Source organism: Desmodus rotundus, chromosome 5, assembly GCF_022682495.2.
Source record: "Desmodus rotundus isolate HL8 chromosome 5, HLdesRot8A.1, whole genome shotgun sequence".
Lineage (NCBI taxonomy): Eukaryota > Metazoa > Chordata > Mammalia > Chiroptera > Phyllostomidae > Desmodus > Desmodus rotundus.
The window spans coordinates 120,009,710-120,081,798 of record NC_071391.1 but is presented as its reverse complement, the minus strand read 5'-3'; the positions used below and the strand labels follow the sequence as shown (position 1 = coordinate 120,081,798).

General features: G+C 41.5%; 1 protein-coding gene across 4 annotated transcripts; it reads left to right on the top strand.

Annotated features, from left to right (window-relative positions):
* Positions 1-29,481: 29,481 nt before the first annotated feature.
* Positions 29,482-64,752, top strand: THUMPD2 (THUMP domain 2 tRNA and snRNA guanosine methyltransferase). 4 transcript variants are annotated; one of them, XM_053924688.1, is made up of 11 exons: positions 29,508-29,626; positions 32,794-32,997; positions 36,538-36,673; positions 38,033-38,445; positions 39,412-39,489; positions 43,009-43,061; positions 47,241-47,328; positions 52,050-52,121; positions 52,594-52,708; positions 57,861-57,969; positions 63,837-64,752. In XM_053924688.1, exons 3-11 carry the CDS (start codon positions 36,589-36,591, stop codon positions 64,192-64,194), a joined length of 1,371 nt encoding a protein of 456 aa, XP_053780663.1. In that variant the 5' UTR covers positions 29,508-29,626; positions 32,794-32,997; positions 36,538-36,588; the 3' UTR covers positions 64,195-64,752. The 4 variants fall into 4 exon arrangements, with proteins under 4 accessions (XP_053780661.1, XP_053780662.1, XP_053780664.1 ...); XM_053924686.1 differs by lacking the exon at positions 32,794-32,997 and having other exon boundaries at positions 29,482-29,626; XM_053924687.1 differs by lacking the exons at positions 32,794-32,997; positions 52,050-52,121 and having other exon boundaries at positions 29,482-29,626.
* The last annotated feature ends 7,337 nt before the right edge of the window (positions 64,753-72,089 follow it).

Below are 72,089 nucleotides of genomic sequence, written 5' to 3'. Positions count from 1 at the left end.
GGAATAAAGCATACATGGTGCGAAATTAATTTTATCTTTCTGTAGATTCCTATTCCCTCTGATGGTGGGAAAAAAATATTGCCAATTGAAACCAAAGCCTAATTGTGGTCTAATTCAGTCTCTTTTGGTTAACGCTCAGTGATTCCAGATTTCTAACCTCTCCCCGTTCTCTTGCAATATGGCACCTGAGTTCAAGTGAGACTTGGACATGCTCACACGGCAAAAGGGAGCCCAAGATTCGCAGGCAATGCTCACAGTAAGGCTGGTCTAGCCCGACCCTTAGTTGTGGGGACTGGTGCTTGCTGTGGTGTAGCTAGTCCCATCGATTCTTCTGAAGTCCTCACCCCCAGAACTTCCTCCTCCTGAGTCCGGGTCTGTCTGAACCACTGGCTCTCTCAGCATCTCCATCCTCTAACGGAAGGACTGGGAACTCACGGCTGCTTTCTCCACACTGTGCAGGACTCTGAAAACGTCCTCCACCCCAGCCACCATTACCCAGCTACTGCCTGCACATGTCATGCCAGCACTGTGCCAAACTAAGGGGCACACGGATGATCCCAGATTACCCACCTGTGTTAGGCAGAATAAGGGCCAGACCACCAAAGATGTGCATGTCCCTAATCCCCCAAATTAAGACAACTTGTGAAATGTTACTTGGTAAGGGGACTCAAGACTGTTGATGAAATTAAGTTGCTAATCACCTGACCTTGAGATGAGAAGATAACCCTGGATTATACAGATGTCATCAATAGTGTAGAAGATTCAGAGTGATGTGAAGTGAGAAGAAATCGCCTGGCCACTGCTGCCTGTGCGACGGTGGCAGAGGACCATGTGCCAGCAGTCTCCACAAACTGGAAAAGACAAGAAAATGAATTCTCCCCTAGGCTTCCAGAAAGAAACACAGCCCTTCTAACACCATGATTTTAGCTCAAAGAGACCCTTTTCAGACTTCTAACCTCCCAAACTGTAAGATAATACGTTTGTGCTGGTTACGCCACTAAGTCTGTGTCAATTTCTCACATCAGTAATGGGAAACAGATACACTGTCTGTCTTTGCAAAAAGCAAGAAGCAATCCCCCTCTGCCCCAAGGTTTCCCCCCACCTGTGCCACCAACCACATGCAGGAAGTGAGAGCTGCCCACCTCTTAGCACCTGCCCATTTCTCTCGTCCCTGCTCCCTTCTCAAAACAATAAAGACAAATTCTGCTGCAGTCTTTCTACCCTTAAGGCATCTGCCACAGTGCAAAATAAATGGAGCATTCAGACATCCAAGTGTTCTCCTGATATTTAATGGGATTTTTTAAAATTTAGAAGTCCTCCTTCTCGCCTTTCAGAACCTAGCTTTCAAGGCAATTATTTTAAGGTTGAAGAAAGATTGATTTCAGAAGCAAAGCTTTGCTCTAAATGGTATCTGCTCTCTCCCAGTACAGAATAAAACCCACAGAGTGTGTGAGTGGAAAAATGCTTCAGTGAATGAAATAAATCAGAAAATATATATATATAAAATATTATCCCTGATGCCTATGTAAATGTGGTATCAAAGCAAGTTGCTTAACCCCCTCCCTCTACCTCCCAACCAGATAGCTGCCTCTAATCCCCTCCTACACAAAATCCTGGAGCTGCCACTCGTCAGAAAATTCCCATAAATAAAATGTTTGATATGACCATTCATAAAAATGCGTTAGAATTCTCACCCTGGCGATTCAGTCAACTAATACTTATAGAGCACCTACTATGTTCCAGGCATTGGTCAGAGGACTTGAGGAATAACAGGGATAACAGAGGTAACCTTTGCTAGGACCAACCTGCAGTCATTGTCTTCAAACCAGTTCCCTATTGCTCACTTTTGTCACCCAAAATGGGACATCAAATGCATCCGGCCTGAGGAATAGGGCTAAACAATTAGAACTCCACAGACAGCAGATGGGCTTTGTGTGAAACATGCCTGGGGTGAGAAGCTTAGTATGGTCCCTTTGAAGCTATCTATGGCACAAAGACCAACACCCACTATATTCCCTGACTGAAATATCCCCTGAGAAACACCCGGTTGGGTGGAAAAACAGGATGCCACTACTGAGAGGTCTGTGACTACTGAGTGCCAGAAGTAGGCTCTATTCCAATATCTGCGAGCTGTCCAGAGGACTTAATTGGACTGGCCCAGACAGATATCAGCTGACCCTAAGGCTGGGCCTGTTAGGTTCTAAAGTGAACTATGACCCAGGACTAGCACTTATATAGCAGTAAATAGCTGGGAGGCCGAGAAACAATGTCTCGAACCCTGACCAAAGCCAGTAGGTACAGAAAAACCACAGTCACTGAGGTCTCTCTTTTTCTCACAAGGTTCTGCATGCAGATTGGAATGGAAACACAGGGTAGGCCAGCAGGCCTGCCTTTCTGATTCCTTGCCCATAATTTCCTTCTAGGTAACTCTGCTGCCTATTTCTAACCTACCTTGTATGTCTCCTGAGTCAGTCATGTCCTCTTCCAGTTAACCTGTATGAGGAAAAAGAAAGAGAATATGAGAAGGGTAGATGGACAAGTCCATCTAATTGGGGACTTACAACATTATAAATGGCCCCGAGAACTTCCCCAGTTATTCCATCAACCAGGACCAAGTGCTGGAGGGCTACAAGGGTCAGATTAGTGGGTATAATAAGCATAAAGTGTGTCTGCCTACCCTGGAAGTAAGATGGGCTTTTACCCTGCCACCTTCCACATTGTCTACCCACTCTCCTCTGTCTCTCTCTCTGTCTCTCTCTCTCTCCCCTTCCCTGTCTCTCTCATTTTTCTCTCTCAACCACATGTAAAACACAGACATCCAAACTTAATATATGATAAACATAGCATAGCTTAATGATGGATAGAAGGGCAAATGGTCCACAATGAAGGGAAAGAGACTGTGTCAGCGCCTGACACCATACACAAATGTGGATCCCAGACGAGTTAAAGACTCAGTGTGAAAGGAGACAGCGCACAGTTCACAGGGAGTGGGGAGAGGAGTAGAGGGTCTTTGTGTCCAACAGGCCCCACGGACCGCGAGGGAAGACCTCCTTCCAACCATTCATAACGCAGACCAAGCTAACGGACAAATGGCATGATGGAAGGTGGCAACTGCAGTTTTAACACCGATAAAAGATTAATAGCTAGAATAGGAAAGGAACTATGTACTGCAAATCAACTGGGGGAAAAACAGTAACTTTCAACAGAAAAAATTGGGAAAGAATATAAACAGTCAATTTAGAGACAAAAAAATACGACAACCATAAAAAATTTCAAATTCATCAGTATTCAGGAAAACACAAATAGGAGCAATAATACAACACATTAAATTATCTGAAAAAAGAAGAATGCTAGACCATGGCTACCGTTGGACCCTCACACCCTGCTGGTGGAAGCAGAAAGGAGCAGCCATCCTAAAGAAGGACCCTGCAGTCCTTCCTCAGCTTGGTGTATGCATGGTGCATGGCCACACCATTTTTGCTCCTGGTTATACATGCCAAGAACATTCACACGTAGGTCTATAAGAGGACACACACAAGGCTATTCATTGAGCGTTATCTGTTGGCGGGAGGTGTTGGGGGCAACCTGGGAGAACGGATGGGCAAGAAGGTGGTGCGCATCCATGGGACGAAACTAGGACCAAAGGCCTCTGTGTACACGCAGAAACACACATGAATTTGGGAAGTAAGGTACTGAGGTGGAACTAAAAATTCTGAGTGAGATGTACAATACAAAACCATTTTTGCAACTTAAAAATATGTGTATACAAAACAACAAAACACAACTTGCTAGAAGGTAAACAAACAACTACAGGATGAGGAAGGGAAAGATATTCAGGATGGGGACAGAACGGGACGAATGAGAATGAATGAATGAGAATGAATGCGGGCATAACAAGCAAAGAAATTAGGAAGGGAGCTTGCACGGACGAAGCTGTGCCATGAACTGAGGGATGAAATTAACTCAATCCTCTGCGCCTGGATTTAAAGTAAAATAGTCACAATAATCAAGGAAGCCCTCAGCCCGTCACTGTGAGCTTTCAATTATTCTTCAAACCTCACATCACCATTTTCCACCCTCAGACACATTGCCTTCCTCTACCGGGTTCTTCCTCTCCATGCTTCTCTCTCTCCTCTCCAGCATTCCCTTTCCTGACCTCCACTTATCTCCCTACTCCTCTTTCCTTTCTCTGTTCTTCATTGTTCTCTTCTTCCTCAATCTCCCTGCTATTCTTTTATTCTCACAATTTCCTTGTTTTCTCCGGGAATGGCTTTCATCATGTATATGTAACACAAATTTTACCATAATCACAATAGCTAGCATTTATTAACTACTTACTATATGTCAAGCACCATTCTGAGCTATTTGTATACTGATCCTCCTAACAACTCAAGTAGTAACTATCCTTAAAATTATTTGACAAGAAAAAAATTAAAGCGTAGGTTAAATAACTTGCCCAAGGTCACACAGCTAGTTAGGAGCAAATAATGACTTCAAACTCCAGGCAATCTGGCACCAGAACCCATGCCATTAGTCAGTACGCTACACTGCCTGCTCTCATCTACAGACAGACTCTCAGAAGTGTTCTAAACCCTAATAAGAACGTTTCTTGTAGCATCGTTTATAAAAGAAAGAAGCCCTGATCTTAATCTACATGTCCGCTAGTAGCTGTCCATATGCCCACATGCTTAATGTCCGTAAGGAATGAACTAGATCTCACATATAGTCAAATGAAGAAACCTAAAGACATAAGTGAAATATGTAAGAAAAATATTGTGTATAATGTGATTTATTTTTGTAATTTCCTTTTTTAAAAAGAGATGAGTGTATGTGCACAAACATGCCAAATTATGAGTATATATCATCTGCAAAACTATTTTTAGAAAAATGGTACCACCTAGGAATATGTTTACAGTAGTTTAAGTTGGGAAAAGGGGCTGGGGTAAAAAGAAAACAATTTACTTTTCATTTAGTTCCTTTTTGGATTGCTTACATCTTCTAACCACACACATACTACTTTGTTTTTTTAAACAATAAAAGTTACCAGAATGGTGAGATTGTAGGCCATTTTTGCTTTGTTCCTTATGTTTTTTGTACTAAAAAAAAGCCTAATAAACATTATTTGCACAAATATATATACTATTACTTTGAATCTGTTGATGGCAGGAATCACTTAAGCTTTCATAATTGAAATTTTCACTTTATGTTCAAGAGTGTTAATGAAGCACATTTTGGCACAGAATAGAATTTCACAGAGGAGAAAAGTAGCTTCTCGTCACAAAAAGCTTGCAACCCTGGCTTAATGAAGCAGGGTAAAGATGGCGGATCTCCAGTATGACAGCATGTGGCCTTTCAGATGGATTTACATCGGCACTGAGAAACACCCTCTGCTAATGATACCACGAAAGGGAGGATAGAAGGGGAGGATCTGGAGTAAGAATTCTTTGCAAATCTATTTCATGGTAGTGGACAGTTTACTTGGCAAAGGCTCTTCAGGACAATTAGGTGTGAAGTATGAACATTAGTTACCAAATGACCCGGTGATACCAATGTCCAAGTAGTGTGGATGATTAACATAGTAATGGTTCCCAAGAAGGGGCGTTACGAGGCTTCTACTCAGGCACAGCATCATTAAACATGAAATCAGGTATAGAAGTAGCACAAACCTCCAGATCTGTTCATTGTTTACTAACCAGAAAGAGACCCAGATACACTGTTACCTTACTGTTGGTACATATTTTTCGTGGCACCAATAAAACATTGTTTTCCAGTAAGAAATATGGAAGGTGTTCCCCTGTTGTTAATTAAGCTTTTTTTTCCTAATGGCATTTTGTAATCTTGAACAAATTTTAAATTAACATAAATGTATCCTTTTTTCAATAAAGTTTGAAAAAGATGTATTTGAAGTATTAATTAACTTTAATTGTCTTTATTAACTTCAGTTAGAAGATTTGCTAGAAGACTGCATTTTCAATAGCAACAAAAAAAGATAAAAATAATATGCAGTGTATAGTGAAGGAAAGACTACTCCTAACAGAAACGAAAGACAAACTGAAAATACGAAAAAGCAGCCTCAGTAATGATGGCCATTCTTCCCTGAATTAATCTACAATACAAATCTGAGACAATCTGCAGCAACAACACAAATCCCACATCTTTGGAAGTTAGCTAGGAACACGTATCACATTTTAAAAGCACATATAAATCCCACTTCTAGGAAATGGTTCTACAAATCTACTGGTCCTGTGATCCATGTCCAAGGTCATTCGTGGTAGCATTGTTTGTGACAGTGAAAGATTGCAAACAACCTAGGTGACCATCTTTAAATGATTGCATATTTATCCCATGAAATACTATGCAGCTGATTAAGACAACATAGTACAAAATTACAAAACTATGACATGCTTATCAGTTGTAATTTTTGTTTTAAACAAAGCTATGCTTCAGACTTAGTAACAGAATTCTATTATTTATCATTCTGGTGCAGACATAGAAAGGAAAATGTAAGTGAAATAAACTGGCTAAGGAATTCCTGAAACTTCTTCACATTCAGAGCCCACCTCTCTGAATCACTTAGACTCAGAAGTACAGAAATCCATGCTTTACCATGGAATCTTATTCTCTGCGTCCCACTATTATCTCCAAAATCACCTTCAAAAATGCTGACACACGTTAGTTTTGATGCTGGAAACTTCATAATTTTTACGAGAAGAAGGAATGGCAAGGCTTTCAGACACAAGCTGGGACTCATACTTCCCCAAAGCGGTCTTCCATCGGTCTACCGCCTGCCACAGCGAAGAGCTGCGCTGGCCGCCGTGCAGGTTCCGACAGCAGCGACGGCACCTGCCGCTTATTGGCAATGGCTCTAAGATGCCCTCGAATGTAAGCCTCCCCTTAACGTAAGGTGCTAAAGTATTTAAAAAGTCTTGCATTGTCAAAATACATTGTTTAGTGAAAAGAGCACGGCACAGTCCAACGTGTAAGGCAGGCTGCCATCTGTGAGAAAAGGAGGACAAAGAATAACATGTGTGACTGTGGAAGCATGAAACATCTCTAGAGCACACATGCATTCCGCCGTTGTCTGGGGGATTCGTCCTGGGCGGCTGGAGACGGGGTAGGCGGGACGACTTCACTGTATAAATATTGTGTCCCTTGGATTTTAAACAATGGGAATGTTTAATTCAAAAATACATCTAAAAATTTATAGATTTGTTTTTGCTGTTTTAAAAATAAATTGGAAGTGATTTTATTCTTATCACAAAGTAACAGTTTTCAAAGCTAAATGAAATGTTTGCATAAGAGGTAGATACATACATTGTGTCATGGATTCAGTGAATTTAAGAGTCAGGAAACTCCAAAGGACCCATTTCCACCAGTAAAATCGAAGTGAAAGTTCAAATCAGTTAATAAATCAGCCCTGGTTTGCCATTTGTGTTCTTACTAGCTGACTGCAAAAAGACATTTAAAAGCTTTGAACCACAGGGGAATAGAAAAATGCCATTTCTTCTTCTCCTTCCCCTTCTGTCCCCCCTGATCCCCCGCTGCCCTCCCCTCTGGTTGCTGTCAGTCTGTTCCTTGTTTCCACGCCTCTGGTTCTAGTTTGCTCATTTGCTTGTCTTGTTCATGAGGTTCCTCTTACAGGTGAGATCAGACTTGTCTTTTGCCGCCTGGCTTACTTCACTTAGTATAGGGGAAGGGTCTGGTCAAGGAACAGGTATACATGACCCATGGACATGGACAGCAGGGTGGGGATTGACTGTGGGAGCGAGGGGTGGGGGCAGGGGAGAGCAATGGGGGGAAATTGGCACAACTGTCCTAAAACAGAAAAAGAGAAAAATGCCACTTCTGATCCCACCTTTTGAGTTGTGCATACAAATACAAAAAGGACGGCGGTCATTCATTTGATAAACTACTGGGTGACTATCATTATGGAACTAAAAAGACCAGAGTCTTAACTTCAAGGACCTCCAATTCCAGGGAAGGTAAAATATACCGTAGACCTATGCTGGAACTCAATGGGAGATGCACACACAGGGCAGGGGAAACGCAGGCAGGCAGCTAGCATGGGGTAGGATTATATACAGGCACTTACCGTAACAGCTGACACTCAGACTGAATCCCAAAGCTTCTAACTCTGAAGCAAACAAACTCAGTGGAAAATGTGTTCAAAGTCTGGTCAGAGGATCCATTCACCTCTGCTCTTGAGCCCACCACCATCTGATAATTGATGCATTTAATAATTCTATCCATTTTCTCTCGTATATCCTCAACTTCTGTCATACCAGCTCTTTCTTCTAAGCATAGAAACATTTTCATCTCTTCCATCTCTACATTATCTTTTTCTCCCATGACCCCATCTAATTATTGTCCTCCTTCTTTGCTTTCCTTTGTAACTTTTTTACAAAACATGCTACATTTACTATCTCTGCTTCCTCAGCTCTCACTCGTTCTCGCTACCTCACCAATAATTACTTTTGCCCAGGTAGCCAATAATCTCTTGCCTGCCAAATTCAGTCAGTGACTTACCATATCTTACTTGACCTCTTTTTCTCCTTCCTTGGTTTCTCAAATCTTTGAATGAATGTCCATTGACTTTATTATAAAAACTCATGCTGAGCACACAGTATGTGAGAACTTACCTAGCTTGAGAAACCCATTTTTATTTCAAAAACAAAGGCCTAGAGAAAAATAGATTAGCATACATAACAGAGAAGTCCCTCTCCCCGGAAAAAGTCCATCCTGTTTAATCAGACAGTCAAGTAACTGACAAGTACAACTTTAAAAGCCTGTGGCAGAAGTGTTGGCCTCTTTAGGGCCTTTACTCCCAAGCTACAATGTCATGGCAAAGAGCAGATCAAAGTTTCTGATCTCAGTAGGCAGAGAGTCTCATGGAAAAAACAAACAAACAAACAAACCCAGCAGACAAGGTCATCTGAATGAACCATCTCACTAAGGAAAACTTCTTTGAAACTTTCTTTAGCTGGACCCCAAAACGGCTCACAAAATACTGAGGTCTTACTAGGCCAAGATAAGAGGACAAGAACCAGGGAAGGTAAGCCGGGCTACGGTGAGGCTGCATTTTTTCCAAAGGCATTTGTCTCTGATGGAAAAGAAACCATGAACCCATCCTCATGGTGAGTCCTCTGGAGGCTGAGGCCCCAGAACTCAAACCCAGGACACTGCCAAGGGATGCAGCTCTGAGAAATTAATTCCCACATTCCACTGGAAGTATGACAGCATGCCCTCGGGGTGGGGGTGAACTGAAAATAGATCAGCACTCCGGGGGTCTGGAATCTAGCCTTCCGTCATCTGCAGGTCCAGGAATCTCAAGTTTGAACCAAGATTAAGGAGGTCCCAGAATGGTAGCGCTGCCAAACACGGAGCAGAACCAAACAGAAGTCCTCTCTGAGAGGAGATACCATCACCCTAGGCATCAAAATATTTCCTAAGTATCTTCTAAATGCAACGTTCAGCACAGACTTAAATACAACCAAGCACACGAGGAAGCAGTAAAAGAAATGACCCCGAAACATGATGTACTGAAATTTTTAGACACAGACTGCTAAAAAAAAAAAAAAAGGAAACAACAACAAAAACTGTGTTTATGTTTGAAGAAATAAAAGCCACGATTAAAATTTTAGGTAGGAAACTGGAAACTATAAAGAAGACAAGTAAAAGTCTAGAACTGAATAATATAATGCCTAAAAATAAGAATGCAACAGATGATTTAAACAATATATTAGACACAGGTAGAGAAAATTGGCCAAAAGACCCCTGACTGGTGTGGCTCAGTTGGTTGGGGGTCGTCCCACAAAGCAAAAGGTCACTGGTTCAATTCCTTGTCAGGGCACATGCCTGGGAAACTGATCGATAGTTCTCTCTTACGTTGATGTTTCTCTCCTTCATTTTCTCCCTCCCTTTCCCTCTCTCTAAAAAAATAAAATAAAATACTTTTAAAAAACAGGCAGCTGAAAGACAAGTCAAAGAAACTATCCAGAATATAGCACAGAAATTCTGGGAAAAAAGGAAAGTACTTGAGAAGGTATTTAATACCGTGAATTTTGCAGCATGCAGAAGCAGAAGAAAATGCACACTTTTGGTGGGGGGATAGGGGGTGCAACTGAGTCCCATAAGACAAGGGAAATGTCTGGGCCTCTGTGCACCCACCCTGTTCAAGGGAAAATAATTCACTTCTCCCCTGAAAGGAATGTGTAAGGGGACAGAGGGGACGAGGATATTACAATGACTGATGAAGCCAGGGAAAATTCAGGCCACTCTCAGAGAAATGTTGTTCTAGTCTACGGCATTGTGACGCATTTGTCTGTGGGGTGTGAGAAGGAGAGGTTAGGGAAGGAGAAAGTGAGTGCATGTATAAGGCAAATCTTAAGAAAGCTATAAAACCTGTAACTGGGTTAGAGTAGTAAAGAGGATGCCTCAGATATTTTCAGAAGTTATGAGGTCAAAAATAAATAGTAGGAGCAGATACAAACCATTGGGAGACACAGGAAAGAAGTACTGGTTAATACAAAACTCGGATGAAATATGATTCATTCTAGTATGTCTGTCTTTACCTACATCCCCTTGAAAAATATCAATTACACAAAAGCACTTTTTAAAAGGGTGCATTTGTCAGCTACAGTTGAAGAGCAGTTTCAATCAAAGGCTCATATAAAGTTAGAAAAGATATCATCACAATCCTTCCATCTTTAAAAATGCTCCTAAGCTAGCCACCTCAGAAAGACAACGATGTATCCTATATTTAAAGACCTTCAGAGAAAGATTTTACGTGTCATCTCAGGAACTAATTTCAGCACTTAGCACAAGCTCTTTTCATCAACAAAATTAACTATCATGCAGAACTTTAACTGCAATGTCTCTTTTTTTAAAAAAAAAAACAACTAAATTAATTTGACTTATAGCTTAAGTCTACTCTTTTCCTCCCAGAAGATAAATGTTACATGAGCTCCATAAGACTGGTGGTAAGACACCCTGGTGCACTCTCAAGCCAAGCTCCCCACGGAAAGCAGGAAGCTGCATGAGAATGAAAAGCACAGAATCGCTCTTTGTCATCAGGCTGGATGAACCTGCTGCGGGCGCAGGATTTATGATGCTGAAGTGAATTATTTGACTTTGTGGAAATCAATGAAAGTAAAATTCAATTTAAACTTTTTATTAAAATAACATAAATTTTAAAATGTGACTTTCCTGTCATAGTAAATCATCAAGACTGGTAAGGATTACAACAGGTAGAACCAGAGAATGATCATTCAAGTGCATGAATTATGCCCTTGAAAGAAAAGTATTGGCCTTTTTGGGCCCATCAGGAAAAGAGAAGTTGGGTCAAGTCTACTACTACAGGCACACCATTCTATCTTTTCATGTCAGCAGTCTCCAGAAACAGTGACTGGCATGGCCAGGTCAATTACACAGCCATAGGCTGTGACAATTTCAATTACTAAAATTTGGGAGCCATGGTATACACTGGCCTTTCAAACACAGTGATACAGCTTAAGAATTGACGATATTATAAAGAATGTAAACTTGTGGCATGACATTGAACTAGTCCAGGCTGCTAGCTCCCTCACCTGAACCCAACTCTGAAGAACCAAAACCAAAACAGCAAAGAAAAAACCCAAAACAAAACAATAAATAAGAGGGAATACCATGCATTTAAAAGCTAACCCATCACAGACCCCTGAGGATCCCGAAGGTAGTTATAACTTGAGAGGAGAGAGCACAGCAGTCTCACAAAAGAGGTTTTACAAACCAAGCTTTGAACTACTCTTTGTGGCTGCTCATTAAAAACCAAGATGGCAAATATCCCCAAGGGAAGCTAAGCTCAGAAGGAAAATGGCACTTGAAAAGCAAAAGTGCTGTAAAGCAAAAGACAACACGCCATGCCCGACAGCAAGCATGGTGAATTAATGGAAGAAACACACTAAGAATTCAAAGTACATGTAAGGCCATGTATCCGTTACATGGTGCAGAAACACAGAAACAAGAATTTTATAAAAGAACCAGTGAAGAGCCATGAAGGCAGTATGAATGCAGTGAAAACTAATTTCGTGTGCTGGGAGCCCCGGTCAAAGAACCATCCCAGAGAAGGATTCAGGGGTCAATTAACAGATGGAATGTCAGTGGGATATTATGAGTACATGTTAAAGGTGTGAAACAGAGTAAGACCGTCTGCCTAATAGTGTAATGGGAGAGTAACCAAAAGGAAGTAAATACTTGAAGAATTAATGACTGACAATTTTTCACGATTAAAGATCAAAGACCTGGATTAAGAAGGCACATAATGTGCCAAGGGCCAAAAAAACCCCCCCAAAAACCGACATAGAAGGAAAAGTAAAATCCAAAATCTAAACATCAATGGAGAAAACTCAAGAACTTCAAAGTCTAAAAGAAAATTCTAAAAGATTCCAGAAAGAAAGACCAATTCAACTACAAAGAATAAAATGCAGATTACTACTCTTCTCGACAACTATACTAGAAACAATGGGAAAATATTTTTAAAGTGCTTCAAGTAAAGATGAAACTTAAAAGTTTTTCCAGTAAAGCTATTGTTTGAATATGAGAAAATGATAAGAATGTTCTCTGTATGCGAAGCCTCAGACCATTTACACACCAACACCTGCTGTGAAAACTACTCTGAAAATGTACTCTAACAAGAAGAATAAAAATAAAGCCAGCCTAAGGAGAGTTGGGGTGAGGAATTCAGTAAAGTTTACCTTCTCTAAAAAAGCAAGGGCAAAAAAATAAATAAATATACATAATAATCCAGGACTAAACCAGGATGATACTAAATGGCCTTTCTTTAGGGAAGAGGAAAGTAGAGGCTACAGTCAGAGAAAAGGAAGACTCCATTTTACAGATGAGGAAACTGAGGCACTGACAGGTGGAGAAGATCATACAAGGACACACAGCCAGTAAAAAGTGGTGCCAGGATTCAAACTCAGGCATTCTGACTCACAGTTCAGTCTTCAAAAAAGAAAATACAGATATTGATAAAATCAAGAACTACAAAACATAAGAATAGGTCTTAATAACTCTTAGGTAACAATCAGGTAAATAAAAACAAAATATGTGTAACTTCTAAACAGCATAAGAATATTTGATTTATTCATTGGAAGAAGAGGAGAAATAAGTTAACAAAATGAGAGTATGATGGAGAGATATGAATTAGATGGTATCAATAACTCTAAATATAACAATAACTAAAATGAATATGAATGATTAGATTAATTAACAAAAAGAAAGGGTATCTGATTGGCTTAAAAACAAACAAAAAGATGCAAAAACAAGTTTTCTATAGGAGCACACAAGGGGGGACCCAAAAAAACCAGAATTATCTCCTGGAGGGTGGGCCCCTTATAGTACAGGCTTCCCCTGCTAGGTGAACATTCTAGGAACCCATCTGTAGCAGTGTACCAGCTGGCATTGTTGTGAGAGGCTGCATTTGGCTTCAGTGAACTTTCTGAAGACTCAACACATTTGCCCATTTCATGATGGGTGATTTACGAGCACACCTGCCCACACTGTGCTGTTTAGCAGTTTTTGACCAAAAATGGCATGATCCCCATGTTCCACTGTCCCTATCACCCAATCTTCCCCTGAACAACTTTTTTGTTTCCCTGGATGAAAAAAGTCTTCAGAGGGAAATGTTTTGCCGATGTGGAAGAGGAGAAATAAAAACCAGCAGAAGCCCTAAAAGGCATCAAAATCAACTAGTTCAAAAACTGTTTTGAGCAGTGAAAAAAACCTCTCAGCTGTGTATTGCATCAAATGGAGAGTACTTTGAAGGTGACTGAAGTTTAAACATGTAAGAATAAATACACAATTTTTTAATAAATAAATTATGTTTTGGGGATCCCTCCTCATACATACAGAAAAGTTGAAAGTGAAGAGAAAGAAAAAGATATAATAAGAAAGTATAAAACAAAAGAACGCCAGAGAAGGAATTTTAATGTCAGATGCAAGTGAATTCAAGGCAAAAAGTACTGGGAAAGGCATTAATACTACATAAAGATTAAAAGAATACATAAGAGGCATACTGATTATATCCCTAAATGTACCCAACAACATCTCAAATAATAATGCTTTGCCTTCATATAGCGCTTACCACATTCCAGTCACCATCCGAAGAGTTTTCATCCTCAGTAGCACTGGGAGGTAAATGTTATCATCATCCCCATTCATAGGGGAGGGAACTCAGAACAGAGGACTGAGAGACTTACACAAGGACACGCTCGCTGACTGTCTAACTCAGAGTTCACCTTCTCAACCTCTATTTTCTGCTGCGATTCTAACTTCTGAAGTATCAAGCCACGGGTTTTCAAGGATATAAATCAAAACTAAATCATGGATTTATTTGGAAACTTTAACACACCCTACATGGAGAATCCAATAGATCATGTAGATACAACATAATAGAACACGAGTGAGAAAATCATGGCTTGCAGGCTGGCTGCCTATTTTTGTAAATAAAATTTTGTAGGAACACAGTTAGACTCATTCACTTACATACTGTCTATGGCTGGTTTTGCGTGACAACAGTGGAGCTGAGTAGTTACAACAGAGACTGCTTGTCTGCTAAGCCTAAAATATTTACTATTCATCCTTTAAGGAAAGCATCCTAGCAATTGCTATAGAAGATTTAAACCACAAAATTCACCAGCTCAATTACTGATATACAGAGCATTTTATACCCACCGAAGAGAGTCTACACATCTCCCAAGCAGGACATCAAATTCGTTGCTGTAAAGCTCTAATTCTACACAGTTGCCCAAAATATATCCCTGATGACAACATTAGAGAGTAAAACACACATAAGAACCAGGTAAGAAAGAAGAAAATGAAGGCCTTAAGAATGGGCAGGTGAATGTGACAGTCAAACGCCCAAATCTTCAGTGCTAATTTAAGTGAGAGCAGAAGTACAGATGTGACTTCTAGCGAACACACTTCAAACAAGCATTGCCGGCACAGTTCCTGGGGGCAGATAAGAACCTGGGCACTGAGGTTAAGCAGCAAGAATCCCATTCTCAGCTCTGCCCCTTAGCCATGTGTGTCTTCGGGGGTGTCACTTAACCACTCTATGCCTCAGTTTTCTGATCTGTAAGACGAGGGTAACGATAGCACGCAGCTGATCGTGGAGTTATTGGGAGTTAACGGGTGAGGTGATGTAAAGGAAAACGGCTGAGCGGAGTTCCTAGCACACAGGAAGTTTCCAGGAGACACTATGGGAGAGTATCTGTTGGTAAATGGAATACATCCATTCCAGTGATCATTGGGAAACCACCATGACTTCGGAAACAATGTTCTAGGAGATTGCTTTCTTTTAAACTTTTAAAAAACCTTCCTCCTGTTTTAGCAGCTGAACTACCTGTACTTTGAGAGTCCAGGTGGCTGCTATCCAAGATTCTCTCACTTACTAAGAATACCCAAGTTTAGAAGCAAAAGCATTGTGGGGAGGAGGGCAAGAAATGGGCGGGGTGTTTGTTCTAAGGGGAGAATAGACTCAAATTGTAAGGAAATCAAAGTTTAGGAGGCTATCTTTTATTCAGGCCTTTGAACGTCTCCTAATAATGACTATCGAAATGACAGGGCAGAGATGTTCCTAGGACCAATGCCACAGAAAGCAAGATGTTAGTGCCAAGGTCTTCTCTGACAGGAAATCAATTTCAAGAACAGAGGTGCAAAGGCTGTGTCCTCTAACTCTAACCCTAGCCATTATGCTTTTGTTCGAGAGGCAGTGTCTTATTCTGATCAGGACTGAGAGATACAGAAGCAGGGTTGTCAGATTTCAAGAGAAATAAAGCTTCACCAAAATTTAGGGGGTCCAATTTATACAGGTATTGGAAACAGAGTGACAAAAGTGATGCTGGGGGTGGAGGAAGTTCAACTTTACATATCTCTGGATAAATACGTTACTTTGAATATTCACTCAAAGAGAACCCATCTCTGTGAAAAAGGAAGCCTAAAGAGAAAGATTAAATGGTTGTCATTTTAGGTAAAGTTTCTTACAAGATTGTGAATCTCTTTTGTTTGAAATCTCTAATTGGGAATATTGTTACATAAATAGCACCATTTAACTCATGGCTGACATAGTACCACAGGCTACATGTGAACTGAGACCCTTTATATGAAATGTAGAAACTTCCTAAGTAATAATTGGAACACTTCAAAAACCCATCTTTTTTCTAAAGCCTTTTTTTTTCCTCTTATGCCTGTAAGTCTTCCTAATGCAGCTCACCCGAATATCTCATCAAGACTCAGCAATGATTATCACAATTGCTCATTTTCATTTAGACCACTATTAAGAAATATCCCCAAAACAGACTCGAGTTGTTTCATTGCTCTTATCAAATGCTGAACTGATAGAATTAAAATTGTATTTAAATAAATACTACCAACTCCAACGGAAAAATAGTTACAACGAGTTCATTACCACTCCATCTACTGATCCACCTTTTCCTAGGGTACACAGGGAAAAGATTTCCTTTGGTTTCTAAATATTTTTATTGAATTAGGACTACTCCTGCACAAAATATATAGCTGTGCTGATTTTCAAAATCACAGAAACACCACCAAGCAACTTGGAATTAGTTACAGATTTCCTTCTGACATTTATTTACTGAAATATTTGTTGACCAGGAAAAAGAAAAAGGAAGGAAAGAATAATGTCACATCCCCAAATCTCATTTCTGTAGGTAGTGCTAGTGTTAGTGCAGTCGAATGGAATAAACAGGAAAAAGCTTATTAAAACTGTTCCCAGTGATGATCACTATTTATTAAATTTGTTCCTCAGGTTGTATTTTATCATACTTCAGTTTACACTTAATCCAGGATGTGAGATTGGATGCTTTGCCTCCGTCAGACGTCGAAGCCCGCGTAAAATAAAGAGTTTCCAGCTGGTGCCATAAAACTTCAGTCCAGAAGGCCGTCGCAATAACTCAGGGAGGAAAGCAGAGCACAGAGTGGTCCAAACAGAACATTTTTTTTCTGCTCTTACTTCAAAATCCAAACTGGGCTGAAACTATGCAGCCATAAAACATCAACCAACTTAGACCACATCTCTTGAAGGCCCTGACCTCCAGAAACTTGTTTGTTCTGCATAATTTTTTTATGAGCAAAAAACTTAGGAGTACCAGTTCCTCTAAGGACAACAGGATTCCCATATGTTGCTGCAGGCTGCCTGAAGGTGAACTGCGTCCCTTTCATGGATATGTTTCCAAAACAGTGGCCTTCCCCTTGGTGTTCCATGCTTGCTCTATTCCCTACCCAACAAGTACATTTTAAGAAAAGACCTTTCTTCCTTTTTTTTTTGGGGGGGGGGTTAATCTTTATTTATTGTACCAGTGAGAAAAACCACAGACTGGATTCTTTTTTAAAAAAAATTTCAAATGTATATGTGTTAAGTTTCTGGTCATTCTGCCTCTGAATTTCCCACTGAATAAAACTGCATGATGCCCTAAATATCGTAGAGGGGTAGGCAAACCTTTTCACTTCATCTGGAAGTAATTCAGCAATAATCTAAAATAGCTAGCACAACTGTGACTGTGATTACGACGAATTTAGAGAAAACCTTTAACAAAAGCAGGGACCATCTAACAAATTGGAACAATTATCAACATGACCAGCCAAGGGGAAAACTACATTCGAATAATGGTGAATCTTGTTAAACCTACAGTCTAACAGAGAGAATCTTTTTGTGTTTTTCTTTAGGCCTGATATGTGTATGTAATTTACTTACTGCAGACACATAACTAAAGAAGACCTTCCTTAAAAAAAATAAGCCAAGATGTAGCCAGTGAAGAAATTTTCCCATTGGACTCCCTATAAGAACCTTTATATTTAATTGATGATAATTACTCTTCAATTATTCAAGTCCCTGTCTGTGGGGATATTGACATTTCTATAAATAACTAGCTCTTTACCATTGTCTCAAAAGTAATTTTTAAACACCTTTCTAAATGCTTTCCACAAAAATAGTTTATGTACATGATTTTTATAATATCTCAAGCAATTAATTCAAGTAAAATCTGAGGAAGACTCAGGAAGAAATGATTCCTATATCTTTCTCTTTCCCATCACTTTGCATTCATGACTGGTACATGGGGTTTCCTTGGAAATTCACAAAACTCTTATAAATTGACCAAGAGTCACAAGAGGAAGCACCTGCCACACGTCAGAAAGAAATGCCCACTACTAGTGGTATCCCCTCCCTACTCCAAATGGGGCACCACGTTGCCATCACAGGGTCCTGCTATGTAAAATCTTACTAAAATACACCCAGACCCCAAGGGAGCAGGGAACTCTCACGTGCTTATTAACCTAGAGAGCACTTCCTTCCTTAGTTTGGAAGTGAGCACCAACCTCTTCAAGCTTTTCGCTGTCCTATTCCCAACACCTAGAACAGACATAATCACGAGTTTTGAAAACTGTTGTTTTTAATTCTGTTAACTCAAACTGCAGAAAATAATGCCAAGTTTTGGGTTCCAAAGATTATACACCATAAGATGTCTAATGAGAATAAAGATAAAAGGACATACAATCTCAACAAAATCAAGGTTCAACCCTTTTCACCTTATCTGTGACTAACAGGTGTAAACTTCATTGGCGCTCTGCAGAGCACCTATTGGCTACTGTATATATCCAGAAAGCGAATCTTGTATTTCAGGAGAGATTTTGTTCCCTATAATGATGCTTTTATCTAAGTATTTAAAGATACATCAAGTGTTGAAAGTAAAACCAGTGGAGCCTGCTTTCTCCGCCTGACTTAAAACTGTGTACACTGTTCTTTCCTGCACTCCCGACCTGCCTGAGCCTCTTCTATTTTTTATAGCACCTTTCACCATCTAAACACTATGTACCTTATGTGTTATGATGGTTTCTTTGCTTGCTTCCCTTGTCCCCAAACCAGAATAAGTGCTACAGGTAAATCTGTAAGTTTGGTTCACCGATGTTTCCTATATGCTTAGCTAAAACCATGGCTGGCACAGAGTTGTTCAATGAATTAATGTTTTTTTTTTTAAAAACAGATATAACACGCTACCATTGTATATTGGTGGCTAGAAATATAAAAACGGAAATGCAAATCTGTAAGAATTATAGCATCAATATAACCACCCTTGGTCTGTTCTTAATAGTTGTATCAGGGTGTGTTTTATGGAAAACATCAGGGACTTTTGGGATAACAATTATGCATCGAAGCAAATGTATAATTGGGGATTTATCTGCATCCAGTTTGAGCTTGGTCTAGGATAACCTTTGTTTCAGTTCAGAGGGCTTTTGTAAGGCAGGCCATAGGAGAAGAGCCACTGTTAGGGGGCCTAAGCCATAAAGACCTTTATTATTTACTTAACAAGAAAAAGTAGGTAGTCCCAGGGTTCGAGCTTATTAAGGCTCCAGGCTCTTTCCTATGTTCTGCTTCCCCATTCTTAACTTGTTGGGTTTTTGTTCTTAATGCTTGTGCCTCATAGTTGCAAGACAGCTACCACAGCATAAGGCAACACATCTGCATTCCATACAGAAAAAAGAAAAAAAGATGCTACACTGGAGTTCCCTTTTATCAGGAAAGCAAAAAGTTTTCTACAAAACCCAGCATAGTTTCACTAGCCAGAACTAGGTCAAATGACCATCCCGAGGGATTAAAAAGCCTGGAAAAGCAAATGTAAGGCAGAGAAGAACAGGTCTGCCTGACAGTGGTTCTCTACCCTACTGGGAGACTTTTAAAATCCCAATGCCTCGGCCCCACTTCAGGCCAATTACATCAGGTCTATGGAGAGGGAGCAGATTTACATGCAGGCAGGGCTGAGAACCACAGACTGGACCATTCAAGAGCACTGCTAGGACTAGGCACATTGTCACCATGAATGAAATTTGGGTTTTGTTTCAGAAGGGAAGAAATAAAGGAAATGGGAGGAAAGCAAACAACAGGGCCAGCCATGTGCTTCATTTCAACTCACTATAATCACCACAGCTCTACTTGAAAAGACACATTCAGCACCTTCTAAGTAACAGGCCCAGGGGACAAAGGATGAGTGCCTTCTCCAGCCTAGAGACTAGTAAGGGAGGCAAACGTGAAAAAACAAAAATCCTTCAAAATCCAGTGTGCCAAAGGCTGGGGGTCGAGGAAGAAATGGGGAGTTGTCATTTAGTTTTACAAGATGAAAGAGTTCTAAACATCTGAGGCACAAAAATGTGGCTATAGTTAACATTATTGAATTTTACACTTAAGAATGGTTAAAATGGCCCTGACTGGTGTGGCTCAGTAGGTTGGGCATCGAGTCCCATAAAGCAAAAGGTTGCCGGTTCAATTCCTGGTCAGGGAACATGCGAAAGGCAACCCATCGATGTTTCTCTGGCACATCGATGTTTCTTTCCCTCTCTTTCTCCCTCCCTTCCCCTTTAATTAATTAATTAATTAATTAATCTTTAAAAAAATGGTTAAAATGGTAAATTTCATGTTTTGTGGTTTTTTAGCCACAATTAAAAACAAAAATAAAAAAACAACGAGGTAAATCCTAATAAAGGAGTAAGACTAAAGAGTTTACGCTAGAACACAGGATTTTTGTTTTCATTTATCAAAACCTATGGAAGTGGGTAACGGCCCAACCACTCTTTTTTCCTTTTATTTATTTATTTTTTATTGTTGTTCAAGTACATTTGTCTCCATTTTCACCCCACCACATCCCCCCACCTCCCACCCTCGAACCTACCCCCTTTGGGCTTTGTCCATGCGTCCTTTATACATGCTCCTTGATGGCCCCCACCCTATTTTACCCTTCCCCTCCCCTCTGGTTACTGTCAGTTTGTTCTTTATTTCAATGTCGCTGGTTGTCTTTTGCTTTCTTGTTTGTTTTGTTGATTAGGTTTCACTTACAGGTGAGATCATATGGTATTTGTCGGAACTCACATCGTGACTCCACTCCAGGAAGACAAACAACCCAATTAAAAAATGGACAAAGGACCTGAACAGACACTTCTCCAAGGATAACACACAGAGGACCCAGAGACACATGAAAGGATGCTCAGCACCACTAGCCATCAGAGAGATGCAAATTAAAACCCCAATGAGATGCCACTCCACACCAGTGAGAATGGCCATCATATACAATCAACAAACAACAAGTGCTGGTGAGGATGTGGAGAAAAGAGAACCAGCTACCCTTTTCAGTAACCACCTGCCTCTGCTCTATAATTTTACCCTTTGTGACCTGACCTTGGGACACTAGCTTGCTTAGAAAGTGGCCAACAGCAGTCGCTGCCCTGGAAGCACCCAGAAGGCCCCTCAATGGGAGAGGAATCAGAGGCCAGGCAGCCAGGATGTCAGACAATGGGACTGGGAGGTCTCGAAAGGTTTTAAAGGGCTGCGCTCATGCCTTTTTTCAGTCCTATTTATAAATAGGCCAACATCCCACCAACAATCTCATTCACCTCTAGGAAGGTACTAAGGCTTTTCTTAACCTTTCCTCATTTTGGCAGGCTAAACAATTTCAACTCCTTTTAATCCTTCATAAGAGAATTCTTTTCCTTAGGTCCTTATTATTTTCCCTGAGCTTCTCTACTTTCATATCCATGTCAAAATGAAATTATTGTAATGAATGTCATAAAATACTATATTAAATAACAGTTAATAAATATATAATTTGTGGTCCATTTGCAGTCCACTTTTAGTAGTTAGGTTTTTAACAACTAAATTTGGATTAAATTTCTGCCTAGCCAGTCTTCCCCATTTTTTCTTTGCATTTGTTCTTATCAGTTTTATCGTATTATTGAGATTGTTAAAGTTTTGAATATTGTTTTGACAGCATCTGCACAAAAAGCTAACTATAATTTCAAGATGAAAAAACAAGGAATTTCCAAATGATGCTATCACCTGACACAGTTTTCAACCAATATGTATACAAATGTTTTTAATTCTACGTATACCCAATTTGACGTAGCAAATACTTACGAATGCATTTAAAACACAGGGGTGTCAAATTTGTCTGGAACTGTTTGCATTAACAATGGTTTCCAGTATTTGTTACTGCGCTCTGTGTTTTCCAGGTCCCTTCACTGGACGCTCAGGGCCAAAGCTGCCTTTGAGGAATTCCAACTCTCCCAAACTAGAGCTGCTGTTCTCACCCTATAGACAAAGAGCCTCAAGGTTTGTAACAATGTTTCTGCCTGCCCAACACACACACTCTTTCACTACTTTAGGAACTCATTACTTAAAGAAGCCAAGCTCACCCCCACAGTTAAGAAACATACTGCCCATTTAAAGAGTGTGTATGCCCCACCTAAAAAGTCTGGGAAGTCTGCACTACAATCCACATCCAATGTAAACAACCAGTACAACATCCAGCACAAACTGTATGCAATGTCTAGGCGCCAGCTCTAAGCCATTCTGATTCATGATTAATCCATGTGCTAGTACTATTTTAAAGCAATTTTTAAAAAACTAGAAGAAAATGATCATCCAAAAATATACAATTGAGAATGTTGGGGCCAACCCCTGATTAGAACCCCCACTAGTCAACCTGCCCTGGATTACCCCAAGATTGCAATGTCTATCCCTGTCGACAGTAAGTAACAAGCACTTAAGTATTAGACACTTGGTTTGTATAAGATCTATTGTCCCAGGTGAGGGATAAGTGCAGCTGAACCCAGCTGCCTTCAGCTGGATTACCTTCATCTGAAACTGGCCTGCATCCCAGTCCTGTGCCAGTGATGGCACCCCTCCCTGTGCATTCCCCGGGAATAGACCCACGCACTTGGATTTCCCTTACCAAGTCTGCTCTGAGTTGCTGCTTTGGCTGAATTTACTCCGATCAGCATTTGCACAACCTATATGCAGGGTGTGGCCCCTTTTCTGCATCACAATACCCTGATTCTTAGAATTCTAAAACACCCGAGTCACAAAGCTATGTTTCGGCCATTGGTTTTACTAAAAGTTTGGGCCCCTGGAAAGCGTTTGACATGTCAGCACCAGAAACGAACTTAAACTGAGTATGGAACATTCCTCTTAGAAGGTCTTTATCCCACCAAGGCAATCCTGCCCCCACCTCAGCTTCCCACAATCCTGTCCCACATAGCTCCTTTCCTTGTCTGATCTTCTCCCTCACAATATCCCCTACGTCCTGCTCTGATATTCCCCCTCACAATATCCCCCATGTCCTAATCTGATCTCCCCCCACCCAGCGATATTCCTTATGTCCTGTCGACATTTTATGCAGAACAGTTCATTTCCCTATATTTCTCCGGTCAGTGACTTGAAGCCTAACTGAACTCCACCGAGGAATGTTCGCAGACAGAGAATACTTTGTATCCACAGTGAATTCCAAGGCCAGCTTTTAAGATTATTGTCCCCCCAACCTGGCTAATTTCAACTTTGAAGTTTATGAGGCAGCAGATGTGTCATCTAAGTTGACTTGAGTGACAGGGCAATAAAGCAAAACAGAGTGATAAAAGTACAAATATTATCTGTGATCTAGAAGCTCAACTCGTCCCAAGTAATTTCCGGCACAGTGTCCTATTCGGAGCTATTTTATGAAAGAACCAAAGGGTTGCCCAAGCTGGCGCTGCAGGCTGCAGGCTTCTGTTTTGTTATCTAGCCTGTTTTTCTGTTTAGACAATTCATACACTTATACGAATTTACAGCATTTAATGTATATAGGATATCATTAACTATTAAATTTCAAACTTTTAATAAGAAAAGTGTTGGACAACAAGCCTGATTATGTGTGGCTATATAGCAGAAATAGCTTCCTAAAAATGCTAAAATCTATTTTTCAAAACAGCAAAAAAAAATGGCCGCAGACAGCAAAGAATGATCACCCTTCAACAAAAACAATAATAGAGACGAATACATAACACAGTAAGTTTGCCCATTCCACTGTGCACTCCCAGCTCTTCATGCCAACGATGGGAGAAGAATTGACTGAATTAAGCCTACCTTCTAATAAAATCTTCAGATTCTATTCTGCCAAGTGCCATTGGCAATAAAACACAGTACTCTGTGTTTCTGAGAAAATAAAATCTGTCCCTTGGTGGGGTTTGTTTATTTGCAGATCACATCTGTTTGAGTTTTAGGGTCATTTTTTTCAATTAACACTGAAATTAAAAAAAAAAACAGGTAAAATAACTATCCACTAGAAAGCAGTAAGGCTTACAGAAAAATAAAAGGGAAAAATAACAAAATATGGGGATCCTAGCTAGTTTTGGACCTTTTGGGGCGATTTCCTTAGACTAAGAAATCGCAGATAGGTAATAGCAACCCTCTAAAGGAAAATAATTCATAGCAAATGTGCACACAAAACGGAGCAAGAGGAAAGGAATGCTAAAACGTAGTCTGGCTGAGGGGACATAACTGCGAGGAAAGAACGACTGTATTTTATCTAGGCACTGTAGCTCATTCAAGTAAATTGAAGGGAATTGTAGATTCAGACATTCGTTCAGTCAGCAAATGTATCGAAGAAATAATTTCCAGACTCCCCTCCAACTGGAACATTATAAGGGTCTATCAGATATAAATATGGTTTTATGGGCTCAAAATATATTTCAACAAATAAAATCACATCAAATAACCTAGTGTTTCAAAGTATGCATTAAATACATGGCACATTTTTTTTCCCAAAAGCACTGGAAACACTAGACTCTATTTTTACATCAAAATAATTTCATGCACTGTATAACTAAAGCAATTGAATTGTCTCTCCAGATTAAAGCATGAAGATTGAATCTTTTGAATTTTGATGCTACATTAAAACGACAGTGATATAAACACTAATGAATAAATAACATCTACAGGCAGTATTTACATACACAGTGCAATAATTTTTTGCTAAATTTTCGTTTTCTTGATTGCATGTCCAAAGAAGCACCATTCAAGGTGATTACTGTGTGCACAGAAGTGGTTTAATCAGCGTGTGACCAACAGCTTTTTCCCAAATAGCTTTTGCAGTTGCAGCCATAAAAATATGTTCATTCTTTCTTTCGCAATCCGCAGTGACTTGGTTGGATTCTACGTGTCTGACAGACTTCTGTGCCTGCATCTATGCACAATGCCACAATTAACTGAATTCTAAAACTGTACAAAACCCTACTCTTCCCAAGTTACTCTGCTGGGTTGCATAAGCAAGAGTTCCACAGACTTCCATGGTGCTTATTAACTACATATGTACCACAGGAAGGGGGGCTTCCGAAGGCAGAGAACGCCCCTACTTGACAAAGATGCTCTAAGGAAGATGAGAAGCCAAAAAATAGAAAATGCTCACTCGACTTCAGAATAAGTTCATCTATTCAACCTTATGTATTAAGTGCCTACTATACGCCAGCCCCATATGTCACATTGCTTCCCTTTCTTTCTCATATGTCACATTGAATTGTCATCCTTTATACTAGCAGTCCCCAACCTTTTTGGCACCAGGGACCTGTTTCATGGAAGTCGATTTTTCCACAGACTGGTTGGAGGGGAGACAGGAGGCGGAGCTCAGGTGGTAATGCCAGTGGCATCCACGGCGCCCTGCTTTATAGGTCTTTATATTGCTATAGGTACAATCCAGTGCCATCACCATTACCCCCCATTAAGCTGAACATTTCTCAAAGGCTGAGACCTTGTCATATTAACTGACACATTGCCACTGCCTGAACATATATGAAGGAATAAATAAATGATAAAGGTATAAAATATTAGGCGAGTAAAAGGGTGTAAGAAAGGCAGGAGAGAGCATCATGGACGATGTGGCACTGAACTTAGCCTTGAAAAAAAGAAACGGGAGAGAAAAGGGTTCCAAACAAAGGCAACAGTATAAGCACAGGTCTGGCCTGGGAGGAGGGAAACAGCGGGCATTTTGGAGAAGCTGGCAATTGAATTGGTTGGTATATAGCAATGGCTGCTGCTCTCCTGGGGAGAAGGGACCCTGGCTCACCACCAAACCCACTCAGCTGTCAGAGTTGTGAAGAATTTTATCTCTGGGGTCCTCCTATCCTCTTCAGTGCCCCCCCTTGGCCTCAGTACCCTGCCCTTATCCCCATAGCTGGTTCACAAGGCCGCCGCTGGTTTGGTGGTTACAGCAATTCCTCCCAGCAGAGTGACTTTCTTTAGTGAGCGACCTTCCCTTCGGTCTCATTCCATTCAATTCAGCATACACTTACTGACAGCCTTCCACAGGCAAGCAAGCCCGTGTGCTCTCCAAGGATGCCCAGACGAATGAGGTCATCCCCTCCTCAAGGATCGCACAATCGAAGTCATTTGCATTTTAATATCTAAGCATATACATCAAACACTTTTAAGAACTAAAGGAATTGCCAATCACACCAAAATAGGAAGAGATCTCCAAGCAAATGATACTGCCCTAAATTCCTAAAACACCTCACTGAAAAATGTATCTGTTCTAAAATTGCTCCTGTCTACTTCCAACTTCCTACACGTTGAATATGCAATATCCAAACAGCAAAATTCAGCTGCGTATGCTAAGCATCTATAGGGATCAATGGCTCTTTTTCAGTACAGACTTTTTTTATATAAAAAGTAGAAATGGTGGAGGACAGAGTCTTTGAGTAATGGGGAGAGAATTCCAGGCCACTCTCCACTCAGAAACCCAATTATTTTCTCCCTAAAAAGGTAGAACTCCACCTGTTTCATCTCATCTCAAACATTGCATGAAAGGCATTATTGGAAGTGCTGTGCTGAAGCCGAGTCCAAAGCTGAGAAAATGCACTTGACCCCCCAACTGGAGGAAGAGTAGTCCCTGACCTTGCTGTCCAAAGGCTCCCGGAGGGGGGAAGATAACAGAAGAAGGAAAACTGGAGTGGGGAGTAAGGGGAAGATTGGCTCAGGCATGGTTCTGTCCAGAAGAGCATGTTGCTGCCCAGCCAGCTTGGGCAGCACTGTGATAACCTGGTCTCTACCCACCTCTCTACCTTTATCTCTAGCTGTTTCTCAACTCATAATTTATGTTCTAATAACACCCAGCTGCTGTTGTGGCCTTCCTGTCCCACTCCCTCCGCCATGCACACACACACACACACCTGCTGCTCTTTCTACACTGCACCACCACGACAACCCTCCACCACCACGCCCATCCCCAGGGAGTCATTCGACTCTTACACACCCTTCAACACTTGGCACTGGAGTGATTTTCTCCAGAAAGCTCTCCCTGCCACCTTTCTGTGCTGCCACAGCATCCTGGGCGCATCCTTAATAAATCAATCTCATCATCCTCTAAGCCCCTTGACGTCCAGAACCTTGCTTACTAGTGTTTCTTTCCTCAAGATCTCAGGTGGTACCTGGCAAGGAGTGGGTGTCCAGTAATTGTTAAACTGAATGGGATACACTATGTCTGCGTGCTTACCATATTGGGTGCGGAATGTAGAGAGTGCTAAGGAGGTTTCGTGGCTCTCCCTAGATAGACTTGAGAGTCAGGAACCCCAAAGTATAGAAAACTTGTAATGAACTATGGCAACTGCTGAGAGAAGGAGAACGTAAGTCTGGAGGCAAAAAAAGAAAGGATTTCACCAAAATGGAAGGATCTGAGAAGTCTTAGGGCTGAACCTTTGAAAAGCCTTTGTTACATGACTCCTTAAAAATCTTCATGATACTGTCCCGGTAGGCCACGAAGCTGGGTAGAGAGTAGGGAGCAGGGAGGTACTTGCCAGCCAGAGAGTCATTCATTGAAAAGTTTCTATTCATCTATTCACATCACTACGGAGCTAATTTAATGCTTTTTTTTTTTTTTACTTTGTTTTGGAGGCAGCAAAATCACACCTAGAGACTGATTGTATCTTTATCAACAATATTTAGTTGTGGGAATTATAATAATTTCACAAGTCAATAGCATACAGCATAATATCTCTTAACAAACCAATAAAGAAATAACATACTCTAAACACATGACAGATTAACAGCACTATTGATACAGGCAAGGGGAGATGAAGAAATGACGTTCAATTTAATATGAGGTATACCTTTTTACACCAGAAGGCACGTCAGGAGAGAAGGCAACCACGCAAAAGCTGATCTCCAGCTGCCAGCACAAAAAGAATGTTTCTGTTGCTAGAGCGCGTTGCTAGGGAATGAATACATGAAGACACAATGTTACCATTCTAGAAGGCTTCATCTCACCAAGACAGGAACAAAAGCCCCAAAGGTCTCCCGAGAGTTTTTAGGTTAGTGAAGAGTCATTTTACTCAAACCAAACTTACATAGTCCTCACAAATTCTCAGCATAGTTGACCTTGAAAAAATTGTGCTGGTCCACTTACACACGGATTTTTTTTTCAATGAATACGGTTGACCCTTTGTATATTGGGATTTTGCATCTGTGGATTCAACCAACCTCAGATGGAAACAGTATTTTTGCATTCCCAAACGCAGTTTCCCATCTGTGGATTTGCTATCTCAGAGAGAAACTGCTGTTTGAATCCTTGGGTGCAAGAGGCCAACTGTAGTTCAGTTTTGGGGGAGTCAAAAGTTATACACAGATTTTTGACTGCACAGGGGTCGGTGTCCCTGACCCCCACGTTGTCCAAGGGTCAACTACATTTATAGTCTCGTAGTTGCTTCTCCACATGCTCTTATGGATAAGCCCCCACTGGGACTGCTCAGCAGCAAACTGACTTCTTACCAAGGACCACAGATGAGATGACGACATCCTGACATAACTTCATCCTTGGAGCAAAACTATTTCTAAAATTTTTTTTGTCTCTTTAACGAACAAGTGGATTAAAACAATTTACTTGTCATAAACAAATGGATTTGAAATCATATTACACCAATGCGTAACAAATGGTGTTCATTTTGTAATATGGATTCTATTCTTCCCAAGAAATATTTTCATTGCCATTTTATAATTCAGAGTTAAACAACGTCCCCTCTTAAGTACTGTTAAGAGACCCAATCAAATCAGGGGCCCTAAATTAGATTGTGCATTCACTACCTTGCTGGTTAAATACATTAAGAACTGTGAGCTGTTTCATGAACATCAGGGCATTTAGTTGGAGAGTGGAGGGTGCTCTTGGTCCTGGGGATTCCCAGCTTCGGCCCAATTCTTGATGAAGACAGAGCAAGGCTCCTTGGGAGAGGGGACTAGTGAGGAGGGATGAAGGAGAGGAGAAGAGGGAGTAGGGAGGAATGGAGAAGGTTCATTATACTAGATATTGAGACCTCAAGGTTCCTGCCTCACCTATGCCAGTAACTCGCTGTCCCTTGGCCTCTCTAGACATCATCTTCCTCAATCTGAAAAACAAGTCAGATAGATTAGATGATCAATTACATTCTTTCCACCTACAATTCTAAATCCAGGACATTCTAAGCAGTTTAACCAAGGTGACTCACTCGGGGCCACGCCCAGATGGCCTGACCTTCGCCAGCACTCCCTGCAGGGTGTGCAGGGTGCTTTAGCTCCACCCACCCACCACGAACCCCAGTGCGTCTGCCTCTGAGACCGCGGGGACGCGCGGCGCGCGCTCGAGGCCACGTGACCCGTGGGCCGCGAGGGCGCGCCCGAGCTGCCATGGCGGCGGGGCCCGGAGATCCCAGTTCCGGGCCTGCTGCGGGCGCCCGCTTCTTCTGCACCGCGGGCCGCGGCTTGGAGCCCTTCCTGATGCGGGAGGTGCGGGTGCGGCTGCAGGCCACGCAGGTGAGTCGGCCTCGCTGCGCCCTGGAGGGACGGAGGGAGGCCCTGCCGCAGCCCACCTCCCCGCCAGGGTCGGTCTCGGACCCGGGCAGGCGACGCGACCCACGCCGTCGGCCGCGGTGGCCGCAGCCCCCACCCTCGCAGTTCACGGCAGGTCTTCCCGTTGCTCCTGCAAAGAACCGCCAGTCGTGTCTCCCTGCACGTCAGTCACGGCCGAAGTCTTTTAAAAAGGGGGTCGAAGCAAGTTATTTCCTGGATTCTTTAAAAGAAAGTGTTTGGCAGTGCCTATAATTAGAGTTAGACCTGTCAAAGTTAGAACCCTTTCTCCATCCTTTAAACACAAATGTAGTCTTCAGGTTCTGTTACTTGACTCTTGCCAGTTTCCTGGCGGGGATGGCACGTCTGTATTTTGTTGGGAGGACGAAATGATAACGGGTGTGTAAAGTACACCTCAAACACACAGTAAATGGTCGCTAGAGAAATACTCTTGGAGGCCTCAGTCCAACTTTCAGAGAAAGTTACTAGTTTCTGGTATTTGTAAGTTGTTAATTTCAGTGATGAACAAGGGTTTAAACCTCAGTTTGGGTTCATTTAGGATATGCGGGTCTGGGTTCTTGAAAGCAGAGAAAAAGGTGTAGCAAAAAGCCGTCAGTGTGCTGATGGGTGACCTGACGGTGCACAGGACGTGGTATTGGAGAAGGGAGGCTTGTGGGATGAAATCCAGGGCCGGTTCCTCCCTTGTTGGAAGCCCACAGAAGTGGCTTCTGCAGTCAGAGGGTGGCGTCGGAGGAGGAGAGAAGAGGTCACTAAATGGCATCCGTGGGCTTGTTAGACTACCTGCCATGGGTGGTTTTGGTCGCAGACTTTAATAGAGTGTTGGATGTAGCTAATATAATAACAACTGCTAACACCAACCATTTAATATATGTCAGGCCCATGTTCTTGGGTGCTTACTCTGTATTCGCCTCCTTAATTTTCACAACAACCCTACGAGGTAGGCTTCACATTTAACAGAAAAGCAAAATAAATCATAGGTAAATCCAATAAATTATTCAAGTCATGTAACAGAAATGGCAGAGCTGGGTTTTGAACCCAGGCTGTCAGGCAGGCTGCCTCCTGGGTCCAGTCCTTGACCATCTTGTGGCCATGACATAATGCTGTACTATTTTTTTTTAATGTTAACTTAGAGTTCGTGGTATGAGAAATAGAAGGTTTGAGCCAATCTGGGTATATGTCACATTATTAGGAAAAAGAAAGACCCTGCCTGCTTGTTCTCCATCTTCTCTACAGACAAAATGAGATTGGGCAGGGTGGGGGCAGGGGGGCTATGTATTTTAATCACAGCAGCAAAATTCAATTAACTGTAGGGAAAAACTTTTGGGCCATGAGAACAATTAAATGCCAAGAGACCTGGGGATTTCCATATGTTGACGTTGTGTGTTTTAAGGGTAGATTTGCCCGGAAGTGGTCTCTGAACAGGTAACCTCCGAAATTCCATTCCAGTTTCTCTAATACGAAGCGGATTCTCAAAGTGAAGGCAATTCTGAAATAATAATGGTAGCACCTAACGTTTATGGAGCACGTAAAGTGTGTCAGACAATCTATGTACATGTTGTAATTTAAATCTCAGAAGAACCCTAGGCGACAGTTCGTTCTCACCGCCATTCTACAAGGACATAAAGAGAAAACTGATGTGAATGGTGGAACTGGCACTTGTCTCTGAATCTCTCCAGCTTCGAAGCCCATGTGCTCTGTTTACCACTGTGCCGAAGTTTACCATGGGAAACTGCGCCGGAACCCTGCGTGTAGGTTGTTCTGTAACAGCACCATTGTAAGAAGTGTATGGGGGCTTCAGAGCCCAAAGCGTGTTCAAATCTTACATCGTCCTTTAATAGATGTGTAAGTTGGGGCAAATTACTCAACTTTCTGAGCCCCACTTTCCTCGGCTATAAAATACAGATGGAGATGATAATACCTACTTTAAAGGATTACTGCATTCCTTGAGACAGAGATCCCATAGCACACGGAGCATGGTGTACGGCAAACAGTAGGTGCTCAATTAAACATGCCCACAGAATGAGTTGCACAGGAATATTTAAAATCATGCTCGCGATGATGAGAGAGACTGTTAGAAACTTTGGTTTGCTTTAAGAAAATTAATAGTGTAAATTCTCAATACAAAACATTAATTCAGAAGTGATTGTGTAATTTTCCAAAGTAATCACTCTGTTCTGATCAGTGTTTTTCCGATTTTAGTGAACATAAGAATCACTAGGGAGCTTGTTGAAAATGCATATCCCTAGTTGCCAGCCCCACAAGGTAAGCCCAAGGTGTTTGCATTTTAACTTGTAAATTCTCTCCCCTCAGGTGCTTCTTCTGACTGGGTATTCACTTTAGGTTTTTATCGTGAAGAATTTCAAACATACACACAGGCAGACAGAACATTATGATAAACCTTCCTCATTGACCAACCCATGGTGAATTTTGCCCCATTCACACTTCCTCCACTCCTCAATCCATGTTATTTTGAAGCAAATCCCAGACATCATTTCCTTTGTCAGTATTTCCCTATGTATCTATAATATTAGGACTCTTTATAGCATAATATATGTAGTATAATATTAAAAAGATAATACACACAGCTCTTCTTAAAAATATAAGCCACAGTATCATTATCACATCTAAAAATTAGTAATTTCTTGTCCTCAAATATCTAGTCACTACTCAGATTTAAACTTTCTCCTAAATGTCACTTCTTTTTAAAGTTTGTGTATTTAAATCAGGATTCACCACACGTTGTGATTGGCTGGTAAAAGTCTCTTTTTAATCTACACATTTCCCTCCTATCTCTCTGTTTTCCCAGGGCAGTTTGCTTGTTAAAATGCTGGGTTATTTGTCCCAGAGTCTAGAGCAGGGGTCAGCAAACTTTTTCTAGAAAGGGCCAGAAAAGAAATATTTTAGGTTTTGTGGATCAAAAATGTGGGATGTTTTTAGGGCTTTGTGGATAACATTGTGTTGCATATCCCTTTAAAAATGCCAAAACCATTCGTAACCCAACAGGCCTGGTTTTCTGACCTCAGGTACAGAGCTGTGTGTTCCCTGGGGTCATCTCTAGCTGCAGTGGTTATTTAAATTAAAATTCGATAAAATTTGAAAAATTACTTTCTTAGTTGCACTAGTCCAATTTCAAGTGCTCAGAAGCTACATGTGCTGGAGGCAACTGTATTAGCGCAGTTATGGAACGTTTTCCTCACCACGGAAGGTTGGTAGACAGCGCTGCTGGAATTCCCCCGGTCGCGGTGTTGCCGGTTGCGTGTCCAGGCGTAGTTTAACCTGGTCCTCCGTGCTCTGTAGTTCCTGTCAAGTGGAATCCTGTAAGTTGTATCCAGAGCTTGGTCAGATTCCGGTTTGGGGTTTTACCTCCTGGTGGTAGGGCGAACTTCTTTGTAGGCTCCTGGGTCTTTTTAAATATTTATATTATATAAATATATGTGTTTTAAATATAATATACTTATATAATGTCTATTTTATATATAGACGTAATATAGTTTTTACTCATTTTCTTTTTAAGAAATGTATTGGGAACAATTAAACTTTACTTTGTAACAGTGTTTAATGTATTAAATACTTCTATTTATTATAAGAACAATAGTAGGAACAGTGATTTTTAATATCAAACTCAATAGGGTAGACGTGTTCTGAATGCCAGCTAGCCAGAAAGACCTCGTCAGGTGATTCCTCGACCTGTATAAACGCACAGAGCAAAGACTATTGGCCCAAGTGAACAAGCCGATCAAGTTTATTTTGTGAATGAGGTCACGGGGGTAGAAGGTACTGGGCCAGAACTAAGCAGATAGTCTGCGTATTTCATTTAGTGGGATGCTTGCATACAGTTGCTTTTTTGAAGATTCTAGGCATTCCTTTTAGATTGGGTGGCTTTTTAAAAATTAAGTGAAATATATTTTTTTAATTCTGTTTTCTAAAATGAACCCAAACATCTCACACACCACCTCAACTCTTCCCTTAGGACTTTTAAATTAATTCTGAAACTAACTGGCATCTTGTAGAATCAGGAAAACTTTGGTGTCTCCCTATATTACTATACATTTTACCTATACTTAAATTCCATCTTTGTGTTACACTTGAATCCATGAATTTTAAAAGAAAGGGAAGAATGCTAACTGCTTAGATATGCTGGCGCATAACAGCTGTTTTTACTTTAATAAAGGCTGTTATTTTATCTTTGGAAGTGTTAGACATGAAACCAGCTGGTTTTAGACACTTGGTTATGATTTCATTCCAAGTGGAATAAACAGATGGTATATATATATAAATTTTCAAGTTGCAAATATTAGGATGAAATATTCTAAAATGCTACATTTCTCCCTAACTATTGTAATTGAGTACCATCAGTTACAAGCAATAAACTAAGGAAAAAGAGTAACAGCAGCTTCAGCCATTTTTGAAATCATAAGTACCAAGATCCATTCTCCCTGCTGCTTGAAGCTGTAATACTGTATCTTCATAAAGGGCAAACCATTGAAGTGCTTTCATATTTATGATTATGTCATGTCCACAGTGACTGTTTTACAGTTTAGTAAACTACTTCTAATGATATGCGTATTAGTTATGAAAGAGTAGACCTTATGTTGATTCTTACACAAAGAGAATAATGTTGGTTTTGATTTTGTGAAGGTATTTAGCACATTAAAGCATCAACACATATTATTTTTATGATTTGACCCTAAATAAATTCAATCTCATATGTCTTCTTAATTAAATTGATATTCAGTTACATTCTTTTTGAAAATCTTTCCCCTCCCCCTGCAAAAAAAAACAATTTTAGAAAAACTCATTGTATGTAATGTTTCCCTAGATGTTCAACTAAGTGGACAAAACATAAAATCTTTGTACAATTAGGTAACTGTAAATATATAGTTCACTGGCTACTTAGATTAACATCACTAGTCTGGATGTTGTATCCATTTATTTGTTTATAGGACCTGAACCTTAAAACCGTACATTTTCAGTGAAGTATTCATTTCACTTCCCCCAGAATCTTGTCAAGATATTTTATGTCCGTTACTTGTTTTATGGTGGCTTTAATGTCAGAGAACATAAAAATATAAAATTTTAAACATGTACTTTTTAAAACTTTGTTTTAAAGTTCTAAGCATTTTGAGGTATATATTGAGTTTGGACTTTAGTGGAAAATGTCACCTTTGTAATGAGGAAGAAGTAAATTTTCGAGCTTGTTTTAGCTGCTTCATTATCCCCTTAAATATTGATTCCTCAATTTTCTTTTTATTCCCCACTTCATCTTCCTTAGTCAGCTGCATTGCTGGTATCTAAGCTATTTGGGCTTTCTTTTTATTTATTTTTCAAGCTTTATTGAGCTATAATTGACATAACATTGTGGAAATTTAAGGTATACAGTGTGTTAATTTGATAAATTTATATATTGCACAATGATTACTACCATAGCATTAGTTAATGCCTCCACCTGTCACATGATAACCATTTATTTTTTTGGTGAGGACATTTAAGACCCACTGTCTTAGCAACTTTCAAGTGTATAATTCACTATTATTAGCTATAATCACCATCCTGTCCAGTAGATCCTCAGAACTTGTTAAACTTGTAACCAGAAGTATTTGGGTTTTAATTGGTGACAACCTGGGGCTTCTTCAGCAAAGATTTTTTTTCATCAACATAGAATGGTAACCCCAGAAATTACCATCCAAAAAGCTTACTTAAACCAGGTCAGATAAGAAAAAACTTAGAGTTCAAGTTCCCATTGAATGGGAGCTGCCTAAACACATGGGATACCCCGAATTCCCTGATGCTTCACTTCTAGAGATGCGGTAGAACCGTGTTAGTCAGCCCATGGCCACCACTGAAGGGAGAATTTCAAGACAGTCCACATCCATCCTGAGTTTAAGGGGGCTGGGTTGACCCAAAAAAGGTTTCGAATTCCATAGGTGTTGAGCACTATTTGCCATACTGCCGAACCCGATTAGACTCCCCCTGAGTTGATGCTCTTTTCATTTGCCTTTCTTCCCTGTCCTTTACCTTGTAGCTACCTTGTCTCCAAAGCCCGTTTCTGTTCGATGCATATTTCTTGCTTCTATCCATTTTTCAGTTCCCACGGCAAGTGTCTCATTATTTCTACGTCAGTAATCTACTTCGCCCTCCAGCAGCATCACATTCTACACTCAGTCCTTCATGCCTCTTCCAAAGTAATTTTTTCCTACCAACTAATTTGGTGCTGTCAGTTTTCATCAAAAGTCTTTGATGGTCGACCATTACCATGTCTGGTTCTCCCTTTCATGGCCATTTCTCAGGCTGGCCGGAGCTACACCATCCACCCGCCTGACGTTCTCAGTCAGCATAACACAGCAAGTGCGGCCGTGCTGACCTTCGGTGTAGGTTAGGGACGCATTAGAATCCCTCTTCCCAGAGCTTGTAGGATTCTCCTCCCAGACTTTTACTGATGATGCCCACTTTCCAACAGTGTGTGAGGTTTAGCAACATAATGTTTGTGTCCTATTGTTCCAGTGTGTGTACACACAAATGCACACCCACACCCTACAAATGGGGGCGTGACATAGTAAGATTATGGTCTTGGTCATTGACTGTGTGACTTCTTACAAATTGTTTAACCTAGCTAAGCCTCAGTTTTCTAACCTGTAAAATGAGGGTGCTAAAATCTACCTGAGAGAGTTGTTATAAAGATGAGGGGCAAAAAATGTATTCAGAATGCCTAGTGTAGTGTCTGACAAATACTTAGATACTTCAGAAATGGTCGTTTTTATTATTAATCTAGATGCTATGTTTGAATTCATTAAGGGGGAAAAGGGAAATGGTTCTTATTCTACATTAAACTACATTAATATCTATTTTTCTGTCTCTAGGTTGAATATGTTTCAGGAAAAGTTTTTTTTACCACCTGCTCTGACTTGAATATGCTGAAAAAATTAAAATCTGCAGAAAGATTATTTTTACTGATCAAAAGGCAGTTTCCGTTTAATGTTTCTTCTGTAAATAAAGGTACAGTATATTATACCTGTTGCTTTTATCCACACGATATATTGTGCTCCAGAGTTTTCTGCTTGATAATTAATAAGTAGCCCTTTGACATCTGTAAGATTCATTCCTACCTGTGGGACCATTAGTTGTATACTTTTCTATATTTTCTGAATGTCATCACCTGACTGTGTCTCCTCTCTTCGCAATACGCTGCCTAACTTCCTGAGGCTCCCTAAGTCACCTTCATTTTGAGAATTCTGACCAGACACCTTCTCTACAGATATGGACGGTCAGTTGCATTTATCGAGATGGGGGACATGTCATAACCCAAAATGTATTGTCTCGATAAATTGGTTGAAACTGTCACCTTGTAAATTTAACTAGTGAGTGATATAAATGGAAAAATGCTGTGTAGTAAAATTGCCTATATCAGGGACCTTAAATGTTTGAATAAACTTTTAACCTTTTATAAAGCATTAGAGTTAAAGGGGGCTTAAGAGATTTTCTGTTTTTATAAATATGTGGCTGAAATAATTTAAGGATCTTGATAAAAGCAACAAATTCCAGACACTGCTGGATTAAACATTGCCTTAGCTTCATTTTGATTGCTGATTCCCCACAAGAGATCATGTGAGCATGTAGTCTATAATAAATTGTATCAAGAAAGTTACAAAAGGCAAGAAATCAAGACAAGGCAGAAACAATTATTTTAAAACAAATACTAAGACATTATACTGTGGGGTCAATATAATTTCATTCCAATATTCCATACACGTTATTAGAGAAATATAGCGTAATTACTCTTGGGTCTTCTTGATAACCCTTGTTCCTCCAGAAAAGATTACATTATGTTAACTATGCTGGCAGGCCCTAAGTTATGAATGGGTTCTGTACCTAAGGTGTTACTTTATGGAAGCTCCTCTCACGGTGTGCACTAGTACGGTATGGTCTAAAATAGTCTCAAAATTCAGTTGCTCTGTTTCTGAGATCTGTGTTTTGTAATTTATTTTTTTTCAACTGAATTTTATAGGCAAGATCAGCATTATTTCAGAGATTGATACACACTCTAGGTCTAGGCATATGTTGAAGAGATGCACATATTATCATAGGACAAATGATCTTGCTAAAGCATATGATAATCCTATAAGAATTTTAAAGTAGTTTTGATATTTAGTATGGAATATAAGAATGAACCTTATTTTGCACATTATTCTTGTATTGAATGATATAAATTTCAGATGAAAGTGAAGTAATTCTTCATATATTAGTTTAAAAAAACTTATTTTATAAAAATAAAGATAATGGAATTTTGGGGTGATGAATGTAATAGACTGTCTTTAAAGTTTCAATATAAGATGAACTGAGATTTTATTTATTTAGGAAAAATATATAATGAAATGCAAAGACTTGTAAACGATGATCCTGAAAGTTGGTTGAATGTCATTTCAATTTGGAAAGATCTTCTTGAACTTGATGCAAAAAAGAAAAGACTTCCTCAAAGAGATGCTAACCTACTAAAAAGAAAACTGGGAGAAAATGACACCATTATCACTAAGAAATTAAAAGCAGAACAAATGCAAAAGACACAAGAGAATAGGGAATGCCAGCTGGAAAAACACGTAGAAGAGGAAACGCTGGAACAAGGAGGATTTCTCACCAACAGAGAAAAATCGCAGCTAGACGAACGTCAGGGTGAAGCAGCGGAAGCAGCTGGCACCCCCGGCCAGAACGGCTTGACTTTCAGAGTGTCCTGTCGCTGCAGAGGAGCCTTGGCAAAAGCCTTTTCTGCACAGGTACGCTCCCCTCCGAAGTGGGCTTTCACTTCCTAAAAACAATTAACTACTCTTTAGATTTAAAATGAGATCCGAACCTTTCACAGAATAAATAATAAGGCTCAGGCAGATAACCAGGCCTAATATCATATAATTAAATCTCTTTAAAAATGCATTTTCCATTTTAACTTTACGTCAGATGCTTAATGGGAATAGTATGCCATTCCGTGTACTTATCTCCTTTTACTTTCTCCCCAAAAGTTTTCTTAAACTTACAGGTGTCTCTCGCATTTAGAAATCCTGACATGGTCCAAAGCTTTCTGGGTTCTCCCGAGTTCAGTTCTGTGTGTATTGAGTGAAGACTCTGCACCAGGCCCCGTGTGTGGTTGTCACTAGAACCCAGACTGCAAATATATAAATACACTCAAGGTCTCAACCATCTAGGGGAGGGTGAGCACTACAAGCAGGTTCCTTCAATAAACTGTTATCAGTTGACCCCTACAAAGGTCAGTGATATAAAGAGTGTATGTGTGGGGGTTCTTTGGACAACTTTAAAATCAAACCCTAAAGTTTGAGGCTAATTCTACTGATCTGGTCATTTTAAAGCATATAGGCTTGGAGTAAGTAAAACAGTTCATCTTTTCCAGCTTGCATCCATTTCCTAAAACCCAGCATGGCTTTATTTACCAGGTCACAATCTGGTTATTTCATATCTCTAAAAATTACAAAAATAGAGGTTACACATGAGTAGATGTTAATGCCATAGAATGTTTGGAGGGTGGGGGCGAGGGGGTAAAAAAGGCAAAATGCAGCCTTATTGCCTTGAATAGAAAGTTTTGTAGTATAATATTATAATACTGTAATTTTAAATCCCCATCACATAATCAGACTTGGTTTCCTACTAGCTCTGTTAGTTTCCACTTATATTTAAGCTTAAATTTTTATTTATAATATTCTTATCTTTTCTATAACTTGCTGCTTTTCCAGGAGGTAGGAAGAATAATTGGAATTGCTCTCATGAAACAGTTTGGATGGAAAGCAGATTTGAGGGATCCGAATGTAGAGGTAATGAATGTTCATTTTATTTTGAATGCTTATAACCTAATTCTTTAAAGACAATGTCAACTAATCTACTGTACTTTTCAGTTTTGCTTTAGAGTTTCAAAAAGCCTGTCTACATGGATCCAGCAGTCTGTTTTTCTGTAACAGAACAGTGCAGATAATTTTGCTAGTAGTTTTCAGTGTGAAAATGTCTTATCCAAATAAAATGTTTTGGAATGGAATTGTTTTGTCACAGTTGAGCTAAAAAGCAGTTATTATAAGGTTGCGGAGATGCTCTCTACAATCATTGTAGTACATAACAAATCTCTATAATAAAAGATTCTAGCAAATGTTTTAAAAACATAGAAAACAAAAAGGGTGCACAGAATTCAATAATGTGTTAAAAGTGGTTTTGTTAGGGTTGTAGGATATATTTTTCTTTTTCTCTGTTTTTTAAAATTAATGAGGTTACACTATTTTTAATTGGAATAAAACACAACATATGGGAAAATGAATGCTGGGTACCAAAAATATTCTTCTCTGTTTTTTAAGAACCATCTCATAACTTTGAATAGGTAGTTTAGTTATTTTCATAATTCATTAATTTATTGTTATATAGCTTTAAATGGAGTAATTGCTGGCCAAATCAGAACATTTAGTGTTATTTTATTTTTTAATTCTTTATGTGATATTTTTCACTTTTAAAAAGTAATGCCTGGTGTATATCTTTTGTTCCTGTCATGCAAGTTACTTTGACCTCAAGAATGTTTTGACATAGGGTGTCTTCCTTTCACCTCCCCCTTCTGCTCCCTGGTTTCCTCCTCTTCATCTCCCTTTAATTATCTCCCTGTCCCAGGATCACAGTTTTCCATAGTTTAGCTCAGAAATAAATACAGCTAACTTAATTCCTATCAGCCACTTAATGCAATTAATGTTAGCTATTATTGGTAGAAGTGATCAACACAAAACAAAATGGGCAACACTAAAATCAGAGGACTTTAAGCGAAGATGGAGGGGTAGGTAGATACACTGTGCCTCCTCGCACAACCAAAAGAAGGACTACAAATAATTTAAAAACAAAAAACAACCAGAACTGCCAAAAAATCAAACTGTATGGAAGTCCGACAACTAAGAAGTTAAAGAAGAAACATTCATCCAGACCAGTAGGAGAGATGGAGATGGGCAGCCGGGGTGAAGAGGACCCCACGTACAGCGCCATAACTCATCGATGTGTGTTGACCCATCCTGGCGAATACCTGAGGTTCTGCCTCTTACTACGTAACAGGTACACCAACACACACACACACACACACAATGACCCAAATGAAAGAACAGATCAAAGCTCCAGAAAAAAATACAACTAAGCGATGAAGAGACACACAACCTATCAAATGCACAGTTCAAAACACTGGTAATCAGGATGCTCACAGAAATAGTTGAGTACAGTCGAAAAATAGAGGAAAAAAGGAAAGGTATGAAAAGTGAAATAAAGGAAAATGAACAAGGAACCAACAGTGAAGGGAAGAAAACCAGGACTCAAATCAATGTTTTGGAAGAAATAAACATTCAACCAGAACAGAATGAATAAACAAGAATTCAAAAAAATGAGGAGAGGTTTTGGAACTTCCAGGACAACTTTAAACATTCCAACATCCGAATCATAGGAGTGCCAGAAGGGGAAGAGGAAGAGCAAGAAATTGAAAACTTACTTGAAAAAATAATGAAGAACTTCCCCAATCTGGCAAAGAAAATAGACTTTCAGGAAGTCCAGGAAGCTCAGAGAGTCCCAAAAAAGTTGGACCTGAGGAAGCACACACCAAGGCACATCATAATTACATTACTCAAGATCAAAGGTAAGGAAAGAATCTTAAAAGAAGCAAGAGAAAAGAGACACTTACCTACAAAGGAGTTTCCATAAGACTCTCAGTTGATTTCTCAAAAGAAACCTTATAGGCAAGAACGGGCTAGAAAGAAGTATTCGAAGTCGTGAAAGGCAAGAACCTACTCTATCCAGCAAAGCTATCATTTAGAATGGAAGGGCAGATAAAGTGCTTCCCAGATAAGGTCAAGTTAAAGGAGTTCATCATCACCACGCCCTTATTATATGAAATGTTAAAGGGACATATTTAGGAAAAAGAAGATCAAAAATATGAAGAGTAAAATGACAACAAACTCACAACGATCAACAACCGAACCTAAAAAAACAAAAAACAAAGCAAACAACTAGAACAGGGACAGAATCACAGAAATAGAGATCACATGGAGGGTTATCAGTGAGGAAGGGGAAGGGGGAGAATGGGGGAAAAGGTACAGGGAATAAGAAGCAAAAATGGTAGGTACAAAATAGGGGGAGGTTAAGAATAGTATAGGAAATGGAGAAGCCAAAGAACTTGTATGTATGACCCAAGGACATGAACTAAGAGGTTGGGGGGGGATGCTGGTGGGAGAGGGTGTACAGGATGGAGGGGAATAAAGGGGGGGAATGGGACGACTGTAATAGCATAATCAATAAAATATACTTTAAAAATATTAAACAACTCACCATTAAAAAATAATAATTAAAATCACACAGTAAAATTTGTGACCAAAATTGACAGAAAAATCAAGTCTTAACAAATTTTGTTCTGCAAAATAACAGAAAAATTCATAGGGGAAGAAGCTATTATTAATAACATTTGATATATAAAAATATCAGTGTATCATATCTTTAATATAAATTTTAAATAGAGAATTAATCCCAATAAAGAATTTTGCTGATGTTGAATAATGTAAAAAATTGGAAACTTTACCTCTGGTGATCAAGGAATTAAATTGACTAAAAGGAGTTCATTCCAGATCACTTTTCTTGATGAAAATTTATGAGTGTTGGAATAATCCTGATTAAACTGCATATATGAAAAAAACCTTGGGGTGAAAGCATTGGGGTTCAAGTGCTCCTGAGTTCAAACAACAGAATTAGAATATTCCATAAACTTCATCAGACTACAAAAGTGAGATTCTGACTTTTATAATTTTGGGCTACTATTTATAATGAGACATTCAAATCCTCTTTATGATAATAAAGATAATAGAGAGGAGGAAGCTCACCTAAGACAGTAGAGAGAGAAGGTCACCCTTGCTATAATATATCTGACCTGAAGAGAGTTTTCTGTTACACCAAAAATATGTAACCTCTGATAGGCCTGTGTGGCCTCAACTCTTATTTGAGGTTAAAATTAGGGGGGATTTAGGAAGTCTTCCCTAATCCCAATGCTGAAAAGTCTGATCCAGTTATGATAATTCAGAGAATCTTTGGGAAGAAAGTTAATATTGAGTTCTTCATAACGTGAATCTCCATATAATTTGTATACCAAATTAACCTCAAATTTTTCTATGAAATGTACTTAAAACTTACTCCACCTCATCTCAAGAAAAACATTATGGAGCATTTTTCCATATATATCACATAAGGCCTTGTTTGGTTCAAAATGGAAGTTTTCAACTTATCAGTATTTTGGTGATGCATTTCCTGTTCCATTCTGACTTACGTATTTGTTCTTTCAGATCTTTATACATCTAAGTGACATTTACTCTGTCATGGGAATTCCTGTGTTCAGGTATATATTATATTCCAAGCTTCAGGTTCGTCCCTCAGGAGAGCTTGTAAAAGTAAGAACTTTATGCTCTTCATTTCCAGGGTGAAACATTGATATGACAGAGGGGGCTAAAGGCAAAGCATTCGAGTTCTTCACTTTAACCAGTAAAGCGTTTTCATGAAGCTTAGTGGGTATGATTTGACCTGACCAGTTAAAGCTATGAAAGCTTTTATCACAGTAATTCACTGATTCTATGATTCGTACTTAAAATTATATCTAATTATTTCTCTTATTAAGTGATTTTCACCACCCCATATTTAAGCTGAAATTTTTAGTGTGTTGGCATCTTGGAATTTTAAAGTAGAAAATACGGCATAATTCTTAAAATTCATCTTGAACATTAACTGTGTACAGCTCTGCCACACTATACACATACAGCATAGTGGATAAGAACTGTGGGCTTCAGTTCTGCCTCTGAACAGATTAACTGCAAGTTTTGGCAGATTATCATATTTCTCCACTACACAATCAGGATAATAATGCTACCTTCTTGATTGCTTTGTGGGTGGGCTTACATGAGATAACCTACATGAAAATGCTTGGTACTATTTCTAGGATACAGTAAGTGTTGAATAAATTTCAACTGCTTTATTTCTGAAACTGATCAGCAACTAGGGAGGAAAAGGAGAAACATTTATTAGACTAAGATTAATCTATTCAATTAATTTCTGTTGAAACACTTAATGAATACTTAGTATATGCTAAACATTACGCTAGACATTGAAGGTAAGGAAGATGGTTGTTAAATTCAAGGAATTCAGTTTGGTGGTGGAACAGATAGGCAATCATTGCTTGGCTAGAGTCAGAAGAGGGGACCTATCTCTGGTGGAGGGTGGTAAGCACAAGAACATGGAGGAGAATCCCTTAATGAATCACTTAGATGGAGAAGGGAGGAGTATCACTTACACTGAGGGTAAGTGGAAGGGTGCCTCAAATGGACAAGAGGAGGAGAGGGCCTTACAAGCAAGGATTTGCATGTGCAGAGGCGTGCAGGAATGAGAAAGCTCGATTTACGTAGGGACAGCAAGCGGTTTCAGTGTAGACGGGACACGGAACACACAGAGTGGCAGAAAATGAGACTGAACAATTGGAAACAAGTCGTGAAGTGTCTTGTAAGCTGTGCTGAACAACTTGGATTTTATTCAAATGCAGTAAGGATTTGAAGCAGCAGAGTGATGGGATCAAATATGTGATTTCTGAGATATTAGCAAGGAAATGATATCTTTAAATGAAAGGGAAATAAAAAGAAAAGGGAGGTTTAAACTCTTACAATAGTTCAGGCAATGAATGATGAAGAGCTGGACTGTGAGGCAAAGTAGGGGATAACAAAAAGGAGGCCAGGGCCTCGATAAAAAGTCAAGGAGTCCAGAGTAAATGTCAGATACCGGATTTGGGCGTCGGGACAACTAGTAGGTATTGGGGTCACCCACTGAGACAGGAAATGTGGGGAAGAGTGTGTTCAGTGAACAGTGTCTGAGTAGATACTTCAAGTCCTAGCTCAGGAGTTCAGGTGACAAGTCTAGGCTGGACATGTAGATTAGGGTACCCCATATATAGATGGAAAGTGGCCCAAAAAGTGAAGAAAAGTATCGACATATGAAATACAGTGAAAGGGGTATGCTCAGAGTACACCAGTTGAATTTGCAATAGTCCAGGTAGGTAAAAAGTGTGAAAAGACACACTAAAAAATAAAAATTTCACCCTGACTGGTGAGGCTCAGTGGACTGAGCACCGGACTGAGCCAAAGGGTCACGGGTTTGATTCCCAGTCAAGGCACATGCTTGGGTTGCAGGTCAGGTCCCCAGTAGGGGGCACATGAAAGGCAACCACACATTGATGTTTCTCTTCCTCTCTTTCTCCGTCCCTTCCCCTCTCTCTAAAAATAAATAAAATCTTTAAAAATAAATAAATAAAAATAGAGATCTTGGATTCAGGTGACAAGTCTCAGCTAGAAATGTCGATGAGTGTCTTCGTCTTGATAATAGATGGTATGTACGGGAATAGAAAAGAGATGCATGTATGTGGGAAAAGGATCAAAACCACATTTATTTTCATATTATGTAAAAGTCAACTCAAAATCTGATTAAAACACATTAGCCAGATTCTATGAAAGTAGAGAAATATTTTTATTTTCAAGGACTTTCTTTTTTTTAAGGTTTTATTTATTTATTTTTACAGAGAGGGGAAGGAAGGGAGAGACGGAGAGAAACATCAATGTGTGGTTGCCTCTCACACACCCCATACTGGGGACCTGGCCCGCAACCCAGGCATGAGCCCAGCCTGGAATCGAACCTGTGACCCTTTGGTTCACAGTCCTGCGCTCAATCCACTGAGCCACACCAGCCAGGGCTCAAGGAGTATATTTCTGAAAAAATTCTTCTCCTAAATAATTTTAGTAGATTGATAAATGGGCCCTTTTGTTGAAGTAAAAGCAGAAAATTTGTCCAGGTTTATGAAAAATAAGAACACATTCACTTTAGTCACATGCTAACAGGGTTGGCTTCCATAAATAAAACCTCTATTGGTAAAAATATACATATAATTGTCAAAATTTTCAAAGTTTATCTATATAAACCCCTGATACTCAAAGAGGCACTTAGCAATATATGGACAAAGACAGTTTTCCATGCCTATTTCAGTGCCTAGAGTGAGAAATAATCTCAATTCTGGTTTTAACTAATGTGTCTCATAGCAAGACAGTTGCCAAGACTAGCCTGTAGTATCAAAACTCACTGATCAAAATATTTCTAGTCATTCCACCTGCAAAGTTTATATCCCAGATTCTAAATCTATGAATATAGTACTGTCTGAATATGAATTATTTTTATTTTTTAATCCTAGCCTGAGGATGTGTTTTTTTCTTACTGATTTAGATAGGGAGGAAGGGAGAGAAACATCGATCAGTTGCCTCCAGTACACTACCCAGCTGGGGATCAAACCCGCAGCCTAGGCCAGCTGGGGATCAAACCCGCAGCCTAGGCATGTGCCCTGACCTGGAGTGGAACCCGTAACTTTTTGGTGTATGGGACGTCACTCCAAGCAACCGAGCCACCTGGCCAGGGCAGCAATGTGAGTTATTTTTTGAAAAACCTTTAAAAAATCAAACTCCCATGGGTTTACCATGCAAAGCTTCCTCATTGTAGCAGTAAATATACAATTATACTGTTTTATTTGAAAGGGATACTTCATCTAATTGTAAGATTTTAAGAGGCTTAAAATAAATACACAAAAAAACAGGGTAACTTAAAGTCAAAGATCAGAAACAAAATGAGGAAAGCGATGGGGTTTGGAGAACACTGTGACTCTGAATATCCAGAGAGGAGCCCTCTTAGTGGGTTTGAAACAAGCCTACCCCCAAAACAATCAAGCAGTGATTTTTGAAATCATGCCTTCATATCTTAGCAACAAATTGTGTAAATGAAATAGAAAAGTGCATTGAGATTTCTAAGGTAATGCTCATTCATTGCAGTAGACACATAGAAATCATATTTAAAATTTTCTCCCAAATCTGGAACCACTGATAGTAGCACTGATGAGGTAGAGGGTGAAGCGCGAAGGCATCCGTGAAGCAGACCAGAGAACGCATTTGGGAGACGTCTGCTTCGGTGCGATGTCGTGCTCCGTCCATCTTTGCAGAAAGGTGCAAATGAGCAAGCAGCATATTTACACAAGGGCCTTTTTACAGAAAACATATTTCAAGGGTTAGCATCCATCCAGTCCTTCCTCCTATACTACATCTTCGTCACAAAACAGCATATTCTTCTTGATGACTCCAGATCAGCAAACAAAGGGTCACTTGCATGTGGGAAAACAGGGAAGTATTTAAACACTTGTTTAAAATTTCCCTCATGTGTTATTAAACTTTATAAGTTAAACACAGAAGGGTTTAAATTTCCATCATTTAAAAATTTTACCTTTCTAAAGCACCGCACCACCTGATTAAACAAGGTGCCAAGTTCAGAAGGTATTTTTGTAATAAGGTTAAACACTCCCCAACTTAGGGAATACTTCAGTGTGTGTCGTATGAACATGATAAGGTGATTCTCAGACATGGGCAGGTTACTCGTTTTTATCTCTGTCGGGTTCTTCTCTAACGCACAGCACTAGTGGATATGTCCTCAGGTCCTTCTTTCCTTGCAGGGCTCCCTTGGCCAGCCGGGCGTACATCAGGACGGCGGGGCTGCGGTCTACCGTGGCCTGGGCGATGGCCTCCGTCGCTGAAATTAAGGTAAGGAAAATGTTCCTATTCTTATTATTATGATAGTGAGGTCCTTTCCATAATTAACTGACACAGTCTCTTACTTATGGGCATCTTGGTTGCTTGCTTTTTTTTCCTTTTCTCTTTTTCTTTTATCATGTTCTCTTGCTGTTTTTTGTTGCTGTTTTTTGTTGCTGTTTTTGTGGTTGCCATCACCCTTAGGAAGTTCTGCGGTGATGTTTTTATATATTGTTGAACTTCTGAGAGTATTTTGCCTATGAAAAAGCTAAAAGGATAGCCACATTTTATTCTTTCTGACTTTTGGGGTCGCAGTCACATGGGTTGTAAAACCCCTGCTTCTTAAAATTTAACTTTTTTCCTGTGACCAAGATCTCGATCATTTTTTGGAAATGTTCCATGGGCATAAGAAAGAAATTGTATTTTGTAATCAGTGTCCTCTGTATCTTTGCTTACTGTTTTACTATCTGCTTAATTTTGAAAGGCATTTGAAATATCATTGACACTTTTTAAGCTTTTGGATTTTTATTGGCTGCCTTATTCGGCCGCTCTGTGGGTTGCTACGTACACACACGTGTCTGCTACTGCTTCATCGTGGGTTGTGCCTTCCGTTATTACATACGTTCTCTTTATCTGGAGTAGTGCATTGAAACCTAAATGTCACCCTGTGTTATTACTGTTTTCACTCCTTTCTTTTTCTTCGCATTGGCCTGGTATTTCTGGACCCTCCCTTATTGTCAACTTTGTGTTTTGCGTGCTCTCTGACGCGCACACGGCTCCGTTTGTGTCCCGCTCTGATGGCCTCGGGCTTTCGGAGAAAGAGTTCAGTACTGTGACACTCACCTGGCTGTGTTTCTCCTGTTTTACTCTGTTCCCCACTTCTTACAGTTTACTCTTTTCATTTCTGCTAGCCTGACCAAGTTACTTTGCAGCCATTTCATTTTTCTCCCTGAGGTTGGAGATTGTACCTTATTGTTCTAGCCCATGAACGGTTCCCTTTCCCAGCTCTCTCAATTAAACACACAGGACTGCACTGTTATTTTACAAGAGATCTACTTCTTCCTCTGACAAGACAGTGTTTATACCCAGACACTCTCATCTTCCCCTTCTTCCCGATCATGAGAGGAGACCTCTAGGTTCTGTTTCCTGTCCTCCTCACCCACCCTTACTCCTCCTACAGTGAGACCTTAGAAACATTGTATCTTCTTTCACTCCCGACCCCCAACTACTAGATTAGCCTAAATCATTGATCATGTATCAGATTTCCCTGAAAGTGTATCTTGTCTGTTTCCAAAGTTCTTATTTAGCACTGATACTACCAGCCTGCCCCTACTCCTTGGTAGAATTGGGAGCAACACACAGGTTCCTGGGCAGGCGCACAACGGCATACTGCAGAGGGTGTCAGTCCTCACCACGGGCCGTCACGTCGCCTCTCCCCGGGCGGGCTCCCTGCTCTGGTCTCCTTACTGCTGGGTTACGGTCTTCCCGTGAGTACTGTCCTCACACGTGGTATTGTAGTAATAAGCTATCTGAGTTTCTGTGACCCTCCCGTCTCTTCCTTCCATCCTGGAGTGTCCATCTCAGCTTGAGTTGCGGTTCTTTTCTCTCAGCTGTCGGTTTGTGCCGTCTGTCCCGTTGTCTTTTTGCTTCCGGTGTTAGAGCCGAGTCTTCTGTGCCAGAGTGATTGTCTTTTCCTTTATCGCCACCGTGTTCGTTCTGCTCAGAAACTGGTAAGACTTCTGTCTTTAGTCCAATAAGGGTCAGGATTGTTGCCAGAATATGCTTGTGTGTCTTTTCTGTTCTGCTCATAACGCAGGAGTCTGACTGCCTGGATTATAATTCTGCTCCACCGCTCGCTGACTGGGAAACTTTGGGCAAGACACTTAACATCTTCGTGCCTCAGTTTCTCATTGCAAGATGAAAAGGATAATTTCATAAGGTCATGTGAGAATCTAATGAATTAGCATTTGTCAAGTGATTAGAACAGTGCCTGACATAGAAAATGTATATTAACTACTGCTATAGTAATAATTATAGTTATAATAATTATTTGGAATCTGTAATGATTGTAAAATTTTTATTATTATTTCTCTAGCTCAGCCACTTTTTCTCATTATTTAATTATTATTACCTCAACTGCTTTGCATTAGAGACTTTAACCTAAGTAGTCTCTTTCCTGCTTCTGAAATTCCCCCAACCCCCTCCTCCCTCCCTCTCTCTCTCTCTCTCTCTCTCTGTCTCTCTCTCTCTCTCTCTCTCTCTCTCTCTCTCTCTCTGGACATTTTGGTCCTTTCCACTAGGTACCCTCTGGCAGAGGGAAACCTGACTGTCCACTGAGCACTCTGCTTCCTCTATGGACAAATCAAGGGACCACTGGGCCTGGAGGTGGGGTACGTGTCCTGTTCACCCCTCATTGTTCCTTCTGCCCAAAACCTCTCAATGCCTTTGAAGCACATGCCAGCAGATTATTGCAGTTATATGCAGATCTCTTCCTATCATTCCTCTAAGAGTAGGCCATTATTCCTGTTACAATTCTTTATGATCTCACAGTCCACTCCATAACCTGACCCATCAAAGTTTTGGCTTCCTTACCTCTAATGATCTGCCTTAGGCACATCCTGGACCTTATCATACTCAGAAGGGGATGCCTCCCAAAAATTTCACTCTCACGAAGCCTGCTCTTAACCACCTTCTCTTTCCCGTTCACATCCTCCAGCACCCTAAGACAGTTCGGTACCCCTAGGGACCTCCAGCCTTTGACCCTACCACTGCCCAGTACTTACCACCTGTCCTCATCCCTCCATCACAGCTTGGATTTCATTTTCTACCATTATAGTCGTTTCCTTGCCCACACTTTTAACTCTCTTGATTCTTATTTGACATAAATATTCACCATGATCTCCTCACCAAATCTGCCGGCGTACCAGAATCTGCGCCCACTTACCTTGCCTTATTGCCATTCCAACACGTGAATCGCCCTGGTTGTAGTCCACTGCTTGTGGCCTGGATTCCAGTCCCTCTTACCTACTTACGGACTTGCTGTTGGGCTGTTCTCATCAGCAGGAACACTTGCTATAATATCTTGGAACTTTAAAAAGTAATCTTCTCCTGAACCCCGTTCTCTGTTTCCTTTTGCAGAAAAACTCTTGAAACTAGCTGTCCATACTTGCCACCCGACCTTTCTTCCTCCTCCTCTCACCTGCGCCCCCCCTTCAGGCTTCCGTCAGCAATGCTCCACTGAAACCGCTCATCTCCCACTGAGCCCGTCAGCGCTTCGCCACCAGCAGCACCCTCCTTCTTGAAATGGTTTTGTCCGCTTTGTTTTGGGAACATTACACTGGGTTCTCTTCCTACTTGAACACGTGCAGCTCTCGGCACGCATGGCTGAATGGTCATTACCAAACGTCTGTACTTACGAGACCATCCAGGTCCAACCCATAGACTATCTTCTGTTCCGACGTCCCTCACTTCTGTATGCCTTATCCAGTTCTGATGCCTTAAATACCCTGCGTAAACTGACACTGACTGCTCCCACATTTGCACCTGTAGCCCGAACCTGTCCTCTCAACTCCAGACTCCTGTGCCCAGTGGCTCACTTGGTCTCCACAGGTGGCCCAGGAGGTATCTCAAAATGAGCATGTCCAGAACTGTACTCTTGTCTCCTTTGAAGCTTCTCCTCCCGAAGTCTTCCCATCTCAGTAACCGGCACCTCTCCTCCTCCAGTTGCTCAGGTCAGAAACTTTATGCATCTCAGGCCGCTGCCGTTCTTTAGCACTCCATATCCAATCCACCATGTTGGCTCCACCTTTAAAACATATTCGGAATCCAACCACCTCTCACCACCCCCACCAGTACCACTCTTAATTTAAGCCATCGCCTGGATCCCCTGAGTAGCCTCCCTATTAACACTCTTGCCCTTCTGTTCTATTCTCACAGATCATCTGGAATGATCCCTTTGGAATGTAATGTCTTGTTACTTCCCTGCTTAGGACCCTCCGATAGTTTCCCCTCTTTCATAATAGAACCAGAACCCTCACAGTACCTACCAGATCTGACACGTGACCCCCAGAATGGGAGTGGTTAGTGTTTTTCTCCAGACTTCCTGTTCTCTTCCCAGGGGCAGACAGGATTACACTTTCCTGGCCCCTTGTAATTGGGTGTGTCATGTGACTGACATGCTTTAGCCGGTTAAATGTTGGTGAACATATGTGTCACTTGCAGATGGTTCCTTTAAATCCTAATGCATATATTATCATGCTGTACATGACAATTTAGAATGCATAAATTGTACGTGCTGAACCACATGCTGAACACCTCTGCGTAGTGATGGCAGTGTACCAAATGGTGACATGTGTTCAATGTGACTCAGAGTAAGGAGCAAAAGCCCTAGGTGCCCTACTGTGGCATGTATCATGAAGTTTCATGCTGTTTAAACCTCTAAGATTTGGAGCTTGTTACATGCAGCATAAACCAGCCTGCCTTGATGGACTTGCCCGCCTGCCTCTCTGATGTCATCCCACACGTTCCTCTCGCTCGCTGTGCTTTGGCCCCGTCCCGCCTGATCTTTACACAGGCCAAGCATATACTTGCCTTGAGCACTAACTACCTGAAATTCCTGAAGGGTAAACAGGAACCTGTAGTCTTAAAATACTGACTCCTCAAGGTTTATGTTCCTTTCATAATACCCTAGTATAGTAGACTGGATAGCACCAAATCAATATTTCTGTCCCCAGGCTGGTGCACTTGTTTTAGATCCAATGTGCGGACTTGGAACAATACTTCTGGAAGCTGCTAAAGAGTGGCCGGTGAGTTCTCAACTTTGTAAACTAAGAAATATATTTACTTTAATTGGTATATGTATGTTTACTTAACAATTATTTACAAGTAGATTATCTTTTGGGGATTATTAATTATATGAATCACTATTTACTATTGTCAAATGGCTTATGAAGGGTTAATTAAGTTGCTATGTTTTTTAATAGTCTAATAAATTTAGCACAATGTAATGCCAATGATTAGTCATGACAGATTGTGCTGATCCCCAAATTCTGTAGTCATTTGTAACTGTAAAATGTTTTAACAGATTTTAAATTTTTAACAGAAATTTTTGCTATTGAACATCATTTTAAAGAAATCCTATGAATCTGTTTCAACCTGGATTAACACACCTATTGATTGCACTTTCATCATCTGAGAAAATGGCAGTAGGATTTCTTAACTACAGAAAATTTCTGATGGTTTTATTTATACTTGAAATGTGGACTCCTTTCCTCACAGGACGCGTGCTACGTGGGTGCTGACGTCAGCGACTCGCAGCTGCAAGGGGCGCAGGGCAATCTGAAAGCTGCAGGCCTGCAGGATAAGATTGCGTTACTTCAAGTCTCTGTCGTAGGTAAGATGCGGGAAGTGCACACCTTTGGAAAAGTGAACTTATGTAAATATCTTTAGAATTGTAATATAAAAGAAGACTCACTTCCCGTATAGAAAGAGTGAATTGTTTATACCTTGTAATCTATTGGTGGGGCTAATACTCAGTGTACTTACTTCCAATATTATAATGGTACCTTTTTTATTTTTTGAAAGATTCATGATTGGGAACAACATTTATATAGTTTTCCTAAGCATTTAAGTCAAACCATGCCTTCTTAAGATCACACAGTGTTTATTTTCTTCACTAATTTGGCTCTACCTTCGTTGATACCCATGAATCCCTTGTTCAGCATTGACGGGTGTGCAGATGGCACACCTATTTACTATAGTAAGTGGAGGCATGGACTTTAGATTCAAAGACACTGAGGGTAAATTCTGGCTCCACCATCGTTTCTAACTGCATGTCCTTCAGCAAAGTCCTGGACCTCTCTGCACTGTCTCACCTATAGTGTGAAGGTAACACCTTCTTCCTAGAGCTGCGCTGAGGGTTTATCACATGAGCGCACACTGTCCTGTACCAAACACACCACCTGAATTACAGACCTGTACGCACGGGGGCGTTCAGCACGCTGGTGCACTCCCGTCACGACTTGCGTCTCTGCGGAATCACTGCCTTCACTCTCTTTGTGTGCTTGTGTGAAAATAAAGTAACATTCACTTTATTTTGTGATCCTTAACTCATGTAAAAGGAGATGGTTCTTTACCATGCAGAAATTACATGTTTTTTTTTATAAAGTATATGATTGTTGAACCACTATGCTGTACACCTTAAACCAATACAAAATAATATTGAAAGGAAACTATAACTGAAAAGTAAATCGGAAAGAAAGATTGGCCATGAGTTGAAAGTTGTTGGGACTGGGTAATGGAGGTTAGTGATACTGTTCTCTTTACTTTTGTATATGTTCGAATTTCTTCTAAAATTAAAAATGTTAAATATAAAATCTAAAGAAATTGATGTATTTATTCCTAAATTTTAATCATCATGAAAATTTGGAACCAAATGGTATTATATTAAAGGCTAACTTAGGAAATGAATAGAAATTGGTTAGGCTTTTTTTTTAATCTACATATATAAGTTTTTAGTATAAAATTGGGAGTGCTAGAATATTTACAAATTTGAGCAAAAGAAATAAAGGTATACTTAATTGAAATCACAAAACTATACACATGTTAAAAAGGGAGGACATTTTCACTCCTTCCAATTAGACATTCGATAGCCTGTGATACATTTCTCCAGTGAAAGAGTTACATCGATCATCGGTAACAATTGCTTTGTTCTCAGGTGTCATTCATTTCTACCCTGTAGGAGTAAGGCTAGCCTTGTTTCAGTAGCCCCATGCTGGGCTGGTTACATTTGCTTTTGCATTAGTGTGAGTGTTCCTCTAATGCCCGTCCTGGCCCCAGTGTTCCAGCCAGGTGTCCCGCGGCACATGCTGTATTCTGCAAGATGCATGAAGCTGCCGGGCTGCCCATGTGGGGCGTCGGAAGCAAGTGTGGGACACAGTAAGTTAGGCTTATGTGGGATATGTGTAGGAAGTAAGAGATAAGAAGCTTACCATAGGAAGATGAGCGTTTTTGCTACAATGGCTTTGTCATTTATTGTACAGTATGAATACTTTTTTATTGTTTGGTAACACTGCTATTCTGTAACATTTAGCAGCAATATTTTTTAAGTGCATATTTAATGAAAAAGTAAATACAGTAAGCTTCACTTAATGTCATTGATAGGCTCTTGGAACTATAGCAAAATGATGTATAATAAAACCAATTTTACCTCAGGCTAATTGATATAAGCAAGAGCCAGGTTTCTACAGCATCTCATCTACTGTATAACAAAATGACACTACATGAAATAACCTCCTCCGAGGATCTGCTGTACTGAGCTGTCATTTCTCAAGAAAGCTGATGATGAACACATCTGGAATAGAATGTTTGTTGACATTTGCCATCCACTGTGAGGGCTGTGATGACACCACTGACCAAACGAAACAGCTCTCTTTGTAGAAGCACCTAGCACTGACTTCAAAATGGAGCGGCTATTTTAAGGACACCAAAGCCCACAGCCAGCTACTTCGCACGTGCAGCTGAAGAAAATGCACTCAGATGGTGCCCTGGGGAGCATGGCTTTTCATTTAAGCCAAATGACTGCTCTTCCAATGATGTTGCTCATTTTTTTGAATTTTTGAGAAAGCAGTTTATAGACGTCTACACCTAAATGCAGGCTTGTGAAGGATAGGAGATTCTAGGAAAGCGTCCCCTGTTCAAGCTTTGTGTGCACTCTTAAATTCTGAAGTTCATGTTTCACAGAAATTCTATAACTATGAAAGAAAACAGCAAGCAAAATCTCAAAAATACATTCAAATCTTATAAAGCCTTAAGTATTTGTCACCTGTTAGTATCACCTTTATAGATTAGTAAACGGCAGTTTTCCTGTGACCACTGGTCACTTCCATACCACTGCCTGTGGTGGCTCTATGAAATCAGGGGCCCTGGAAAAGCATACTTGTGTTTCACATGCAGAACACATCAGAATTTGGTACTTACTCTTGGTGCCCTTGGGCAGTGGCTGTCTGCGGGAAGATGCTGTCCCTTCCTGCGGGGGCAGCTGTGGGGATGAGGATGAGGTGCTGTGTGTGACAGCTGACACAGGTCGCAGTGGACAGCAAGAGCTTAAAGGCGGCCCACGGAGGGCTGCCCACGGTTCAGCCCAGGCAGAGGTTCTGGAGAGGACGTGCAGCGGCCTTGGTGAGAAACACGGGTAGCGACAGGACACTATGGCAGGGCGGCGCCCAGAGCAGCCGCGTGCTGCCCACATTCTGCAGATCCACAGGGAAGCTGCAGCGGCAGCTGTGCAAGGACAAGTTCGCCGTGTTCAAGTGCATTCCCACATTTGGAGTAACTTCATCCGATCAGCAAAAGAGGACAAGTAATCAACATGCACAAGGTGTGCAGGTGGTCACTGTGGCATCATATACACCAGCCCTGACCTCATCATACCTGATGTCCTGCTGCTGGCACAGCCGGCTGTCATCCGTGCAGTCTGTGCCAGACATGACCAACACACCTGGCACGGGGCCTCAAGTTGGCCGAGAGCTTGGAGCTGACCAGGCTGCTTCCTTTGAAGTTGGTACAGTTGTCCATCTACAGTCGTGAGAAAAAACAGCTCCACCTGAAGCTTGCCACGGCTGTTCTTTTTGCCTACAATTATGCCCCACTTCAGATGCAAAAGGAGATCTGTTGCACACGTGGGAGACCTGGTGTTCTTCCTGAGACCGCCCATGGAGGCTTACAGCAGTACCCAGGTGGCACCAACTTGTGACAGGGTGGACATCCCCATGTTGGGGGCAGAGGACGGGGAGAGCCCAGCAGTTAGTTTTTGGAGACTCTCAGAGAGGGGCACGAGTAAGTCAGGAGAACAACCTCAGGCTGCTGTCAGGCCGCTCCCCTAGGCTCACTGGGGAAACATCACATGTGGGAGGGCTCAGGCCAGATGAGCCACTATGCAGAGGCCTTCACCTTGGGGAGGTCCTGAGTGCTTCTGAATACCCGAGGTCCCTTAGACGTCAGCCCCTCCGACTCCGAACCCGACGTTGTAATGCTGTCAACGGCATGCTGATCGTCCATTCTGTCTGGGAACATTTACACGCTACTGTGGACCCCGGTGGTCTGATCTGTTGTGGGACATTTATAACTATGAGAAAGCCCTTTATTTGAGCCAGGAACTGATTTTTGTGTAAATCTGTGGCATTGCAGCATGCTTTGCACACAGGTGCACAATTTGTTAGTAGCTATTAGCATGTAAAAGGGGCATAGTTTTTTTTTAATTCTCACCCAAGGATGTGTTTATTGCTTTTAGAGAGAGAGGAAGGGGGGAGAGAGAGAAACATCAGTGTGAGAAACATCAATCAGTTGCCTCACGTTCATGCCCCAACTGGGATTGAACCCGCAACCTAGGTATGTGCTAACCTGGAAGTGAACCCACAACCTTTGGTGTATGGTGTGACACTCCAACCAACTGAACCACCCAGCCAGGGCAAAATGGACATAGCTTTGACCAGCAGTCCCCTTTTAGGAATCTTTTGTAGAAATGCTAAGACGTGTATAAAATCAAAGCATGGGGATGCTCAGTGGTGAATCGCACTAGCGCTCTCCCTGGCACTGGAGCTGCCCAAGCAAAGCTGCAGTGACCCTTTGGGGGATATGGTAGGGGGGTCCCTGCATCCACTGGAGATTGGACTTGGTGACCTCAAAAGTTCATCTGTTAATAAGCTCTTAAAGACAGGTGACAGCCTTTCTAGTGTTATCTTCTCCTACTTCCCTCTGTCTCTCCTCTCAGCACAAGCCATGGAGCCCCATGGAGAAGGTGACCAAGACCAGGGGTCGGCATCAGAAGCCTTCCCATGGTCGCTGAGGTGCCTGGGGCCACCTCTCTTGCTTATGCTGGTAGGGAAGGAGTCCGACAACATGCTTCACACACAAAAAAAGAAGCAGCATAAAATAGATGGGGAGAGATAAAAAATGGTATAGGAAACAGAGGAGTCAGAGCTTATATGTACAACCCATGGACGTGAACTGGGGGGGTGGAATGCTGTAGGGTTCGGGGTAGCAGGGCGGAGGGGGGATAAAGGGGAAAAATTGGAAAAACTGTAATAGCATAATCAATAAAAATACTTTAAAAAATAAAGAAATAAATCTGCATGTGCAAAATTTTATAAATAACTGTGAAAAGAGAAATGAAAGCTATAGCATATAATTTTGTAAGTGGTTCTTCTAGACAACATAATGTATTTCTTCTTGGTACCGGCAATTTTCTAGTCATGTAATATGTTTAGAGAGTTGAATTTTCTGGTTAATTTAAAATTCTGCTTACTTATGTCATATTTTATCATACCTGAAAAACCAATTTTCAAAGAATGGAATATAATTACTGTACCATTTATCTTCAGCAATTCTAAAAGCCTTTCAGAAACTTGTAATTTCTTAGAAATAATATTAGCCACCCTAAATTTTATTTAATATGCAAACATAATCCTGCGTCCTTTAATTTTCTCGTACTTAGATTATAAATACTTGAACTTACTGAATAGGGTTCTCTAATCCCTATATTCCAGAATTGCCATTGCCTTCGGAAAGTGTCGATGTTATTATTTCTGACATTCCATTTGGGAAAAAGTTTAAGTTAGGGAAAGACATCCAAAGCATTCTGCGAGAAATGGAAAGGTAAGGTGTTGAATTTATTTCCATAATTTTGAGCTGTTGGACATTTAAACAAAATGTATCACAGCTCTTCAGTTTAGATTTTATTGCATTTGAATAATTTCCTAGAGTTTTTGTAGCTTAATTTTCTAAGGTTTTAAATCAGAAATTTATCATTGAAATAATCATTCCATATCATCTTACACTGTTTCATTCAGAAAAAAGTTGTTATTTTTTTATTATTGCCTGAAATTTGCGTATCTGAAATGGTGACCTACATGTCAGTCACTGAGCTGGGAAGTTTACATATCTCCTTCTGATCAGCACCAAACCCCGCATTCCGCGTGTTAATCCCCCGCACCTCACCAATGGGAGTCTGGTGCGCAGAAAGGTGAACTTTCTCGAGATCGCACAGCTGCCTACCACCGGTGCAGTCGCATAAGGATCCTTCAGTGACGGAAAGGACAGTGCCTTTATTGTGCATTGCGAAGTGGAAGTGCAGAAGTGTTGTTCCTGTTATGGTTTCTAAGGTTGACCTTGGGGAATGTAATTCAGTGAAAGTGTTTCTCTGAGAGGCTCAGACAGTAAGTCCTGAATCTGTATTTTTATGATAATTTAATTTATTAGATTAAGGAGAGAACCTAGAATGCAAGAAGAACGAAAGGACGTGAATAAGTGGTCCATTCTTATTAAATTGTTTCAGCTGAGCATTAGAGCAGGACAACATACATGTTCAAGAGCCTGTATCTAAATCATGTCACCAATTGGAAAAGCGAATCATGTGGGCTGGGGTGGAGAAACAGCGTCAAGGCTGACGTTCCGTAAGGAGAAGTAAAGCTGGATGGGAAGTCTTAGTTCAACTGGGAGTCATCTCATCTCGTTCTTACCAGCTGGGTGCTCCTAACTTCTTTTTGGATTATCTTATTTCTAAGCAACTTGCTCTGTTAATGCAGGTACCTAACTCTTGAAACGTTACCTGAGATCTTTTTCTGGGCAGCAGCTATAATTTAGACACTTTCTGAGCTCCTGTACTCCCTTCTGCCTGGTGTCACATTCCCCAAAGCAGCTATTGCAACCCTGACTTCCTAGTCAAATTATTTCAGGAGCCTTTGAAAAACATTGGTGCCCACTCTCCACCTCTCCCACCAAGGCTCTGAGGTAATTGTCAGTATTCCCTACTGCTCCCCAGGTGATTCTGTGGAGCAACCAGAGTTAATAACCGCAGGCTTTGCCTCCGACTAGGTATGAATAATTCACCAGCTGTACTCTTAAGCCAGCTCATGGTGAGATACTAATATGTGTGAGTAGTGACTTACATTTAACCTTGATAGAACTTTCCAGAAACAACGGCTTAACCTAACTAACAATCGAATGCTGCATATTTTAGACATCTCCACAAATCAGTGGAGGGCAGTGTTTTGAGTAGACAGTCCTTATCAGCCTGACTTTCTCTAGGCTGGTTTTGGTTTCTCTAGGTAATTGAAAATGAGACAGTAATAGATATGACTGCCCTCACATTGTGGCAGTGAATTTAAATATTTATCTAAGAATCAGGAAGATATTCAAACTTTTCCACATAATTCAAATGCCTCGGTGGGATCCGTTTAAAGTGTAAGCATTTGGACATAAGGAACTTGTCCTGTGATCAAGCGTCCTTGCTTCCTGCCCACAGCCTTTATGGTTTGACTTGACTTTTTGTAGTTTGAGGTTTTGTGCCTTGAGGTAGTGGTGAAGGGTACAGGCTTTGAAGCCAGAAGCCTGGGTTCTAATCTCAGCTCTGTTACTAGTAGTTCTTCAGTCACAGGCACATTGCTTAGCCACTTCGTGCCTCATTTTAAATAACAGTACCTACCTTATAGTATAGTTCTGAGGATTCAGTGGATTTAAATCTCTTAGAACAGTGCAGGGACCTACAAAGTGCTGTTAGCTAACAGAAACTGTTAGCTCTTACCTGACTTCTAGTGTAAACCACTTCAGGTCCTTTTTGGAAGTAGGTGGGAATATGTAGAAATATATTTACATACGTGAGACTTTTCTGCCAATGGTTTATGAATAGTGTAAGGCTACAGACAGAAAATGGAAGGGAAAGGGAATTGTGTGAGTAAAAATAAGAAAAAATACAAGAGGCCACTAAAGCTGTTTATAATAGGCAGGAAATAGTTGGTCCGGTATGTAAACGAGAACTGGACTCTTCAAGAAAGAATACGCAGTCAGAATTAACGACTGTCGGCCAAACGCTAGCTCTGGGAGCATAAGCTTGGCGCTCTCGGCTCAGTTACTTCCTGCTCTAATTTATTTCATCCATAACCGTTTCGTGAGGACAGAGCATTGTAATTCAGAGAAGTATAATATTGTAACTTTCCTCTCAAATATAATCTTGGAAAACATATGAGCAAAATTAGAAATGTAACTTGCTCACCTGTAAGTAAGAAGTCAATGGGTGCCCAAGAAGCCTGAGAAGGATTCATTGGAGAAGCAAGATTTCGGTGGAATTTAGAAATTTGGAAAGAGTGAAAAAGGAGACCATGCAATGTTTTATACATAAAGATGTTCAACAAGTATGTCTTGAGTAAACACTTCGAAAGGCATGGGCTAGGAACAACGAACACACCAGACTGCTGCAAACGGAGATTGGCGGTAGAGGGTTAAAGCTTAATGCGGGCCAAGGTCAGGTAATTCGGAGCCATTTGTACCCTCTACCCCTAGTCTTGCAGGTTCGCATGCAAAAGAGAAATCTCTTTTCTGTCGTTTGATACAGTTTCCCCAACTTACTGGCCATAGACTTCATTCTTACAAGAAGTCATGTCCCATGCTACTGCTAGTGTTCAGAGGAATACAGTTTGGAAGATGTTGCTTTACGAACTCTAAATAGTTTTCTTGGTAAAAACTATGTGTATATGGATATGAAAAGATGCCTAGAAGGATATTAATCAATAATGTTCATCTCTAAGTAGCAGGATTTCAAGTGATTTTTACTTTCTTATTGGCTCCATTATTTGAAAAGAAATCTGTAATGACGACTTCATGAAAGCTCTGCTAGGCATCTCTCCTATTCATATGTGTATATTACACACCGGTAGGTGCGTGTTTTCCATTTTAAACAAATAGGAGCATCCTGAATTTTCTGTACTGTAACTTGCTTTTTTTCCCACTCAGGAACATGCCGTGAATCTCCTTTCTGATAAGTTGTTATAGTGTATATTACAATTTTCCATGATTACCACAGATAGTATCACATTGTATGTGTATACCATTGTGTAACCCATACCTATGGATGTGCATTTAGGCAATTCCCAGTCTTTCATCTTCATAAAGAACAATGCCCTGAACACCCTTGTACAGTTTTCAAGGTTAATATGACCAAGTTACTTAAACCCAGAGTGCCGTGGTTTCTTCATCTGCAAAATGGTAATGCTTATAGGGCATACTGAGAGAGTAAGTCTCAGGACTGAGTGATAGAAAACAGTGGATGTAAAACAGAGCCTGGAATCACCACATGGTCACTGTTATTCTACTACTACTACTGTTAGATCCTCTTAGAATAATTTCCTAGAAGTGAGACTGCTGGGTCAAAGGTTATACGCATGTTATATTTTTAATACATTTTGTTAAACTGCTGTCCCAAAAAAGTTATACCAGTTTCTATCCCAGCAGTACTCATTTTCTCATAACCTTGCCATACTCAGGATGGCAGGGTTTTTATTTCTGTTAATACGTTCTATCGTGTTTATTATTTCAATTCTATTTTCTTTGATGTGTGAGAGGTATTTGAATGTTGTCCTGTTTCTGCCCCATGGTATTCAGCCTCATCTGCCCCCATCCCACACCCCCTCAGGGGAGTGCCCCAGGAGGAGAGGCTCCTCTCTTCCAGCCAGGATTCAGCCTCTCGGTTCCTGCCTCCTCAAGGACCACCCTCTGCCCACCTCACGTTCATGTCTTCAAACCATTCATCTCCTCACTCTGCCGATTCAGTCGTCTCCTCCCCAGACACTTGCGGAGGCCTTGCATATCCCACACACTGCCCGGCCCTAGGGGCAGAGCTGCAAATAGGACAGAGCCCCTGCCCTGGTGGGGCTTGCATTCCAGTGTGGGCAGGCAGACTGTTCATAAATAAACAGGATAATTTCCAACCATGATAGATAATGTGAAGGAAATAAAACAGGATATTTTGCAGGAGAGTGACTGAGAGAGAGGCAGTGGCTACCTCTCCCAAGGCCTCTCCCAGGAGACAGTATTTGACCTCTGGGGCCTGAATGATGAGAAAGGGAATAAGTGATAAGTGCAGAGTGAACAGCAAGGCCAGATGTTCAAAGACAAGAAGCAGCTTGTTGAGTTTGAGCCTCTGAGGGAAGGTCAGTCGCTCAGACCATGTGAGCAAAGGGAAGCAAGCAGGCAGTGGAGTGGGAAAGGTGGGTGAGGGTCAGGTCACGTAGGAGTTTAGAAGGTATTTGAAGTAGAGTGGAAGCGAGAGTTAGCTGGATTTACATTTGCTTTCTGTGTGGAGACTGGGAAGGGGAGTGGGAAGAGCAAGAAGCTTGGAGAGGACCTGTCGGGAGATTGTGCAGTAGTGCAGGTGGAATTTGAGGATGGATGTGAAGTAGATGTGATGTCGTTTGGAGACAGACTTATCTAGCTTTGCTGATCGTCCTGTGAGGGAAAGCTCCTTTAGCTCCTGGCGTCTTTGTTGGCCGTGGGAAGATTCCCATTTCCTTACCAAACTTCTTGGGAGTAGTCTGCACTTGACATCTGCTTCCTCACCTTCCAGCCCCCCTTACTTCCAGCAGACCAGCCTCTGCTCCAGGTTCACTAGTGACTTCTTGTAATCCTACTCACCTGTTGGTCCTGTGGCATCAGACCCTGCTGAGACCCTTCCCTTCTGTGACTATACTCCTCCGACCTCCGTGACATCACTTCGTCTAGACTTTCCCTGAGGCTTGTGTTTCATGAGCTCTTCCTCCTCTGAGTCTCTGTACCTTGGCCCCTTTTCTCCTTTCTCTGTGCACTGCCACCCGAGCTGATCTCATCCACCACTATGGCTTTATCTGCCGTTTACTGCTGAGAACTCCGGGATCTCCACCTCGAGCTGCGGTCTTCCTCATTACATCCAGGCTCCACCTCCAGCATCTACTGGAATCCACGCTGACACCCAAACAGAATTCCTCTCCTCCCTCCTCCTCCCCCACCACCCTGCAATTCACCCTCCTGCCAAACTACTCTCAGTGCCTCCTCCTCGTCCCTTCTCCCTGTCTGATGCTTTCTCTGCCTCTGTCACCTCCCCTGCTCCAGCCCCTAGTTATCCCTTGGCCTGGCTCACTCCTGCTTGTCCTTTCACTCGCAGTGTAGGTTTGAGACGCTCTCTTTACTGGCCTCTCTCCCACTGTTCAGTAATCTCGACAGCAACTCAGAGGATTGGATCTATTCATTACTTTTTCCACTTAAGTACTGTACAGACTTTGGTCAAGTGATTGAAATGAATTCTCCTCGACAAGCTCAAGGTCTCCCTTTTGCCAATCCTTTGTTCATGTCCCGTTCTTTCCTGGTGCCTTTCTTCTGCCATCAGCCAATTGCCTTTAAAATATGCTGATTATTTAAGATTTCACATCTGCCTTTTCTCTTATACAAGCATTTATTAAAATATTATTATAAATTATTTTGAGTCTGCCTTTTAAGTAGAGTAAAAATAGATAATGAAAGCAGATTTGTACTAGCAACTCCATAATACTATAATGAATATGCATAATGGACGATACTGCCTAATGATCAAAACCCTTGTACTTAAATAGATAAAATTAAATTTCAGACTGAAACCACCAAACATTGTAAATAAAATGGGATTGTTTGTCATGTACAAAGAAGGGAACACTCATACCAGTTATCACTTTCTGCCACAGAGTGCTTCGTGCCGGCGGGGCTGTCGTACTGTTGCTCAGCGAAGCTCACTGTAAGAGCCTCACAGGTTGTGAGAGCAGCATCCCTTTGAATTCCAAAGGCGGCCACTCAGGTGAACCTGGAAGTGAGAAGTGCTTGATTCCCGACGGAAAAACCGGCACATCAGAGACGGCGTCACCTTCCTTGGAAGCCAATGACCAAGAATGCTTACCTCAGATGCCACCATTTGGCTCTTTGGTGCCCGTGGAACGCTACAAAGTTAGCCTTGGGAAAACAGATGCATTTATATACAAATACAAGAAGTCGTACTCTTCTGGACTAAAGCAGGCTACACACTGTGAGCCCCGTCCCAGTCCTTGAATGTCAGCCTCCAGCAGAAGCGGTTGCCTCTAGGATCTTGACAGTGTCACTGAGTTCCAGGCGGACAAATGCCCCAAAGACAGGAGGCGAGGCGTGGCTGCTGGACACAGGTTTTTAGTGCGTGTTTCTGCTTTAGGCTCCGAAGGGCTTCGTGTTTCTGACAAAGAATGATTGGTAAATATTAAACTCAGGTGCTCCTAAACTGTGTCCGGTGAGAGCCGGAAAAGCTCTGCTCTGCCTACAGTGCTTCCAAGCGCCGACCCACCGGAAATTTTCAGAGGTCCACAAAGTGTAGCAGACTCATCACAGGTAGCTAAGAGCTTAACTACCAGATTTCTTTGAATATAGAAACTTTTACGCTAACTCTTGATATTAAACTTGCTTTTTGAACCTATAATTTTATGTACAATACATTTTATATTTTATACGTCTTGTATTACCTAAAACATCAGTGGGAATGCAAACAGTATGAATTAAGCTAGTATCCTTCAACATGGTAGAAAATAGTTTCTTCTAAGAGCATTAATAAATTGTCACCTCATTCTCATTTAAATTAAATGCATTCCTTGTGTGCACTACTTGAGAAGGAGAAGCAGGAAGCTGATGAAAATATGACTTTTTTCCCCGGTAACATAATGTAGTAGCTTCACTTCTTGACTGCTTTAGTAACATTTGAACAACCTTCCCCTATTCGGGGAGTCAGTCCCTCCTCTCCAAAGCGGAAACAGGGAACTTGTTCTCCAGCTCTGCTGGGGCGTGTGACCTAGGCCCAGTGTCAGGGCCCACTGGTCAGAACGGGACTATTGGGCCACAGGTGGTAAGTGGAATTTTTCCCTGAGAGCACCTCACAGTAAGCTCGGTGGGACCCCAGCCTGTCGTGTATTCATACCTGCTCTCTGCTCTCTGCTCTCTGCCAAGGTACTGTTCTAGGCCTTCGGATCACATTAGTGAACCGAACAAATATCCTTGCCCTAAACATTCTAGTGGGAGAAGCAGATAAGAAACAACAGACAGAATAAGTAATTTATTTGAAAAGTTAGAAGGTGAAAACTGATGGAGTTGGAAAGGAAAGCAGAGTAAAGTGATTGGGGGAGACAGTATGATGAGTAGAAGTGTCCTACATTTTTAAATAGATCATGAGAATATGAGATTTGAGCAAATATTTAAAGAACTTGGAAGAGCGCTCCAGGCAGATGGGACAGCCAGGTACAAAGACCTGGAGGCGGAAGAGGATCTGCCCTGTTTGAGGAACAGCAGCAGAGGCAAAGGTGGCTGGAGCAGAGTGAGCGAGCAGGGGAAGGAGAGCAGCGCAAAGACTGAGGGAGTGGCAGGTGGGTGAGATTGCATGAGACCTGGGAGACTGGTATTTTGACTTTGACTCAAAGCCACTGGGGAGTTTTGAACAGGTAGCAATCTAACATTATGAATTGATTGTAGAAGGAGAGAGACCAGTTGGAGAGGTTTTTGCAATAATCCAGGCAAGAGAATATGGTAGCTTGCCTCAGGGTGGTAGCAATAACGGTGTAAGATGCAGCTGGGTTCTGGGTGTATTTCAAGGTAGAACCAGCAGGATCTGCTGATGTATTCGATGTGTGTATGGTGTGATAGATGAAAAAGACAGGAATGACTGCAAATTTTGGCCGAACACCCAGAGCAGTGGAGTTTCTGCCAAATGAGAGGGGAGAGGCCACAAGAAGGCAGGTTGGGGGGAAAATGGCAGAGATGCAATTTTAGACCTATTCGAGATGCGTGTGACCCCGAGGAGGGGTGTGAGTAAGCAACTGAATCTGTGAGGATGCAGTTTCAGGAAAACGTCTGCTCTGGAGACGCGAATGTGGGGACTTTCAACACACAGGTGCCGTGAAACTGGATGGGGTCACCAAAGGGCTGTGGGGGGAGAGGAAGGAAGAGGAACGGGGCTGAGCCCTTGGTTCCTCCCACAGTAAGATGGCGGGAAAAGAGGAGGAACCTGCAAGGGACACTGAGAAGGAACAAGTGAGGCAGGAGGAAGAGGAGAATGACTGTCTGGAAGGCAAGTGAACAAAGGCTATGGGAGCGAGTGATAAGCTATTACATGCTGCTCACTGGCCAAGTCGGGTGAGGACTGGAAATTGACCACTGACTTCAGCAGTGAGGGTCACTTGTGAACCTCACAATGGGGTTTTGGTGGAGTGGAGAAGCAGCAAAACCAGACTGTACTGGGCACATGAGAAAATAGGAAAAGAGCTGGAGGTAGTATAGACAACATGTTCAACTAGTTTTGCTAAAAAAGGGAGCAAAGAATGGAGGTAGTATGTTGGTAGGGCATGTGGAATCCAGAGAATGATTTTTTTAAAGTGGGACAAGTAACGGCATTTTTTTTATGTTGATGAGAATGTACCAGGAAAGGCGAAAAACTGATGAAGCAGGAAAGAGAGGATAAATGCAGGAGCAGTGCCCTTGGATAAGGGGATGAAGGCAGTGCGCACGTGGAGGAATTAGTTTCCGATAAGAGCGTGAATAATGTCTCCATGGTTACACGTGGGAAGGCAGCATACAGACATTTCTGCAATAACATGATAAATGTGCTCCTAAAAATTTTTTATTCTCAAATGCAGGCACTGAAAATAACCATTTATGGGAAAAAATAAGGTTGGGGCCAGCCATTCCAAACCCATCAAACTTTGTAACCTGCACACTAACAAAAACATCAATTAACATAGTTTTTTTTTAAACATAGATATAGTAAATAAATACATCAGTAAATAAAGAATTTCACCTTTCCAAGAAAAGGGCAAAGACAGCTTGATAGAATTTGAAAGAAGGAAGGGTAGAAGCTGCTGAGTTGTACTATAAGCCCTTACAAGACAGAATCTGTAGCCAGGCTGAACCAAGAAGAGGCCGGTGCGGTGAACGGGCAGCATGTAAAGTACCTTGTCCTCCTGCAACTGCTCATTTAGATTATTCCACTGCTGCCCTTCGCATTCAGCCCTTGTCTGCCGGCATAAAATGTTAACGTGCTGGGGGAAAATTGCTTATGAACCCACCCAATTCCCACGTGATAGTGACATCATCTGCCAACTGAGCCTTAATATTGGAGCTAATGCCCATTACAGAAACATGCCTTGCAGGAGAACAGACGCTCAGTGGGAGCAGATGCTGGAAGGTGGGCAGATGTGGTGGAGGTGGACCGTGAAAGTCCTCTGCTGACTGCCTCCATTTTCTGTGAGAAAGAGTGTGGTACCTTCTCTAGTTCTGAGACTGGACACACAGACTACTTGTGTCCCACTGGAATAGTCACGAGTCCCCACTGGGGCAGAGGTCTGTGCCTTCCCAGTGTCTTTCCCTTTCCCCAGCACCCCTTGCTCAGTGGCCTCAGGAACAAAGTGGCCCTGGTGTCAGGCACAGAGATAATGCATTGGCCCAGTAAGGACTTCTCACCAGCTCCGGTTAATTTTCAGCAGCAGTAACTAACTACGAGACTTGTTGTAATGCCACACTCAGGAGGGGATTATAGTGGAGGCCCTTCCCTTGTGGAGAGGGCAACAATTTGTCCTCACTGGAAACACTACTCTTTCTGGATCTGGATTCTCCAGGCCAGCAGCAAGCACCTTTCATGAACTTACCGAACTGCATTATCCACTAGCATTTATTTCCATGCAACAGTGCTGCTCACCAGAGCTGACTTACCGTGATGTGAGACAATAGATAGGCCTGTAGGATTGACCATGTCTAGACTAGATAGGCCTCTAAGACTAGATAGGCCTCTAGTCGTACCATGTACCCCATCACCGGAAACAGAAGGCCCTAAGGGATGGTGGAACAGCCCGTTAAACACTCCATTGTGCCAGCAGACAGAGAATTCCTTGAGAGAGTGAGATGCCTCCCTACAGGAGGCCGGGTGTACTATGAACCAGTGACCAATAGAGGGCATGCTTTCTCCCAAAGTCAGAATAAAGTGTGGGGGTGAGAGTGGGCGGAGTACCTGTTACCAGATCGTGTCACCAGATCACCTCTAATGAAGTGGGCACCGTAATGGTATCCACTTTCTGGAAGGGTGGCAGCCGAAGCATCTGACCTTAGGGGCCAGCAGGGACAGAGGGCGGCATTCAGGGCCCAACGTCAATGGGGCGAGCGGTGGTGTGGGTGCCCAGTAGAGGCTGCAATGGGTCCCTGGGGCAATAGCCCTGTCATAGGGTTTGGATGGTGCCCCTGGTTGGATTGACACCCAGACTAATTTTCTGGCCCTTTTGAACATCTTACTATATTTGTAAAAAAAAAACCCCATCATTGCTGAACTACCTGGCGGCGATTCTGTTGCTTGTACCTGGGCACACTCCTTCCGCACAGGCCTGCCCACCTCATTCTCGGTGGAGTGCCTCGTACGTGTTACTTTTTCCCCGTGGCCTTATTTCCCAGGTTTCAGTTTTATGTTCTTTGCTGCATCCCGCCCCCCCACAAAAGTACTTTTAATGTTTTGGCCTCTCAAAGACTTTGAACAATACAGTTTTTTTTCCCATCAAGTGTCTAAGCCTTACTTACATTTTTAGGAGGAAAAAATATATATGGGGTTGGACATCTTCGTGTATGTAACCAAGAGGCAGCAAATGGCAGGTAGGAAAATGTGTTTCTTCATTGACTTCAACGACAGTGGAGGTCATAAGGGGCAGTGGTGAGAATTATCTTAGACACCTGGCAGGATCAAATCATGGTGTCAGTTTCTGCTGGAATATCTTTATTATCAAAGGCATAAGACCAAAAAAAAAAGCTTTTGGAGAATTTTCCGAAATTTGAGGATGTCTTATAATTGGAGTACTTTATAATAATATTTTCCTTCATCAGAGGGTTTGGCGTATAAGAACAGTCAACATTTCTCAAACTAAATTAGACGGGCTGTGTGAGAAGGGAACAAATGCCTGGAGACCTGAGGACAGCGAGTCACAGGGACACTTAGAAGAAAGCCATGCAAGAGACGGGCTGTCAGGGGAGACACCTCCTTTCCACGTAACCTAGAAAGCTAAGTCCATCAGGGATTCAAAATACATCGATTTTAAAGAGGAGCCCCTCACTTGGATTCTAGATAAATGAGACGGTTCAAGGAGCTACACAGAAAGCCTTTGGGCTGGAATCATAAAATCAGGTGAAGTGCAAGGTCTTCAGAAAGCTACCCTGGTAACTGAGAAATCCCAGGTTAGTAATTTTTTAAAATTTTTTAAAAGATTTTATTTACTTACTGAGAAAGGGGGAGAGGGAAAGAGAGGGAGAGAAACATTAATCAGTTGCTCTCACACATGCCCCAACCCGTGACCAAACCCGCAACCCAGGCATATGCCCGGACCAGGAATTGAACCGGGGACATTCCTTCACTTTGTGGGACAACACCCAGCCCACTGAACCACACGGGCCAGGGCTCAGGTGAGTATTCTTATGCATCTTATACAAACACTATTTTACCCTGGTGTCTGTAGCCTTTTCAGTCCTCTTGTTCTTTCACTCATTCATTTACTCCTTCATTCATTCAGCTACCAAGCATTTACTGAGCGCTAGCTATGCATCAGGCTCTGGGGCTGCTCCTTGGTGAACGGGTCTCGTGGGAAATGCTGCAGTGACAGCTTTCTAGAAAGAGAGGAAGGCTGGGGGGTGGGGGTGGGGGGTGCCGGCCAGAAGTCCACGTTTCTGAGAGAGAGGATTATTTCTGACCTCTGGAAATTGGGAGATGAAACCACTCTGTAAGAGAGCTTGGCTGAAGAAGGGGGACAGAGCCCAGGAAAATATTTGAGACTAAAAAATAAGGGACTTATTGGGAGTTTAAAGAAAAACTGAAAACTTGCCCAGGTACATGAAGACCTCACCTTTAAATCAGACAAGCTCATCTAAGGGAATCAGGAGACTGGAAGTATAATTTTGCCATCAGAATGCCACAGTCATTTAATATTGTCAGTTTTCATCAAGTTCCTTCAGGAAGAACTGCTTTCCCAAGGGTGTAACGAATGAGAGCAGTTACTCTGGGTCCCCTGCCTGTCTGGCTCCTCATCTCTTACACATTATTTCTACCGTTTAGCGGTCATCCCTCTAGCTGCCCTTTGTGACTCCTGCCCTTGAGATGTCTGCACTGTGCGAGATTGCGTGCCTCTTGTGAGAGTGTCCATATTAACCATGTGTTCTGTCAACGGGGCCCTTGGGCCCCAAATGCCCAGTGCTGGCCTCAGTGTTAGCACGGGAACCAAGGGAAATGAATTCACTGGGCCAGAGGTTTTTGATTATTGTTGTTCTGTAAGTCATATTCTATCACTTTTTTGATTATTGTTTTTCTATATGTCATATCACTCTCCTGCTCAAAACCCTCCAATAACTTTCCATTTTATTCAAAATAAAATTCAAAGTCTTGATCTGGCCCTTGATCGCCCTCCAGGTCCCTCTCTGACACCCTCCCTTTCACTCCACCCCCTCGCTGGCCCTGGAATGTGCAGAGCTCAGCCCCGTCTCAGGCCTCTGTTCTCCCCCCTCGACATTTCCCCACATAGTACCTGCATTGCTCAGGCTGTCTGCTCCAATGTGCCCGCGTTGGCCAGGCCTCCCTGGCCTCCCTCGCTCAATGAGCCACGCCACCTCCCTTCGCACCCTTCTCTCCTAACACTCTGCATTTCTCTTTACAGCACCTACCACCTCCCACTTCTTTGCTTGTTGTCTACCTCTTTGCGTTACAATGACAGCTCTTGAGGGGACTGGCTTTGTTGGTTTGCTCACTGATGATCCCCTGCACTGAAGTCAGCATCTGGCTCGTGCTAGGTGCTCAGTGTAGATCAGATAAATAAATGACCATATGCAGGGTACTTCTCACGGTCACCTGCCAACCAATGAACTGGGTCAGAAAGTCTGAGGATGCTAGAGTGAGTTCCCTCTCACTTTGACCAAATCTATGTATTCCAGTGTCACAAAGGGAAAAAGGAAACAGTTTCCACTATTACTCCCTAAAGGAAGATTTTCTTTTCCTTGTTCCCGTGGTGACATTGGAGCGTCCGGAAAATCATGCGGCACAGAACCGGTTGTTCAGTCGTTACTAGGTAAAAGCCTGACATTTCCTGTGACCCCCTTCCTGATTCTGTAGGCGTATCACAGACCCCAGGCTGATTGCTTTACAAAGGAAGGAGATTGTACTAAATTACATCTTAACCCTTTGTGTTCTTCAGTTATCTGGCTTCCTGCAGTAATTGTGTGGTGGTGTTTTTTTTGACAAGTTTGTGATGAGGGAGTCTACGAGTCCCGCTCCAAGTGGCTCTCTGCCCGAGTCGCCTCTCTCCAGCTCCCCCCCCCTTCTTCTCTAACCTTCACTTCAGTCTCTTGAAAACCATTCCCCATTCCTGCAATCACCCTTTACATTGTTACTTTATTTGGAAAATTCTTTAAGAACTGGCTCATTCTTTAAATTAATGCTGCCCTAATCACCTGTTTTATCTCCCCACTTTACCTTTCACAGTTGGTTTAGTTTCAATTCCCAGGTCCGTTTGATGAGAGGAACACATTGGCATGACCATGATTTACAGTAGTCACAGCAGAGGCTTATAGAGCAGAGGCTGACGCTCCATCGGCATGTTTGCAGGAACGCAGATACCTACTCAGGTCTGCCGACCTCGAACTCTAGTTAGCTCACTTGCTGGGGAGACAGGCACCTTGCTAGAGATGGGCTGAGAGATCTCGGGTTAATGCTCAGCCTCAGCATCCTCCATTGTCAACAGGGATGACAATCAGAACCTTCATATACCGCCCTGTCCTGAGCTTTTGTTTTGTTTTGTTTTGTTTTGTTTTGTTCTTAACTCACTGCAAAGCAGCCCACCTCTCAGCGAGAAAATAGGAAATGAAGTACTCTCCTTGATGCATAATTAAAAAACCGCGAAGATGCCCTTGCTTTGCCTCAA

Excerpts from the sequence above, each read along its gene's own strand:
- THUMPD2 (XM_053924686.1), top strand. The coding sequence starts at position 29,501 with ATGGCGGCGGGGCCCGGAGATCCCAGTTCCGGGCCTGCTGCGGGCGCC. Across the intron at positions 39,490-43,008 it reads TGAGGGATCCGAATGTAGAG|ATCTTTATACATCTAAGTGA; the intron begins GTAATGAATGTT and ends TTGTTCTTTCAG. Across the intron at positions 47,329-52,049 it reads CCTCCGTCGCTGAAATTAAG|GCTGGTGCACTTGTTTTAGA; the intron begins GTAAGGAAAATG and ends TTCTGTCCCCAG.